Source organism: Zootoca vivipara, chromosome 4, assembly GCF_963506605.1.
Source record: "Zootoca vivipara chromosome 4, rZooViv1.1, whole genome shotgun sequence".
Lineage (NCBI taxonomy): Eukaryota > Metazoa > Chordata > Lepidosauria > Squamata > Lacertidae > Zootoca > Zootoca vivipara.
Window position 1 is genome coordinate 95,021,326 of NC_083279.1, and position 71,249 is coordinate 95,092,574.

Consider the following 71,249-nt stretch of genomic DNA (forward strand, 5'->3'; position numbering starts at 1 on the left):
GCTTTTAATGTTTAATAGATTATTTTATTTCATTTTTCTGTTGGAATTAAACATTAATGTTTAATGTTTAATTATTTTATATATGTCGGCAGCTGCCCAGAGTTGGGCCAGTGTGGTGTAGTGGTTAAGAGCGGTAGACTCGTACTCTGGGGAACCGGGTTCACGTCTCCGCTCCTCCACATGCAGCTGCTGGGTGTCCTTGGGCTCGTCACACTTCTCTGAAGTCTCTCAGCCTCACTCACCTCACAGAGTGTTTGTTGTGGGAGAGGAAGGAAAAGGAGAATGTTAGCCGCTTTGAGACTCCTTCAGGTAGTGATAAAGCGGGATATCAAGTCCAAACAACAACAACAACCCAGTCAGATGGACAGGGTATAATTAATTAATTAATCCTTTGGGAACAGAGTTCGTTAAAGTGCCCCCTGTCTCACCTTCCATTCTGCACATGCTCTTAAGTACACTATTTTGTGCGTCATCAGCTTGGCTCCCTGTGGAGGAAGCCACCAGTACCACTCTAAATCCGGTGCTGCCAAAAAAGTGGACTAGAATGGACCCCTTTCGGCTTGACCCAGGAGAGCTGGGTTCTTATGGGGAAAGGCTCCTGCGATCCCGTCTGCAGCGGCGCTTAAGCCTGCATGCAGGAAGCAACCTGCGGCATCTTTCCACGCTCACCCGCCTGCCCTCTGGCGTTTATTTCTGTGCACGGAAGGGGGAAACGAGAGAGGAGCTTTGCTGCAGGGGGGCCTGCAGAGGGACAGTGTTTGTGGGGGGGGGCAGATCCTGGGCCAATATATACTCCCCCTCCCTGCTCTCTCTTTTTTGTTAACTCCCCGCTGAACAGATCAAACACGTTTTATTTGTCCTGTACTCTCTCTCTCTCTCTCTCTCTCTCTCTCTCTCTCTCTCTCTCTCTCTCTCTCTCCAAGCAGTAAATCCCGCGCGTTTTTGTTATGCTAATACGGGCTGACATCACCACTCACATCAAAGCCCCCGAGGAGCGCATAAAAGCAGGTTCCCCCAGCCGAAGAAGAGCCATAAAGGACTTTTGCAGCTGTAGAGCTGGTTTAGGAAGAAGGGGCGATCGCCTGCGACTCAGGAGCCACACACACACAGAGAGAGAGAAAGGCACGCACATCTTCCCAGAGCCTCTCTTGCATTATTATTATTTTTGCAATCATTTTCCCCCCTTCCCGATTTGCTCCCCCGCTCCAACTTCCCAGCCGTCTCTCTCTTTCTCTCCTTCCAAATCCCTCGCCCATCCTAGCTGTGTGTTTTTCAGTTTAACATCTATTTTCCCTCCGGCTGACCTTCCTGCGCTCGGGAACCGTGTTTGGGAACCATATCTTGGACTGCTAACAGCTGCAAAACCCAGGCGTCCTCTCTGCCCAGGAAACATTTGATGTTCGTTGCAGAGAAGAAGCGGGGCTTTTGAAGCGATCTCCCACCTCAAATCCCATTCCTTCTTCCCCACCCCAATTTTTGGAAGACGATTTTGGAGAAGGGACACGTAAGGAGATTTCCCCCGCCCCACCGCTGCCAAAAAGGTAAGGAGAAGCGAAGGACTCCCCCCCCCCTCCTGTTGCTGTTTTTTTTTTTTACTAGTAAACGCTGCGATCCTTTGAGGCTTGGTTTGGGGTGGGGAGAGGAACGGTCCTAGTAATTCCTGACGGAATGACCTGAGAGGGTGAGGAGATCGACTAGATCCGGCTTGCTAGGAAAGTCTGGGATTTATTCATTGATTGAAAGTTGATGCGCCCGGATACCCAATTACGCATAAGCGGCGCTGTGTGGTCTGTTTCAATGAAATTGACAAGACGGCGCTGCGTTGTTTCGGAGGGTGGAAATGCAAGTCTTTGAAAGCTATTTATCTTAAAGTGTACACACACACACACACACACACACTTTTTAAATTATTTAAAACAGCCACAGCTCTCTCTCTCTCTGTGTGTGTGTGTGTGTTTCACACACCCCTTGATTGGCGACAGTTGGCCAATTTTGCAAAACAGGGATGGCAAAAAGTCAGGGTTTCCAAACCTGGAGCGGTGGCGCGTGAGCAGAAATTGCAAGCGTTTGGTACTTCGGCCAAGAGGCGCGTTGCGCTGCTGCAAAACCCCCGCGTTTAAAAGTGGCCGGGGTTGCTGAGCCTGATTGTAAAGCGCTCTTATTTTTAAAAGAAGTCAGCGTTTTTGTAAAAAAAAGACTCGAGAGAGCAGGAAATGCGGCGCGGTGTGGTTATGGAAGCAGATGCACCGTGGCTTGCCAGCCTGCTCCCTGGAGAAAGAAACTCCCTGCTCTCGTTATCTATATGCTGGAAAACTATCTTTAGTTGCGGATTATCCGGACGTGCAGACCGAGAGGGGGGGGGTCCGTGTGCGACCCGCTGTAACACACACCTGTGACTCTAATAAACAAGCGTGCCAGCACATGCGCCTTTCTTTCAAGTGTCACCTCTGATTCCGGATTACATAAAATATTCTGTAGAACAGGCATGTCCAACGGGTGATATGATAACCATGTTCAAATATATAAAAGGATGTCATATAAAGGAGGGAGAAAGGTTGTTTTCTGCTGCTCCAGAGAAGCGGACACGGAGCAACGGATTCAAACTACAAGAAAGAAAATTCCACCTAAACATTAGGAAGAACTTCCTGACAGTAAGAGCTGTTCGGCAGTGGAATTTGCTGCCAAGGACTGTGGTGGAGTCTCCTTCTTTGGAGGTCTTTAAGCAGAGGCTTGACAGCCATCTGTCAGGAATGCTTTGATGGTGTTTCCTGCTTGGCAGGGGGTTGGACTGGATGGCCCTTGTGGTCTCTTCCAACTCTATGATTCTATGATTCTATGATTCTAGGTAGATCGTGATCTACCGGTAGATCACTGGACATCTGTGGTAGATCACTGGCAGATCACTGTGTCACTGTGATCACTTTGGCTCCCCTAAAAAAAGCTCAACATTTTTGCCCTGCACCCCCTAAAAATGTGGCTTTCCTCCTCTCTAAAAGAAGCTCAAAAAAAAAAGCCCAACAACTTTGACCTGAACCCCCCAAAAGGGGGTAGATCACCGCCAGTTTTTAACTCTGTGAGTAGATCTCAGTCTCTTGGGAGTTGGCCACCCCTGCTGTAGAAGAATAGTCACGTTCCTATTATTTCCGAACACAGAACCAGAATTCAAGAAGGTCCCCCCCTTCCCCATTTAATACAACGCTGCCAACATTTATTCTGTCTTTGTACCACAATGTACGTCACTCTATCGAGGGGGTGCATTTAAAGTGGATTCGCCCACCTCGCGATATCACGAGGTCTAGAAACTTGGAGCGCAAGCCATCAAGAATGCCTATTGCAACATAAGACCCTTTGAGGAGCTCTACCCAATTCCTGCTCTCAATGCGAGATATCCCTAGGCGATCTTGGCGACCTTACGTTTCTTTTCTGTGACATCCTGGCAACATAGAAGCACTAAATCCAGTGAGACTTACGTTGCCTCCTCTTCCTATCCTCCAAGTCTCCCGTAAAACCATTATCTCAGAGGAATTTCAAAACGCTTGTAAAACCAGAACGAACATGCATTAATGTTCCGATATAATATTCTGGGAGAGAAAGAAAGAAAGGAAGGAAGGAAGGAAGGAAGGAAGGAAGGAAGGAAGGAAGGAAGGAAGGAAGGAAGGAAGGAAGGAAGGAAGGAAGGAAGGAAGGAAGGAAGGAAGGAAGGAAGGAAAGAAAGAAGGTGTAGGCAGCAAGGTGGCAAGCTTGCTGACATTTAAACTGGAGCACTCCATAAATAAGCCCCATTGCATCCAACGCGACTTTCTGGTGTAAATGTGCATAGGATTTTAAACCCCTAAACACACTTGTTGGGCAATATTCCCTTGAACTCAGTGAGAATTAATTCTGAGCCATCGCATGCAGGGTTGAGCTGCGATGCTGTTCATTGGAAGATTGGGGGGGGGGGGGAGAGCGCTAATAAAAATGGGTCCTACTCATGAGTAAACATGCATGGACTTGGGCTGCCAGTTGGTTAGATAGCTGACCGTGGGGGCCCACCCACCTAGGGATACTTTTTTTGGTTTGTAAGCTGCATTGAACTCGGTTGAACTCCCTCCACGTTAAATATGCTCAGGATTGGAACAGTACTCTCGTTTGTTTATTTACCAAAGCATTTAGAATCCGTACTTTTATATGAGTACAGAAAGGGGCTGCGCAGCATTCGAGACTATAGCAAAATGAGTAAAAGCATCAGGGGGAAAACATCATTTAAAATGCCAATGATCAATGATTATTATTAGTTTAATATATACCTCGCATTTTTACGAAAGCACACAGTGGCTCTTGCACCCGTAAGCAGAAGCAGGTGTTATTAGTCCCTAAAGCAGCTGGAAACCTAAGTTCATTTTGTTGCCGCTGTTAAAAACTGATGATAGGCACAATTCAGGAGGTTGGACTGAGCCAAGAAGCTTTCGAAGGTTGTGGGGACCCTTTAGATGAAAAAGGGTGTGTGCTGAGAATTGGGGTGGTGTGGGGGGTAGGAGACACTGCAGGAGGGTGGATTTCTATGGGGCGCCAACTTGATCTGTTTTACTGTGTCCCAGGCAGACGGCAATTCACCTAGTAAAGACAAAAATGTCATGGGTGCAGACTTTTTGGTGTTGGAAAATGTTTGCTTTCTTTCTCCGTCTGCCCCTTCCCCCCCACAACCACTCCACAGGTGTGATTTCATAGGAGTCTGGATTTGCAAATCCAAAACTGTGGTCAGGATGAGCCAGGGATAATTGCTGGCAGGCGGGTCCCTTTATCCTGTTGTGAATTTTGCAAAGGGGGAAAAGCACATTCTACTTATTGATATTTTAAATTTCCATACCGTCTTCCTCTGAGGAACACAGGGTGTGTTTTACAGTGCAAGAACACAAAAACACTTTTCCATAGTAACCTACAAAAAAAATAAAAATAACCCCCTCCGTCTAACAGGCTACAAATGAATCTTCATCAAGGTTTGGGACTCTGGCTCCCCCCCTTACATGTGTATTCTGCCTTTTATGTATGCGTCCTACATGTGGTTCTCAGAGAGCTGATCCAGACCTGCTTATTGGGTTCAGAAAGATGGTAGCCCCATGCGCCTGAGGCCGGTCTTTAGCTGCTTTCTGACTGTACTCAAGGAGAGTCAGCTGGTTTTTCAAAGGTAGGATCAGGCTCGCAAAACAAGCTTTTCTGGTCCTGGGTGGCTATACTAGAATTCAAACCGGGGTGTGGCCGAATATATTTTGCCTTTGAATACTACGGTAAGTGCTGGGTGTGGGGAGGCAGGTGAGCTGTTGCTTTCTTAGGTGCCCAGGGTCTTCCTAAGGGCATTTGATGTTCTTAAGTTGCATGAAAAAGAAAATTGGTTTTTCAGTGGGCAGGGCTGTAGCTCAGTGCTGCATGTGCAGAACGTCCCTGGTTCAATTGCTAATGGGCTGGGTGAGACTGCCCAAGACCCCAGGGAGCTGCTACCAGTCATTGTTGAAAATAATGGGCAAAATCAGGCATCCCCAAACTTCGGCCCTCCAGATGTTTTGGACTACAATTCCCATCATCCCTGACCACTGGTCCTCTTAGGTAGGGATCATGGGAGTTGTAGGCCAAAACATCTGGAGGGCCGCAGTTTGGGGATGCCTGGGCTAATTCATGGGTAGGCAAACTAAGGCCCAGGGGCCGGATCTGGCCCAACCACCTTCTGAATCTGGCCTGTGGACGGTCTGGGAATCAGTGTGTTTGTACATGAGTAGAATGTGTCCTTTTATTTAAAATGCACCTCTGGGTTATTTGTGGGGCATAGGAATTCGTTCGTTTTCTTTTTTCAAAATATAGTCTGCCCCCCCCAAGGTCTGAGGGACAGTGGACCGGTCCCCTGCTGAAAAAGTTTTTCTGACCCCTGGGCTAAATGAACGAGTGGCTCGATTTGCTATAATGCAGTTTCCATGTTCCTAAGATGTGCTATAAACAGGGCAGTCTCGAGCAGGTCGGGCGCCCTGGCGCTGAGGGGCGGAGATTGCCCTGGCGCCCCACGCCACTGGGACCTTACCTAGAGCAGGCCCTGGCTATAAACAACTCTATACACGGGTTTATATAAAGTAGCTGCATACCTAAGCAGCTTCAATATATATTCTGGGTGGTCTTCAACTAACTTTTTTACTCAGAGTAGACTCACTGAAGTTAATGATCACATCTAAATTGAGCTGTGCTTATGACTGTTTTCCCATTATGGAGAGGGACGGGGCACAACTCTATGTGATGGGAAACATAGCATGTCAGGGAGGAAAGTTTGGTTTCGTCTTCTCTCTTGATAAGCTGAGGAAATAGCTCAGTCGGTTAGAGTGTGGTGCTGATAATGACAAGGTTGCAGGTTTGATCCCTGTACAGGATGGCTGCACTGCAGGGGGTTGGTCTAGATGATCCTCAGGGTCCCTTCTAACCCTAAACAAAAAATTTTAAAAATCCTTCCCGTAGCACCTTAGAGACCAACTAAGTTTGTCATTGGTATGAGCTTTTGTGTGCATGCACACTTCTTCAGATACACATTCTGAACTCTGTGATTCTATTATTCTAAGCTACTTATTCATGTGCAGCAAACGGTTTTATTGGGAGGGGGTAGCCAGACATGCAACCCGCCCCCCCTTCTGCAGCTTGAATTGGTAGAGGTCAAGACATGCTTTACCATATATATATATATATATATATAGTTGCCAATTGTGTAAATTGGCCTCAAATTATTCCTACATTTTGTCGAAGGCAAAGTGCCACAGACAGGATTTCTCCTGAACTCCAAAACATCTGGTCCTAGCAGAGCTCCCTCCAGCAATGACTTGGAACTAGATGTTAACAAGAGTAATGTCATCTTGCGGCTGAAAATATAATCCCTGTCTCTCTCTTTCTTCTCTTGTCTTACATAACATTTAGGGAGGAATGACATGAGAGTTAATTAAAGGAATGTGTTTTTTCCAATCCATTGGTTTAACATTATTTATATCCCACTTTTCCTCCCTTAGGAGATCAGAGCAGTATACATTTTTGTAAAAAGAAAAGAAAAGAAAAGTTGATACATGGATGTAACAGTCAATAGGAAACAGTAGCAAGATAACACAGCAGCCAAAATATCTTCAGTATCTGATTAAAAAGCAAAGCTTTTAACTTCCCTCCAAAATATAAGCAGCCAGCAGCCTCGTAATTGGCGTTTTTTTTCATGAATTCAAAATGGAGAAAAATCAGTGCGATTGTGAAATCAGTGATCAAAATCCGTTCAGCTTTGAAATCAGTGCAGTTTTGAAATCCATGGTCATGATCAGGGCAGGTTTGAAAGGGCCAGCCTGCCATCTCGATTCAAAAAGGCACCCAGTTGTAGCCAAAGATAGGTGAAAAGCTGCTGCTTGATCTTCGGAACCACCGTGCAAAAATTCGGGTGTGATTTCTTCAGGCTGTCCTTTGGGTACTGTGGGACGCGGGTGGCGCTGTGGTCTAAACCACTGAGCCTCTTGGGCTTGCCGATTGGAAGGTTGGCAGTTTGAATCCCCGCAACGGAGTGAGGTCCCGTTGCTCTGTCGTCCCAGCTCCTGCCAACCTCGCAGTTCGAAAGCACGCCAGTGCAAGTAGATAAATAGGTACCGCTGTGGCGGGAAGGTAAACGGCGTTTCCGTGCACTCTGGTTTCCGTCACAGTGTTCCGTTGTGCTAGAAGCAGTTTAGTCCTGCTGGCCACATGACCTGGAAAGCTGTCTGTGGACAAACGCCGGCTCCCTCGGCCTGAAAGCGATATGAGCGCCGCAACCCCATAGTCTCCTTTGACTGGACTTAACCATACAGGGGTCCTTTACCTTTACCTTTATTGTGGTAATCCCATGCTGCTTAGGATGTCCCTGTCAGAAGCAGACTGCGTTTGGAAAGAAATCCAGTTGCTTCAAACAGGGTGAGGAGAATGAAGGTGTCGTCCTCACGTTTCGTTGCCTGGACCCACAAGTGACATCAAATTAAATGAGGTAGGGACAAGGAAACTCAAAGCACAAGAAGATGTTTGTGTTCTGCTTCTGCTATCGGAGGCAGTATATGCCTCTGTATACCAGCTGCTAAGGACGACAACCGGGGAAAGTTATTTCGTGCACCTCCACAAAATAAACTCCCCGCACCCAGAAAACAAGCATGTCAAGGAGAATGGATCAGGTCAGCCTTCTCCCAAATTTTCTATGTGGAAGAGAGGATTGAAACCCACAACTCATCCTTTCCTGTAAGTGGTGGATTCTCAAATGAACCTCATCGCTTGATTCTGGTCTTGACCTTCCTGCAGTTAAACTTCCACTGTCCTCAACGGAGACAGTGAGCAGGGATTTCTGTTCTGAGTGGGTTTTTTTTGGGGGGGGGGAATCAAAGTCACTTTTCTTAGGGCAGCCACCAATTTCAGGGATGAGAAGTTTCTCTGCCCCTTTGCAGTGCCCGAAACGCTCCAGCAAACCATTGTGCCACAGTACAGACCCCCGTGGCTTCCCCCCCCCCAGCACCCCCTGCCTGGTGCGGACCACCCCCTCCACCCCTCTGGCTACCTGTGCAGGCAACAGCTCTTCCGCATGCCTTGCTTCATTCCCAGCAGCTGGAACTCAGAGGTACACTGCCTCTGAACTGGGAAGCTCTACTGAGCCTTCATTACTAACAGCCATTGCTAGACTTCTTCTCCATGATTGGTGGTGCAATCTATTGGGCTAATAGTTCGATTCTGTATAAGGCAGCTTCCTACGATCCTATACAGTATGTTCTGCTCTTGGAGATGGGAGACTTCATTAAATGGATCAATACAGCTGCCTGTATTCCCCCCCCCATGCATCAACATTTCTTTCTTCCTGCACACCAACATTTGCCACTGCCCGCAAATCTGTCCATTTCCTCTTTTTAAAGCCAACAGCAGCCAAAGAAGAAGCTATCTTTCTCTACAAACTCACACAGATGTGTTAAAAGGGCAAAGACAAACAGGGTCAGGTTAGTAGCAGCAGATAACAAGCCACTTGTTTCTGCCTTGACTTGTGACCTGACTTTTCACCTCTGTAAACAACACATCCGATGGCTGAAGGATTTCACAGCCTCATCCCTCATCCTTTCCTCCCCATAGGAATTCCTCTTCAAGTTACACCTTTTGCTCCCTGTGACCCCAGGGTATGCAAAGGAGCTTGCAAAATATGTGACACATTTTTCCTCCACCTGCTGATGTTTTGATCCTAAGAATCTCCATTATGGCAGAAATCCTGGTTTTCTTTAAAAAAAATGCAACAAATGACAATATGCCACCCCATAAAATAATGTTTTCTGGTCGCTTACAATAAGAAGAGTTTGGAAGAAGAGTTTGGATTTGATACCCGACTTTATCACTACCCGAAGGAGTCTCAAAGCAGTTAACCATCTCCTTTCCCCTCCTCCCCCACAACAGATAAATAAAGAAGAAAAAGTCCAATTTAAATAGAAATTTAAATAGAAAATAAAACATAACAGTTGAATCAAAAGTTGCAATGGTGGAAGAAGCCCATTGCACTCCCAAAGTTGAAATGGAATAATAATAATAATAATAATAATAATAATCCAGGAGCCCCAGACTAGCTATTTAAAAACTTGTGTGAATCAAAAGGTCTTCATCTGGTATACAAAAGGCTCTCCTTATGGCATGCTGAATGAAGCCAAAGTCCCATTTAGACCAGCATCCTGTTCTCACAGTTGCCAACCAGTTGTCTGGGGGGGGGAGTAAATAAGCGAGCACTGGGCACAAGAGCACTCTACCGTCCTGGCTTTTCCTGCAACTGGTACTCAGGAGCATCGCTGCAGGCAGAGCACAGCCATTGTGACCATGATAGTAGACTTTCTTAGGTGGACTGGGGGAGTCTTTGTTCATCAAGTGCAATTCTTTAAAATGCAATCTGTCCAAAATTAAGCGCCACTGGTCCCATCACCTCCTGGCAAATAGAAGAGGAAGAAATGGAGGCAGTGAGAGATTTTACTTTCTTGGGCTCCATGATCACTGCAGATGGTGACAGCAGCCACGAAATTAAAAGACGCCTGCTTCTTGGGAGAAAAGCAATGACAAACCTAGACAGCACATACAAAGAAGAGTCAATGTCATTCAAACAATACAGGAGGTGATCCTTAAGATTGCCTGATCCCAATCAGTGGATTCTTCCCACTCATGAGGAACATCCAATAAATTTCAAGGAAGAAAAAAGGAAAAGGAAAAAAGAATTTTGAAAGAAAAACAGAGAGATTTGCATCTTCCCAGTTAAAATTACAGTAGTCATGAAATTAAAAGACACCTGCTTCTTGGGAGAAAAGCAATGACAAACCTAGACAGCATCTTAAAAAGCAGAGACATCACCTTGCCTACAAAGGTCCGTATAGTTAAAGCTACGGTTTTCCCAGTAGTGATGTATGGAAGTGAGAGCTGGACCATAAAGAAGGCTGATCGCCGAAGAATTGATGCTTTTGAATTATGGTGCTGGAGGAGACTCTTGAGAGTCCCATGGACTGCAAGAAGATCAAACTGATCCATTCTGAAGGAAATCGGCCCTGAGTGCTCCCTGGAAGGACAGATTGTGAAGCTGAGGCTCCAATACTTTGGCCACCTCATGAGAAGAGAAGACTCACTGGAAAAGACCCTGATGTTGGGAAAGATTGAGGGCACAAGGAGAAGGGGATGACAGAGGACGAGATGGTTGGACAGTGTTCTCGAAGCTACGAACATGAGTTTGGCCAAACTGCGGGAGGCAGTGGAAGACAGGAGTGCCTGGCGTGCTCTGGTCTATGGGGTCACGAAGAGTCAGATAGGACTAAACAACAAATAGATTTTAAGGGGAGAATAGACTTTGGATGAGTCATCAGGCAGAGCCATCAGGAATGAAAACACAAATTCAGCCCATTTTAGTCCCAAAGACTAAACTAAGGCCAATTGATTTCATTGTTCTTGGCCCATCATTCAGCAGGTAATGATAGAGATGATTGGGAAGGAATGCATAGCAGCAGATCCTGTTCCGTTTTGTTGAATTATTTCGAGAAAACAGTGCAATGTTGGTACGTGACGGCTGGTATTTCTCAGGATCCGCCCTCTGCAGATTGGGCTTCAGAGTTTCACCTCTGGAATATAGCAAACTGCTGCTTTAGGAAACAGCAGCAACAGGAGCCTGTGTTGTTAAGAAGCCCAAATCCGTCAGAGAGATAAAGGAGAGAGGCTCCAAAATAGCCCATTTCAAGCAGCGCAGTGAATGCTCAACTTTAAGGAGTGAAGTTTTGAAGTGGGGCTTCTTTGGGGCAGAGATAAAAGGCATTTGAAACACTCCAGTGGCAGGAGAGGCAGAAGCTGGGATAAAAATGGCCAGCGATGGACTGGACTTATCTTTGCTTGCAGTGATTGGGGATTTTCAAATTTTTTTTTAAAAAAGAAGTTAGAAGAGGAGGTCTGCCAAGACAAGTCTGCTCTTTATAATGGCACTTTTCCAGGAATGGCGTTTGGAGAGAGTAGATTCCGAGGCTGGTGGGACTCCCTGGACGAAAACTTTTAAACACACACAGCAGAGTACAGCTTTCTCCTCCAGCGTCATGCTCAGAGATTGATCCCCCCGACTCTCCCAGGACCCAGGTGGTTCAAACGCACTCATAAAAAGTAGGGTGTGTAAGAACATAAGAGCAGTTTGGCTGGATCAGGCCGAAGACCAATCTGGATTTACAGAAGTTGTCCCAATTTCTGCTTTGATCCTGGATGTAGAATGTCTTGCTTTTCCTTAGGACATCCCTATATTTATCAGAGAAATGTTGGAGGATATGGAATAGGACGTCCCTATACAGTCAAACCTCGGTTTAAGTACGCTTCGGTTTGAGTACTTTCAGTTTAAGTACTCCACGGACCCGTCTGGAATGGATTAATCCACTTTCCATTACTTTCAATGGGAAAGTTCGCTTCAGGTTAAGTACGCTTCAGGTTAAGTACGGACTTCCGGAACCAATTACACTCATCCTTCGGGCTAAGTACGCTTCAGGCTGAGTACTCCACGGACCCGTCTGGAACAGATTAATCCACTTTCCATTACTTTTAATGGGAAAGTTCGCTTCAGATTAAGTTCGCTTCAGGTTAAGTACAGACTTCCAACTGGGAAACATTGGCCTACGAGTGCTCCAATTGGAGAACAGCCTTTACCAAAGGTGTCATGGGCTTTGAAGATGCTCAAACTCAGGACGAAAGGGAGAAACGCAGTAAGAGGAAGGCACGCTTGGCAAATCCACACCGTGATCAACTCCCGCCCAGAAAGCTATGTCCCCACTGAGGAAGGACGTGTGCATCCAGAATTGGCCTCTACAGTCACTTATGGACTCACTGTTAAAACTGCGTTCATAGAAGACAATCTTACTTGGCTACGAGGGATCGCCAAAGAAGAAGAGACATGTTTTTTAACTGATGGTTGCATAATTGGTTACTTGACTGTGTTTTTAACGGCCCTCCACTCCCATAGGAGGAAGACATAAATAACGATGCAAGCAAGGATTCATAGGACTGTAGCCTTACTTAGAAATAAGTTTGGACTGTGGTAAATAACATTTCCTTCCCGTTGAAAGCAATCCAGGAGGGATCAGGCTGTGCATCTTAGAATCATAGAATGGTGGAGTTGGAAGGGACCCCAAGGATCATCTAGTCCAGGCACCCCCAAACTTCGGCCCTCCAGATGTTTTGGCCCACAACTCCCATGATCCCTAGCTAACAGGACCAGTGGTCAGGGATGATGGGAGTTGTAGTCCAAAACATCTGGAGGGCCGAAGTTTGGGGGTGCCTTATCTAGTCCAAACCCCTGCTTAAGGCTGTACTATGGAAAAGAATGTAGCAAGGTGTGTTACACTGAGATGGACCAATGGTCCAGGTAGCTCATTGTTGTCTTCACCGTCTGGGATTGAACCTGAGACCTTTTGCTTACAGAGTCTGCTTTGCTACCAAGTTACAGCCCCTGCTTCCATTAGATAGAATTAGGTGGGTGGGGGAAAAGAGAGGGAGTTTTCCTCAAATATATGGCTAGGCTGTGAAGGTACAATTATTTATGATTTCTTTGCACCCAGTTGCCTGGGTGAGGGGCAGCCTTCAGGCCCTGCCAACTGCCTGAGGATGCCAGGAGCCGTCACCACCTCCTTTAAATGATGTGATTCTGCTCTTGTGAAGTGTGGCCCTGCATGATAAGGAATGGCTCGTGCCTTGCTAGGTGTCTGCAGTGATTGGTGTAGTGGTTAGAGTGTTGGACTAGGAGACCCGGAAGACCCAGGTTCAAAGCCCACTTGGGCATAAAGCTGCTGTTACGACTGGTGTCTTTTACACACCTACTGTGATAAATAAAGGGTGATGTAGCAGCAAAGAGACTGAGCCGTGAATCAATCCATGTATATATTCGCTGCATTTTTAAGCCACCCAATTGAAGAAGAAGAAAATCCTGGGTTAAAACCGTCAGGCATACGAAGTAAAGCTATAAAACCATGAAACCGCAAAGCCAGTGCAGACTACGGCAAGCAAGAGAGAGTGGAATTGCTGTAGCAAATCAACAAATATTTGGTTTCAAAGCTTGCCTCTGCTGTGAACATGCTGGGTGGCTTTAAGCAGACCTCAAGATTCCTATCTGCAATATGGGAAATAATGCAAATGACCAATTTATACAGTATATATGAACCAGCCTTATCTCTGTGGTTATGTTGTTTTTAATACTGTGTTTTGACCTGCCCTGGGACCCTTTTGAAAATTTCTTCAGTGAAGGGTCTTAAAAAATGATCGGGCAACATTTAGCTTGGTAAGTTCATGTTTGATTAAGAAGCAAACAAACTGCTCTTGGGTTGAACAACCCACAAAATTGTAGAGTTGGAAGGGACCCCAAAGTTCATCTAGTCCAACCCCCTGCAATGAAGAAATTATTTTCTCCAAGATGGGGCTTGAACCCACAACCCTGAAATTCAGTGTCTCTGAGCCATTCCAGCGAACCAAATAATTTTAATTCTGCTTCCTGAAAATGCCAGGTCATTAAAAGTAGGTACAATATATAAATAAAATAAAATAATCACTGCAAGTACTTGGCAATCATTTTTAACAATTTCTGTGCAATTTTACACAACATTTCATTTACCGAGCAAAACTAAATTATATTGATTGAACCAAAATATATTTTGAGTTTGAAAGTCCTCTTTTTTTTTTTAGCACCCCTTGTTTTTTGGAATTTGAAAGTTGAAAATTGAACACGCTTTAGCAGTATAAAAGCAGACAGTTAATACCCGCCATTTTCATGGAGGAATAAGCTGGGAATGTGCAAGTGTAGAAAGTGGGGGGGGGGGGGAAGAGTAGCAACATTGTCCAGTAATGTCTGTTGCTGTTACCCGCTGGTGTGCATGACATTTAGCACGACATGCCAGTATATTGGTCCAAAAGCCTCAGTTCCATAATGCAGGTGTGAAAAAGGAATGCTAGGAAGCAGGACAGAAATGCTAGCGATATAATCGGGAAAACTGGTGCAATATTCCCCCCCCCCCCTGCCTTGAGGCATTTCATGTGTGTGCTCTTTCTGAGGTCATTGAGTGAAGAGAAGGATTCGGTAAATGCATTTAAATCCTGGACTATTATTATCCCCTCCACACACACCCCTCCTGCGATCATCCTGTGGAGAGGCTGTTTGCAATTGCGTGCTTATTCCCAGCTGCGGTTGCTCCTTGGGGTCCAGGTGTTTGAGTATGTGGGAGAAGTGAGATACTCGCCCCAATGAGGTGCGAAGGAAATCAAGAGGCAGGAGGCAGCTCCGAGCATCCCTCGCAAGCACTCCAGGCAGCCTCCAACATCTGCGAGGAGAGAGGGGCATATCCATTAGGCCACATCCGTTCCTGTAATTCGTCTCCTTAAAAAAAGCGCTCTTTCCCTCCACTCGACTTTTAATATATTTGCAAATGAAAAAAGGATGAAGATTAAAACCTCCAGGGAGGGTGGAGATTTGATGTCCATACATTTCTCCCCCCCCCTTTCCTCTTCTCAGCCATATATATATATATATATATATATATATATATATATATATATATATATATATATGGGGAGAGGGGGAGGGATAAAGGCAGGATAAAGAATGAAAATCGGCCATAGGCAGAGTTAACCAAAAACATGCAATCGGACTTGAGTGCCTTTGCTGTAATTCAAGCCGTCCAGTCTGTCTGTCTCTGTGACTACATGGATTCGATCAAGAACTCCGTGGTGGCGGGAATCCGAATTTCGTTCGTGATTCGCAAACCACTCCTTTGCAGTTTGAGGCGCTGCGTTTCTCTATCAGTACAGATGTGGTGCTAACCTATTTTTGTTTTCTTCCCCCCTTCCTCAATTTCAGGTTGGCGTTGGAGGAATTCCTCCCCCCCACACACAAAGGAGGGTTTATTTCTTTTCCCAAAAGCGACTTTTCTTTTCTCCTGAGGAGATTTCGTGGCTACAAGAGAGAGGTAGAAACGGGCAAAGATGACGCGGCAATTTTTGGTAGCCTTTTTCCTGGCTTTCGTCCTGCAGAATGGGACCTGCAACGGAATCAAGTGGTTGTAAGTGTTGCCTTTAATTATTATTTTATTTTTATTTATTTTTTTTAAAAAATCTGCCTGGGCATTGTGTGACAATTTGCCGTTTTGCCACGTACTTTAAACCATGTGTCAGGGTGCAGGCATAAAACCCAAGGTCCAGCTAGGCCTGAGAAAAGCATTATCCTGGCTCATTCATGTATCTGCCCCAACAGTGAACTTAGTTGGGGGAATGCGTGCAATTTTAACTTGGTTTCTTACTGGAACCCCAAGATCTACTAACCCACAGCTAGGTTCAAACGGCAGACAGAATGAAAGCCCATAGATTTATTTACAGTACCGGAACTGAATTCATGGTCTTTTCAACACAGACACCTGCGGCTCAATAGCATTTCTTCACCCCAATTTAGGTAGAAAAAGAATTGTTTTGTTGTTGCTGTTGTTAAACAATTGGGAGTCAAGCCGCCTTGCTGAACTTCTGCAAATCACCAAGATAATAATAATAATAATAATAATAATAATAATAATAATAATAATATAAATTTATTATTTATACCCTGCCCATCTGGCTGAGTCTCCCCAGCTACTCCCCAGCCACTCCCCAGCCAAGAGATCAGAACCTACCAATTGCCCATATTTATTGCACACAATCTCTTTAAATGTACCACCAACATGGATGGTGTTTTTGTGTGTGTGTGTGTGTGTGTGTGTGTGTGTGTGTGTGTGTGTGTGTGTAATGTATAGCTTTCTCTCCCAGCCGCTTTTAGCTAAGGAAAATTGGTCAGATCTTTGAAAGGTGGACTTTTCTGATTGCCAGGGATCGTCGAGAAATATTACTCAAGTCAGCCCAACAGTTTAGGCTTTACCTAAAGTTCATGCCATTTCATTCCAAGTTCTTTCTTGATTCCTCTGATAGCTGATTTTGGTTGACCCAACTCTAGCCTGTGATATCAACCTGTGAGTTTGTCCCAGGGTGGTGAGTTATGCAGAAAAGAGGACATCTATTTGCATACGATTTACACATGGTAATGTATGCATATAGACACAAATGTAGGATTAATAACTGTGGGAATGTTCAGGGTGGCAGGAGAGGATATATTGTTTATTAATATCCTCCCTAACTTGCGCTAGCAAGTTCCTTTACTTAGCAGAGTGCATTCCCTTTTACATAGCAGAAAACCTGTTGCAAACTCATGTGAGTTTCTTAAGACAATTGTCTTGTCCAGATTGAAATGTGTTCTAATATTTTCCTGGTAAGACCACTTGAATCCCTCCTAAAAGAATAAAGACACCACAGTCTTATTCAAAGTCAATAAAAGAAGTTTACTTACATCAGTTCACGGTTGGATTCCTGAAGGCAGACTTAGTTACAAATATGTACATGTGGATCTAACCCATATGGGGGAAGAATCCCAGGGCTTCTGCTAGCTGAGAGCTAGCAGAGCAGTCTTAGCTAGAAGCTGGTCAAATGAGGAAGGAAGTCAAAAAGAGAGGGAGGTGTGCTGCGTGACTTGTCCTTTTGTTACCTGGACAGGTTAGGTCATGCCCACCTATCACATGCAAAAGGAAGGATGCTCTAGCCAGGAGGAACAGGAAGTTTTGACTGGCTGCCTCGCATGTCTTCTCTAGCATTACAAGGAATGTTGTACTTGACTGCTCCCAGTGGATTACATCCCACAATAACTATAAACTAAATAGAAATGCAATGCATCTCACCCTAGTGGAGAAGGCACCAAATGGCCCGTGTTCCTGTTCAATCTACTGACCAGGTGCCACTGACTACTGTTTTTTTTAATCTCTAAACCAGACTTGGACTGAAAAGTGGAGCTTCAAGTTGGTCTGAGAAGGAGTCTCAGGGACTGTGGGAGGGCTGTTCTTGAACCCTGGGCCGGAAGCTCCCATCCCTGACTTAGCGGGGTCACCACCCAATGTCTTTTAAAAATGTGTTAGGGGGTTCAAATTTGCTGTAGAGCAGTCTGGGTGGGTGGGGATAGCTCAGTTGGTAGAGCATGAGACTCTGCATCCTGAGGGATGTGGGTTCGAGACCCATGTTGGGCAAAAGATTCCTGCATTGAAGGGGGTTGGACTAGATGACCCTCGGGGTCCCTTCCAACTCTGAAATTCTAATATTTCAGACCATCCCTTTCCCTGGGATCGCTGAGAGTTAAATCACTGGCTTGGCTTGGAAAGGGGAGGCACGTCTTGCCCGTAACGTATGCACGTGGAAATGGTTCTCACCACATGGCTGCCACATGCCAGGATCCTGCTCCCTAGCCAGATGGAAACGGCTGCTGAATGCCTTTCTGAGTGTCTGCTGCATTAAAATGGAAAGAGCTGAATTCGTTGTGAGATCAGAAATCGTAGCACCCGCAGGTGAGGCTCCTCAGCTCACCCTGTGCGCCCACCAGGCATTTAGAGGCCATTGAAAGAACAGAACTCCCTCCCAAATGAATCTTGGGAACTGTAGCTTGCTTAGGGGTGCTGAGGTTAAACTACAGCTCCCAGGATTCTCGCAGGGCACGGGAGTCATGTGATTCAAATGGTGATTTAACAGTTTGGTATTGTACGCAGCCAAAATGTTGGCATGTGGAGTGCAGTTGCTCAAGATTCCAGCGGCTCCATTCCATTTCTCTTCCTTACTCCAGATTTTCCATTTCTCCTCCCCTCCAGTAGTAAGTCCTAGTCCTAGTTTCTCTATTTGTAGGAACTTGTAGGAAATTGAATCCCAGGATTGTAGAGTTGGAAGCGGCCCCGAGGGTCTTCTAGTCTGACAGATGGCCATCCAACTTTTGACCCCCTGCAATGTAGGCATCTAAACTAAGGCACCCATGACAGATGGCCATCCAACTTCTGTCTGAAAACTGCCAAGTAAGACGAGTCTATCACCTTCTGAAGGAGTCTTGAGATGATCAAGGGTCTGGAAACCAAGCCTTATGAGGAACGGTTGAAGGAGGTGGGGATGCTTAGCTTGGAAAAGAGGAGTCTGAGAGGAGATAGGATAGCCATCGTCAAATATCTCAAGGGCTGTCACATGGAAGAGGGAGCAAGCTTGTTTTCTCCTACTCTGGAAGGTAGGACTCAAACCAATGACTTCAAGTTACAACACAGGAGATTTCAACTAAACGTCAGGAATGTCTAACTTTCTGACAGTTAGAGCTGTTTGACAGTGGAACGGTCTCCGTTGGGAGGTGGCAGACTCTCCTTCCTTGGAGGTTTGAAAGCAGAGGTTGGGTGGCCATGTCTCTTGGATGCTTTAGCTGAGATTCCTGCATTGCAGGGGGTTGGACTAGATGGCCCTTTGGGTCCCTTCCAACTCTATGATTCTATGATTCTCTGTGTCTGTTCCCTTCAAGTATCTGAAGATAGCTATCACATAGCCATTATTTGCTGTAAAAGTGGCATTGTACAACTCTTAACAGCTCGGAAATTTAACTCTCCATTTCAAATATTTCCCAAAGTGAGTATCAGGCTTACCAAGAGGTGGAATAAAAAGAATCAGCGGGGGCTGGTGCTCATTGAACTGGTAGGGGAGCCCAAACTGTAGGCATAAACTATTAGGGCGAGGGGCCAGTAAGAGAGCATGAAAGGAATATATTCTGATTTGATCTTACTCTCCAGCTGCAGCCCTTCCACGGCCTTATTTGGGGAATAGCACCACTGGAACTAATTTTGACCTGCTTGTAGGTTTGCACGCCTAGGATCAGGCCCCCAGTTCTGTAACGTCCACCGGGTATGTGGAAGAAATAGATTAGGCGGAGTTGGGAAATTCCTTTTTATATATCTCCACTAGGGGGAGCTGCTGGCAGTACGGACACGAAGGGTATCCTTTTTAAAAAACATTAATTGGTACCAAGCAAGGGGAAATTTAAAGGAAAAAAATGGTGAATAATACATATCTCCTACCACTAGTTTTCTTTTGTAGCCATGGTCTTATTTTTAAGAGTAATGCCCATGGTGTTTTGGGCAGTGGTGTCCTGGCAATTTTTTTATTGATCTGTTGCTTTTCTATGCCATCTTTTCCTCAAGTCATCTCAAGGCAGTGTTCGTGGTTCTCTGCCTGCATGCATTGTCCTCACAACAACCCTGTGAGGTAGGTCAGATTTGGAAGCAGAGACTAGCCCAAGTGAGCTTCATAAGGAAAAGCTGGGTTTCCCTGGTCCTAGTCTGAAGCTCTAACCACTACACCACACTCTTCTTTTGATATGTGGGTGGAACAGGAATCTCACCCATTGGGAGACAACACTGCAGCCAGGAATCTTAGCTAGCATTGCTCAGAAAGGCCTCTTGCTCTTCCTGAGGCCTTGGAGAACATTTGCCAGTCTGAGAAAGCAAAAACTGGCCTAGATGAACCACTAACCTCACTTACTTTAGGACAACTATAGCATCTAGATCAAGGGAAGCAAGAGTACCACTGTATTCTGCTCTGGTCAGACCTCACCTGGAGTACTGTGTCCAGTTCTGGGCACCACAGTTCAAGAAGGATACTGACAAGCTGGAACGTGTCCAGAAGAGGGCAACCAAAATAGGGAGCTGGTTATGTTTAGCCTGGAGTTGTTGTTGTTTAGTCGTTTAGTCGTGTCCGACTCTTCGTGACCCCATGGACCATAGCACGCCAGGCACTCCTGTCTTCCACTGCCTCCTGCAGTTTGGTCAAACTCATGTTCGTAGCTTCGAGAACACTGTCCAACCATCTCGTCCTCTGTCGTCCCCTTCTCCTTGTGCCCTCAATCTTTCCCAACATCAAGGTCTTTTCCAAGGATTCTTCTCTTCTCATGAGGTGGCCAAAGTATTGGAGCCTCAGCTTCACGATCTGTCCTTCAAGTGAGCACTCAGGGCTGATTTCCTTAGGAATGGATAGGTTTGATCTTCTAGCAGTCCATGGGACTCTCAAGAGTCTCCTCCAGCACCATAATTCAAAAGCACCAATTTTTTGGCGATCAGCCTTCTTTATGGTCCAGCTCTCACTTCCATACATCACTACTGGGAAAACCATAGCTTTAACTATACGGACCTTTGTAGGCAAGGTGATGTCTCTGCTTTTTAAGATGCTGTCTAGGTTTGTCATTGCTTTTCTCCCAAGAAGCAGGCGTCTTTTAATTTCGTGGCTGCTGTCACCATCTGTAGTGATCAAGGAGCCCAAGAAAGTAAAATCTCTCACTGCCTGGAGAAGAGAAGGTTAAGGGGTGATATGATAGCCATGTTCAAATATATGAAAGGATGCCATATGGAGGAGGGAGAAAGATTGTTTTCTGCTGCTCCAGAGAAGCAGACACTGAGCAATGGATTCAAACTTCAAGAAAGAAGATTCCACCTAAACATTAGGAAGAACTTCATGACAGTAAGAGCTGTTCGGCAGTGGAATTTGCTACCAAGGGGTGTGGTGGAGTCTCCTTCTTTGGAGGTCTTTAAGCAGAGGCTTGACAGGCATATGTCAAGAATGCTTTGATGGTGTTTCCTGCTCAGCAGGGGGTTGGACTGGATGGCCCTTGTGGTCTCTTCCAACTCTATGATTCTAACTTTGCACATTCAGCAGCAGCAACAACAATTTTATATGCTGCCCATCTGACTGGGTTGCTCCAGCCATTCTAGGCAGCTCCCAACAAAAAACACAACGCAGCATCAAACACTAAAAAAATATTCCCTGAACAGGATCCCTGGATTGCGGGGGGGTCGGGTCCAAACAATCAGGGACCCCAGATAGCAAATCTCTTTGAGACCTTGGAGGGATGTTGCACAGATGGGCTAATGATCTGACCCAGTGGGAGGCAGCTTCACACGGCCTTTGGGGCTGACCGCACCGAACAAAAGCTGACAAATGTCCCCAAACATGCTGGCCTCCCTGTGCGCTCGCCAAGCCTAACTCTTGCAGCTGGCATGGACTTCAAGGAGGGTTTCCTATTTGGATTCAACAAAGCAGAGCCTGCCAGTGCCCAGAGAGGAGTTGGCTGAGCCTCATTCAGCGGCACTTAATATTTTATATTTGACTTGTTTAGCCTGCGGTCTTTGGGTCGCTGCGCTCCCGATCCAGCTCTGCTTCCCTCCGGTGAGCTTACTCCTGAGTAATGGGGTGGGAAGCCTGTGGTGCTGGCTCGTTGCACAAAGACCATTGTCTTGCTCTGTGCGTTCCCTTTGCAAGTCGACAAGGCGAGGCCATCCAACTCCTTTCCTTTCTTTCTCGTCCAGCGGACAAACATTGCCGTTGTTTGTTAAAGGCTGGCTGCTCTTCTGATATTTCCCTGCTGAAAAAATCTCAGCCGCGTGCCAAGGAGAGAGCGAGAGTGGGGCGACACAGATTGTTGACTCAGACCTTGTTCGCACATTTCAGTTTGGGTTGGCTAACCCACAGCCTTTTGGCTTCTCTGAAGGCAGGGCTCCTGGGGGAGCTGGCAATTGATTCCCAGGAAATTCTTCCCCCCCCCCACCCTAAATGGTTGCCCTGGGAAAGCTGCACCCAGAAGACAAAAGCTGCGATACAGCACAGCGCTAAGAGGTTTTCACGCAGAGAGGCGTCGGGCAGCCTCCCTCTGCAGGGCAAGCCGCAAAAGCTGCAATCCAGTACAAAGCCAAGAGGTCTTCATGCAGAGAGGCGATGGGCAGCCTCCCTCTTGAGGGCAAGGCATTCGTTGGAAGTGACTTTACAGAACATCTGAAGCAGCTGATGGCTGATGCTTCCTCAATGGCAAAGGGAAGGGCTTTTCGGAGTGCAGGGGCAATGGTGGAAAAGGCCAATTTTGGGGTCATCTCCTTGAGACACTCTGCAAGGTGTGGCGTCATTTCCCCAGATGATCCAGGTATATCCAGGCGATCCTTCTGGCAACCTGGTACTGAGCCTCATAAAGGACCCCTGATCATTAGGTCCTGTCACGGACGACTCTGGGGTTGCAGCGCTCATCTCACTTTACTGGCTGAGGGAGCCAGCGTACAGCTTCTGGGTCATGTGGCCAGCATGACAAAGCCGCTTCTGGCGAACCAGAGCAGCGCACGGAAACGCCGTTTACCTTCCCGCCGGAGCGGTACCTATTTATCTACTTGCACTTTGACGTGCTTTCGAACTGCTAGGTTGACAGGAGCAGGGACCGAGCAACGGGAGCTCACCTTGTCGCAGGGATTCGAACTGCTGACCTTCTGATCGGCAAGCCCTAGACTCTGTGGTTTAACCCACAGCGCCACCCGCGTCCCTGCTGAGCCTCATAGGTTACAACAAAACCTTGAACATAGCCTGATAGCTCATTGGTTGCCAGTGCAGTTCCCTTAGTACAGGGACGTCCAACTCCCAAGAGACTGCGATCTACTCACAGAGATAAAAAATTGGCAGTGATCTACCCCTTTTGGGGCCTTTTTTAAAGGAGGAAAGTCCCATTTTTGGGGGAGGGGGGTTTCAGATCAAAGTTGTTGAGCTTTCTTTAGGGAGGAAAGTCCTGTTTTTTGGGGGGGTTGGGTCAAACGTTGAGCTTTTGTAAGGGAGGAAAGTCACGTTGTTGAGAGAAATATGCAAAAAACGAGTAAAGGGGAAAGAGGAAAAGTCGCTCACCAGCTCACCAAAAGATTGCTAAGGAAACAATCTACCTCACAGCGATAACTCCCGTTCCAGCGATCATGAGAAAATGGAGGACGGGTTGAGGGGCCGGGGCCGGATGCTTTTATGCCAATTGAAAACGAGCCCACGGTTGACCACGGTCGACAAGAACTTCCCGGGGATCAACCAGTCGATCCTGATTGACCTGTTGGACATCCCTGCCTTAGCAGAAGTGTGATGTCTACATGACCAGGTGTACTACTCAACTACCAGCACATTGCAGTACAGTGGTACCTTGGTTTACAACCATAATCTGTTCTGGGGGTCCGGTTGTAAACCAAGACAAGGCGCACTTTCGCCAATGGGGCCCCCCTCCCCAAAATGGGTTGCAATCCAAAAAAAGGGACACACACTTCCGGGTTTGACGTGATTGGCTCCCAGTACGTTTCCGAGCACAATTCAAAGTGTTGGTGCTGACCTTTAAAGCCCTAAACGGCCTTGGTCCAGTATACCTGAAGGAGCGTCTCCACCTCCATCGTTCTGCCCGGACACTGAGGTCCAGTGCTGAGGGCCTTCTGGCGGTTCCCTCGCTACGAGAAGCTAAGTGACAGGGAACCAGGCAGAGGGCCTTCTCGGTAGTGGCGCCCGCCCTGTGGAACGCCCTCCCATCAGATGTCAAAGAGAAAACAACTACCAGACTTTTAGAAGGCATCTTAAGGCAGCCCTGTTTAGGGAAGCTTTTAATGTTTGATGGATTTCTGTATTTTAATGTTTTGTTGGAAGCCGCCCAGAGTGGCTGGGGGAACCCGGCTAGATGGGCGGGGTATAAATAAATAAATTATTATTATTATTATTATTATTATTATTATTATTATTATTATTATTATTAAATGGTTGCAAACCAAGGTACCACTGTAGTCCAATCATGAGGTTACTGACACATGAATTGTGGTGCATGTATATTCCCCCCCTGTGTGTGTATGTGTGTAGAGCTTGGGCAATGACCCTTGGTTGTAAGATCTAAGGCACTACGACAAGTGTGTGTTCCTGATTTGGCCTGTGAAATGTTGGAAGTCAATGAAATAATCTGCCTGTGAATAGTTAGCATGTCAGGCATCAGGGATGCAAAACAATAAGTTTTTAATTTCACTGCTGCGCTTGTTTTGTTCTTCAACCCTTCTTTTGTTTATCTTTGTTACAGTCACATTTGTTTCATTATTCAGTTGTCGCACTTAGATTTGTTTTGTTAGCTTGCAATTGTTTCCCTGTGTGTCCTCCCCTTCTTGCGTCGCCACTGCCAGCAGAGTTTGTTTTGGCAGCTCTTTCTGGTAGCTACCAGTTCAAAAACCAGAAAACCGCCAGGGGGTTTGGGCTGGGTGTCCATCAGTATGCGGATGATACCCAGCTCTACCTCTGTTTCAAATCGAAACCAGTGAAGGCGGTGAAGGTCCTGTGTGAGTGCCTGGAGGCGGTTGGAGGATGGATGGCGGCTAACAGATTGAGGTTGAATCCTGACAAGACAGAAGTACTGTTTTGGGGGGACAGGGGGCGGGTGGGTGTGGGGGACTCCCTAGTCCTGAATGGGGCAACTGTGCCCCCAAAGGAGCAGGTGCGCAGCCTGGGGGTCATTTTAGACTCACAGCTGTCCATGGAGGCGCAGGTCAATTCTGTGTCCAGGACGGCTGTCTATCAGCTCCATCTGGTACGCAGGCCGAGACCCTACCTGCCTGCAGACTGTCTCGCCAGAGTGGTGCATGCTCTAGTTATCTCCCGTTTGGACTACTGCAATGCACTCTATGTGGGGCTACCTTTGAAGGTGACCTAGAAAAACTAGTACAACTAACAACTTCTTCTTCTTCTTCTTCTTCTTCTTCTTCTTCTTCTTCTTCTTCTTCTTCTTCTTCTTCTTCTTCGATGGGGGCGGGTTCCATTTCCATTTACCATCACCCTCCCTAATGCATCAGAATGGGTATCTGGTTGGCCACTGTGAGAAGAGAACGCTGGACTAGATGGGGAATTAGCATTATCCAGCAGACACTTTGTATGTTCCTATGATATAGTGCAGAGTTGGTCCAAGCTTGGGTCTCCAGCGGTTTTGGGACTACAATTCCCATCATCCCTGACCACTGGTCCTGTTAGCTAGGGATGATGGGAGTTGTAGTCCAAAAACAGCCTACTACTACTACTATTAATAAATTATTATTTATACCCTGCCCATCTGGCTGGGTTTCCCCAGCCACTCTGGGGGGCTTCCAACAGAATATTAAAAAAAACAATAAAATATCAAACATGAAAAACTTCCCTATACAGGGTTGCCTTCAGATGTCTTCTAAAAGTCAGGTAGTTGTTTATTTCCTTGACATCTGGTGGGAGGGCATTCCACAGGACGGGCGCAACTACTGAGAAGGCCCTCTGCCTAGTTCCCTGCAACCTCACTTCTCGTAGGGAGGGAACCACCAAAAGGCCCTCAACCACCAAATGCACCTCAATGCATTTGTTTCAAAATGCTTGGAAATTGAATTAAATAATCTCTATCCAGCTCAATCAATCCAAAATGAGAGGGATTCCTAGGCTGGTATGCATTAGTTTTGCATGAGTAAAGAAGAAGAAGATGAAGATGATTATATACGTGATGGAGTATTATCACAGCCATCCTGCTTTGCTTCCATGCAGTATCCCATGGACCAAGGATGGTTGGTTATTTCAGCACCATGGAGAGATCCCAGTGAGCAACGTGCTCCTAGAAAGGCTGTTTGAGCCTTACAGCTCACCTCTCTTTGTTGTTGTTGTTGTTGTTGTTGTTGTTGTTGTTGTTGTTGTTGTCGTTTAGTCGTTTAGTCGTGTCCGACTCTTCATGACCCCATGGACCATAGCACGCCAGGCACTCCTGTCTTCCACTGCCTCCCGCAGTTTGGTCAAACTCATGTTTGTAGCTTCGAGAGCACTGTCCAACCATCTCGTCCTCTGTCGTCCCCTTCTCCTTGTGTCCTCCATCTTTCCGAACATCAGGGTCTTTTCCAGGGAGTCTTCTCTTCTCATGAGGTGGCCAAAGTATTGGAGCCTCAGCTTCAGGATCTGTCCTTCCAGGGAGCGTTCAGGGCTGATTTCCTTCAGAATGGATAGGTTTGATCTTCTTGCAGTCCATGGGGAGTCTCCTCCAAGAGTCTCCTCCAGCACCATAATTCAAAAGCATCAATTCTTCGACGATCAGCCTTCTTTATGGTCCAGCTCTCACTTCCATACATCACTACTGGGAAAACCATAGCTTTAACTATATGGACCTTTGTAGGCAAGGTGATGTCTCTGCTTTTTAGAGTCTCTTAAAGCTCTAATAACTTAGGCACAAAATATCTGAAAGACCATCTCCACTCCTACCAACCTTCTTGTCTGCTAAGCTCTGCAGAAGGAGCTCTCTTGATAGTTCCACCACTCTCAAAAGTGCAGGGAATGGCAGCCTGGGACGGAGCTTCTCTGTGGCAGCCCTTGAACTGTGGGATCTCCCGCCCTACAGAGCTTTTTCTAGCATCCTTATAGTACAGCTTCTGGCCTGTGCTGAAGTTGCAGCTCTTTGCCCTGGTTTTGTGGGGCCCACCTCTTGGGCTGAATTTATACCATTCTGTTTTAGCATGGTAATTAATTAATTTGTTTTTTAAAAAACAACATCCACGAATAATCATTTGTTCTATTGCTTTAACCTTCCTTGGGATCTTATGGTGAAGGACAGGTACAATATCCTACTACTGCTTTTATTTTATTTTATTTTATTTTATTTTATTTTATTTTATTTTATTTTATTTATACCAGGCTAGCCCTAGCCACTCTGGGCAGCTTCCAACATATATAAAAACATAAGAAAACATTAAACATTAAACAACTTCCCTAGACAGGGCTACCTTCAGACGTCTTCTAATGGTTCTCCTTGGCTCGGGGGTCTCATAACTCCATACCCTCCAACATTTCTTGTAGCAGCTAAAAAAGCCAATGCAATTCTGGGCTGCATCAATAGGAGTATAGCATCTAGATCAAGGGAAGTAATAGTACCACTGTATTCTGCTCTGGTCAGACCTCACCTGGAGTACTGTGTCCAGTTCTGGGCACCACAGTTCAAGAAGGATACTGACAAGCTGGAACGTGTCCAGAAGAGGGCAACCAAAATGGTCAAAGGCCTGGAAATGATGCCTTATGAGGAATGGCTTAAGGAGCTGGGTATGTTAGCCTGGAGAAGAGAAGGTTAAGGGGTGATATGATAGCCATGTTCAAATATATAAGAGGATGTCATATAGAAGAGGGTGAAAGGTTGTTTTTTTGCTGCTCCAGAGAAGCGGACATGGGGCAATAGATTTAAACTACAAGAAAGAAGATTCCACCTAAACATTAGGAAGAACTTCATGACAGTAAGAGCTGTTCGGCAGTGGAATTTGCTGCCAAGGAGTGTGGTGGAGTCTCCTTCTTTGGAGGTCTTTAAGCGGAGGCTTGACAGCCATCTGTCAGGAATGCTTTGATGGTGTTTCCTGCTTGGCAGGGGGTTGGACTGGATGGCCCTCGTAGTCTCTTCCAACTCTACGATTATATAATTCTATTTCTCTGATGAAAATAGGGACATCTTAAGGAAAAGTGGGACATTCTGGGATCAATTCAGAAACTGGGACGGCTTCTGTAAATCCGGGACTGTCCCTGGAGGGTCAGCATCAGGCTTAGAGCCAGGAAGCTACTCTGTCCCCCTGACTAGAGACATTGGGGGGCCTACAAATCTTTGATCTGGCCAGTGATGGTGCTTCACGGTCCCTGGAAGGCTGCACTGCATGATAATCCTTAGTATGTATTTCAGTGCTTATATATGCAACTGGAGCCTCCAGTTTTCTAGAATCAGAAAAATTCTCTCCAGAGGATTAGAGACTCAAAGAGCTGGAGAGGGTCTTGTACCATGTTACCTGCTGTCCCGTATTCCTGTTTCTGAGTGAATGTGTTCAGCCTGCCCAATGTAATTACGTGAGCTGACAAACCCCACAATATGCGCCTGGACTGGGAGTCTGTGGCAATCAGGCTTATGCGTTTCTGACACTATCCCTAACACTATTTGAAAGCCTCATCAACTCGGTATAAATCTGTTTTGACAGTTGTTTATATTATTAGGGGAAGGGCTGAAGTGTGGTAATAAACTTTTTTTTTTTTAGAAAGAGACGAATAAAAAGAACAGCTCTGTTCAAGATCTCAGGCAGGGAGAACTGTAGCTCAGGAAATCTCGCCTAATAGGAGGGTAAAGGTAAAGGGGCCCCTGACCATTAGGTCCAGTCGCGGACGATTCTGGGGTTGCGGCACTCATCTCGCTTTACTGGGTCATGTGGCCAGCATGACAAAGCCGCTTCTGGCAAACAAGAGCAGCACACGGAAATGCCGTTTACCTTCCCGCCGAAGTGGTACCTACTTATCTACTTGCACTTTGACATGCTTTCGAACTGCTAGGCTGGCAGGAGCTGGGACCGAGCAACGGGAGCTCACCCTTTTGCGGGGATTCGAACTGCCGACCTTCTGATCGGCAAGCTCTAGGCTCAGTGGTTTAACCCACAGAGCCACCCGCGTCCCTATCACCACCTGCCATAGGAGGGTACAAGCCTGCAGCTCTGGGTTTGGGAAGGGCAATCGCTCAGTGGTAGAACATCTGCTTTGCATGCAAAAGATCGCAGGTTCAATCCCTGGAATCTCCAGGCAAGGCTGGGAACATTCCCTATCTGAATCCCTGGAGAGCTGCTGCCAGCCAGTGCAGTCGATACTGAGCTAGATGGGCCAATGGTATGTGGCTTCCTATGGAGTTGTATCAGCAGTAGAATAAGGAATATACGTGACATACTTCTTTCTTTTTTCTTTACTTGTTGTTTAGTCGTTTAGTCATGTCTGACTCTTCGTGACCCCATGGACCATAGCACGCCAGGCACTCCTGTCTTGCACTGCCTCCCGCAGTTTGGTCAAACTCATGTTGGTAGCTTCGAGAACACTGTCCAACCATCTCACTGCAAGAGGTGTTGAAATTTTGGGAGGTTGGTTATCTACAATGGGATGGTCTCGGGTGGTGGGGCACACATTTTTATTCTTATTTATTTATGATATTTTTTAAAAAGGGAGGAAAGAGGATCGGGCAAATTCAATGGCTCAATAGCTATGCTCTGACTCCACAGTCAGAAGCAGCAATGCTTCTGAGTTCGAGGCGCTGGGAGCCACAGGAGGGGAGAGGCCTCTTCTGGCTGGATCCTGCTTGCTGGCTTCCCATTGGGGCAGCTGGTTGGCTTCTGTGAGAACAGGATGCCGGCCTAGATGGGCTATTCGCCTGATCAACGGCTTTCTCCCCACGTTCGATTCCCACCAACTGATGCTCAAAGACATACCTCTTTTCCACTGGAGGTAAGACACAGCCATTGAGACTGCTAGCCACCATGATGCACAAAACCAGAAACATAAGAGTGGAGGGTTCCCTAATGCGTCAGCTCAACTTGAAGACAGAACCGGGTACTTCAGAGGCGGGAGAAGTTGAAAACCATATGCAGGCTGCAAGGCCAAGGCAATACTGTAAGACAGATCGGCCGTTTCTGTGTTGAGTTGAGTTGAGTTGCCCCAAACGCCGTGTTGTGCTCTCGGAAACGCCAGCCAGAACATGCGTAATTTTTCTGCCCCTCTCCCGATTCACCCACAGAGATGTTTCCAATTACGAAGCTTTAAAGCGAGAGGTTCAAATGTGAAAGACGATCAGAAACTATATTTATCCGTCACGGTCGGCTCTTTAGAGCGTGACTGGCTCTATGAGAAACAGCCCCGCCTAGGAGTTAATCGAATTCTTCTCTTTGATTCCACATTTTGAGATGCCTCTCTTTCTGTCGTCTCACAAATCCTCCCTTACTCTAGTCTACCAGAATTCTCTGTCCTATTGAAGTGCAAAGTTTCAACACACAAAAGTTTTAACCAAGTGCTCTTTAAAGCGTTTCGTTGATGAAAACAGTTGCCAGTTTATAAGCTCCTTTCACAGAACGCTTGAGAGTGTTAAATGCCACCATTTCTAGTATGCTGTTCTGCACAAACGTTTTTTGTTTCTCCAGACCAGGACACCGTCTAGCGTACGTTTGTCCATGTGGCACACAAACACACAATATAGGGAGGAATTCAACATAGAGCTAGAACATTTCTGCCAGCCTGATGGAATGATCTACCTTTCCACCCACCTGAGCTGATTCTTTGGGGGGGTCAAAGCTGCTGGAAACCTATACCCTCCAACATTTCTCCAATGAAAATAGGGACATCCCATTCCATAATGACATTAAAATAAAAAAATTCCTTCAGTAGCACCTTAAAGACCAACTAGTTAGTCTTTGACTTAACTTAGTTGGTCTTTAACTTAACTTAGTTAACTTTAACTAGTTAGTCTTTAACTTAACTTAGTTGGTCTTTAAGGTGCTACTGAAGGAATTTTTTTATTTTACTTCGACCCAGACCAACACGGCTACCTACCTGTAACCATAATGACATTTTTACTGTTTATACCCCACACATCTTACTGGGTTGCCCCAGCCACTCCCAACATATATAAAACAATAATAAAACATTAAAAGAAAACCTTCCCTATACAGGATTGCCTTCAGATGGCTCTGGGGTCGGTTAAGTCCACACCCTCCAACATTTTTCCAATGAAAACAGGACATTAGTGGATCAAATCAGAAACCAGGACGGCTTCTCCAAATCAGGAACATCCCTGGGAAATAGGGACACAAAAGGGGAGAGTTGCTCTTGTGCTCAGATCCCTCTAGTCGGTTTTCTACCGAGGCAACTGGTTGGCCACTGTGAGAACAGGATGCTTGATTCGATGGGCCACTGACTGGCCTGATTCAGCAGGCTACTCTTATGTTCTTACGTTAATTTTGGAAAGGGGAGAGGGCAGGGCCATAGCTATGGGGAGGGTAGCCGGTCCACCCCCCACCCCCCGGGACAAGCCTTCAGAGGGGCACCATTGAAATTCCCAGTCTCTCTGTGTGTGTACACAAATGTACGTTGGGGTGTGTGTGCCAAACTGAGTCTTTGACCCGGGTGAAATAAAGTCTAGTCTCGGATGCGACGCTCTTGGCATCAACCCAGGCCTCTTCAGATGGATGCGAGCCCACGAGCGCCCCATTGGTGACCCTGACCCACTTCCTAGCATGGCCTTCTCAGCACTCACACCCCAAATGCATACCTGCCAAGTTGCTGTCAGAGAAATAAGGGACCGGGCCGGAAATAGCAGACCGGAAGTAGCGCTGCCGCCATTTTGGAACTGGGCGGAGCATGCTCAGAAGTGACTTTTGATGCTGCTTTGCCCAGTTCCAAAATGGCCGCCGCGCCAGAAGTCTCACTGCAGCCATTTTGGAACTGGACAGAGCAGCATCAAAAGTCACTTCTGAGCATGCTCCGCCCAGTTCCAAAATGGCCACCGCGCCAGAATAAACCGGGAAAAAACAAAAAAATCCATTTTTTCAGCTAGGAACACCTGGGAAAACGGGGATTTCCCAGGGAAAATGGGAGACTTGGCAGCTATGCAAATGTGGAACCTCTCCCCACCCCCCACCCCCCGAGGTTTACTCCTCACCCCACCACTGAGTGCTTACCAAAAGCTGACAAAAATGGGTCTGTTTTGTCTAGCTTTTGAGGCAGCTTTCTGATAAACGTCTACCTGACTGGACCTAATTTTTAATCAACCCCTCCTGTCATTTTATTTAATTGGCTTAAATAGTCACATTATCATGTTCTTATGCTGCAAACGGCTCTGTAAAATTAGTATTGAAAAGCGGTATTAAAAATACTGCCTGTTGTTGTTCTGTTGTTGTTGTTGTTGTTGTTGTTGTTTATTCATTCATTCATTTATAATGTCCCAGCTCCCCCCCTACAGGGACTCAAGGAGGCTTACAGATAAATTAGAAACAGGTAATCAGTCAAAACAGTTTAAAAACAGAAAAACCAAAAACCAAAAAGGTGAAAAGGATAGGCCCAGGCTACATCCCGTCAGCAGCTTTGTCCCAAGTCCCCTTCCCATCCTTACATGTGCTTCCAGAACATTGTGGAGCGTTTCCTTTCCCCTTGCATTTCAGTCAGATTTGGCAGTCTTGGCCGCCCCATTTGCCAAACCAAACTTTCGAAGTTCAGAGGCGGAGAAGGCTTTGAAGGGCAGGGTGGTGACTAATGGCTAAGCCCATTGCTGAGGTAAGAGCCTCACATGGCGCGGGTTCAAACTCCTCAGAGGCCGCTCCGGATAAGGGTCCCCCTGATCAAAGCATCAGGTTCCAAGCCTGCCTCTAATCCAGGTCTTTAAGAGAGTCGGCAAGAACCCATTTGCCGGTGGCAGGGAATAAATCACAGCGACCAAAGGGCATTCACCTCAGGGTCTCAAGATGGCACATGGAGAAACCAAAGGCGAGGCACAATTGTCGTTTTTGCGCAGCTAGAGGTGGACATTCCTTCTGAGCCATGGCCATCACCGAACTGTCAAGAGGGTCATTCTCCAGCTGTGAGCCGTAAAATACCTTTTATGAACAAAAGGAGAATGGTTTATGGCCATGCCAGCTAGATGATAAAAGTTGCACGGGAAGTACCGGTAGCTGGCTGGGTGGCTGGGATAGAATCCTTTCCAAAATATCCGCTTCACTTCTGTTTACTCCTCAGATTTCCAGCTGCAACATGGAGACAAAACACAGTCTTCTCGACTGCAGCATGGTCAACTGTGGGCTTTTTGTGCTCCACGAAGCGAGTTTTTACCCTTTTTTATTATTGCCTAGGCCAGGCACCCCCAAACTGCGGCCCTCCAGATGTTTTGGCCTACAACGCCCATGATCCCTAGCTAACAGGACCAGTGGTCAGGGATGATGGGAATTGTAGTCCAAAACATCTGGAGGGCTGAGGTTTGGGGGTGCCTGGTCTAGGCATTCCGCCTCCACTTTCACTCGAAAGTGACGCAGCTTTCAAGAGTAATGTATGAATGAATGAATGAATGAATGAATGAATGAATGAATGAATGAATGAATCTCCACACAGCTGTGTGGGTTAGCAGCGAAAAGTCTGATGATAATAATAATAATAATAATAATAATAATAATAATAATAATAATAATAATTTATTACTTATACCCCACCCATCTGGCTGGATTTCCCCAGCCACTCTGGGTGGCTTCCAACAGGAGATTAAAAATACATTAAAACATCAGTCATTAAAAACTTCCCTAAACAGGGCAGCCTTCAGATATCTTCTAAAAGCCAGGTAGTTGTTTATTTCCTTGGCATCTGATGGAAGTGTGTTCCACAGGGCTGGGGCCACTACTGAGAAGGCCCTCTGCCTGGTTCCCTGTAACTTTGCTTCTTGCAGTGAGGGAACCGCCAGAAGGCCCTTGGTGCTAGACCTCAGTGTCCAGGCAGAACGATGGAGGTGGAGACGCTCCTTCAGGTATACTGGGCTGAGGCTGTTTAGGGCTTGTTGTGGAATCTCACAACTACCATCAGTCGACCAGAAGGTGCTTTTTACTGGTGCAGGGGATGATTCCATGGCCCTGTTGATGTACGCATTTCCTTTTTGATTGCATTTATATCCCACCTGTTTCTCCAAGGAGCTCAAGGTGACATAAGTGGTTCTGCCCCACCTCAGCTAATCCCCACAACAATCTTGTGAGGTTGTTAGGCTGAGAGGTGATGCCTGGCCCTACGTCACCCAGAGAACTTCATGGCCAAGTGGGGATTCGAACCCTGCTCTCTCAAGTGCCACTATAATCACTATACCTTACCTCAGGCAGCAAAATTTCTTGGGCTGATGCCAGTATTACTCATAAGGCAGTAATGGACAAACTTGGCCCCCCAGCTGTTTTGGGACTACAATTCCCATCACCCCTGACCACTGGTCCTATTTGCTATGGATGATGGGAGTTGTAGTCCCAAAACAGCTGGTGGGCCAAGTTTGGCCATCATTGTCATCCTATATAATAAAGTCCAAGTGTCTCTGCATCCAGTCCCTGTGTCCGTGGGTTTGCGCTACTGCGCATGTGCCCCACGGGCAGCCGTTGGGACTTGGAGTGCAGAGACACGAGTCATTCAGCTCCCTCCCTCCCTCAGTTCAGTCAATCAGTCCGTCAGTGCTTGAGAGTCGTGTGTTGTTTGTTGGCGGCGGCGGAGCAGGACGGGACGGTCTGCTCTGGCCGGTCGGTCGGTCGGTGTTGGATGGAGGGTCCCGTTCGCCTCGCCTGCTCTCTCTGGAATGTACTGGGGGGCAGCTGCTGAGTGGGAGCGAGGACTCTGCTGCCGCTGAGGAGAGGTGAGAAGGAGGGAAGCCGCGGCGCTGGTGGGCGGGTTGGGGTGGGTGGGGTGGGTTGGCTGTGGTGGGTGTGTTAAAAGCCGGTGAGGGGGTGAAGAGAGGCCAAAGAAGTGCCGGGGCTTCGGGAAGGGAACGCACGCGTCTGCCCGCCCTCCTGCGTGAGTCAGCAAGCGACAGGCGCGTGCGCACGGCTCCGCTCGCGAGGGTTTTTACAAATGTTTGACAACATATGTCCTAGTGCCCGTTTATTTAACGGGCTCAATGACACTAGTAAGATATAAGCATCTGTAAGACCATCCCATCCCATCCCATCAGGCATGGTGTCACAATTTGGGGATGTTGGTAGTGCTGTGGCCTCTTGGGCTTGCCGATCAGAAAGCCAGCAGTTCGAATCAGCACAACGGGGTGAGCTCCCATTGCTCTGTCCCAGCTTCTGCCAACCTAACAGTTCAAAAGCACACCAGCGTGTGTAGATAAATAGGTACCGCTGCGATGGGAAGGTAAACGGCGTTTCTGTGCGCTCTGGTACTTGTCACAGTGTCCCGTGTGCCAGAAGCGGTTTAGTCCTGCTGGCCACATGACCCAGAAAAGCTGTCTGCGGACAAATGGCGGCTCCCTTGGCCTGAAAGCGGAGATGAGTGCCGCACCCCATAGTCAAATTGGACTTAACCATCCAGGGGTCTTTTACCTTTACCTTAGCGCCACAACACCATTGGGAAAGTCATGGTGGTCACCTCTGTTGATAGGATTAAATAGTGGGAATAAGACTTGAGGATGTTGATAGCAAATCAGTCAAAGCACAAAGCTGTTCTGTGCCCTTTGGGGACATGAAATTTCTGGCAATGGGGAGCTGCTTCTGAGAACAGAGACAGAATGAGACGCTTCACAGCCTGATGGCTGCACAGACTACTTAGTATGTTTTCAGATAGGGATTAGGGAAACGTGGAAGTGTGCTGTGAGCTGGGAACTGGTTTCCGTCAACCGCAATGCCGTGCGTTTGGTTATGAAATTCATTAAAGCCAGGTCAATTGGGGACGCCTGTCAGGGTTTTGGGAGTGCCAAGTCTCCTTCTCTGGGACCTTTGAGGATTGCCAAAATTGCTAATGGTGCTGGCCGGGTGTGCTTCTTTCTTTGCCTTCCCAGAGCCTTGTTCAAGACTCCCTCGGTTCTAGCCCTGAACCAGACGCAGCACTGCAAGCAGCTGGAAGGGCTGGTGGTTTCGCAAGTGCAGCTGTGCCGCAGCAACCTGGAGCTGATGCAAACCATCATCCAGGCAGCACGGGAGGTGATCAAGACGTGCCGCAAGACCTTCTCCGACATGCGGTGGAATTGCTCCTCCATCGAGCTGGCGCCCAACTACCTCCTGGATTTGGAGAGAGGTAAAAGGGTACTATTTGCATAACACACATTTAGTGCCTCAATTCTGCAGACTTTAAATATTATTATATTATTATATTATATTATATTATATTATATTATGAGGCCGTGTGTATTACTTGGTTCCGGGATGGGATGAAATGAGAAAACACAGACATGTTAGACCTGGAAGGACAGGATAATAGATTTGGATGGCATGCGTATTTGTGGTACAATAAAAGCAAAGTACATAAAATGACATTTTATTTTAAGAAAGTAATATCAAAGTACAATAAAACAAGCAGGAGAAGTTAATATGCAAGAAACCAGAAGAGGAAGTCGGGGAGGCGGGGGGGGGGGGGGAGTTTAGGAAATGCATTTTTCTTTCTTTGTGAACAATGTTAGTGTGATGAATACAACATTGTAAAACCTAATAAAATTATTTTTAAAAAAAGATTAAAAAAAATTCTGTAGGCTGGCCATGCTAGGGTGGCTGCAGCTCAGCGGTAGAGAACCCGGTTTGCATGCAAAACATCCCCGGTTCAATCCCTGGTGTTTATAGGTGGGGCTGGGAATGATCCTGAACCAGAGCTGCTGCAGGTCAGTGCAGGCAATACTGAGCCAATGGTCCAGCTCATTTTAAGGCAGCACCCTATGTTCTTAGATTCATGTATCTGATATGTAGGGCCACCCCAAGGCATTTTGTTGAACGCAGACTGGATGCCTCTCTATGGGTGCCCCATCTGCTTTGTATGTAGAAGGTTCCCCGATTCAATCCTCTGCATCTCCAGGTAGGGTTTGGAATGTCCCCTGCCTCAAACTTTGGAGAGCAATGGCCTGACTCATTATAAAGCAGTTCTCTGTGTTCTTAAATGGCAAGTGCCCCCCCCCCCCATGTACAGAAACGGACTGGACTGGCAGTTGAATCTTACTTCCACACTGGCAACAGAATACAGTCCCCAAGGACATCTGTGGACAGGTGGCTGGTTTAGTGGGTGCATAACACGCCCATAGCACACTTTGCTATGCCTTCCAGCAGAGGGGAATTGCCAGGGGGCACAGGTGGAGGAACATTTGGGGGCCGGCCTGCCTTCATATGTCTGCCACCTGAGGCAATGACCTCACTCTGCCTAATGATAGGGCTGGTTCACTCATCTCTTAGTTCAGGCACCCCCAAACTTCAGCCTTCCAGATGTTTTGGACTACAATCCCCATCATCCCTCACCACTGGTCCTGTTAGCTAGGGATCATGGGAGTTGTAGGCCAAAACATCTGGAGGGCCGCAGTTTGGGGATGCCTGTCTTAGTTAGATGAATAGCTCCGCTGGTCTGAGCTTAGTGCTGATAAGGCCAAGGTTGCAAGTTGCATTTCCACACGGGACAGCTGCATATTCCTGCATTGCAAGGGGTTGAACTAGATGACCCTCAAGGTCCCTTCCAACTCTATGATTGCATTTAGTTCGCTGTAGAGCTGCAGTGACTTCCCAAAACTGCCCTGAGACTTGCGGGTATAGGGCAGAATAATAATAATAATAATAATAATAATAATAATAATAATACAGAAAATAAGAATAACTGAATATTCTGGCCCGGTTTTCAGTGAATATTCAATACCTACATTTGGCATCCTGTGATACCTGTGATTTCTGCATTGGGTATTTTTTAAAAAATATTGGACATTTTGCAGTTTGGGGTAATTCCTGGCAGCTATTTTTGCCACCTGGCAGTACTTTGCTAGACGAGAAGCGACGACCTTTAGAGATTGACAGCCTGATTAGCATGAGAGCTTCTGAGATTTCCTATTAGTTGAGCCATGTTCCCCTCCCCCATTTGTTTTCTACCCAACTGAAAATCCAATGGAAATGTGTTTCTACCGGCCCTTCTGTCTCCGCAGGCACGAGGGAGTCGGCCTTTGTGTACGCCCTCTCCGCCGCAGCCATCAGCCACACCATCGCCAGAGCCTGCACCACCGGGGACCTCCCTGGCTGCTCCTGCGGTCCCATCCCAGGTGAGACACCTGGACCTGGGTATCGCTGGGGAGGATGTGCTGACAACCTCAACTATGGTCTTGTCATGGGGTCCAAATTTTCAGATGCTCCCATGAAGATGAAAAAATCAGGATCACAAGCCAATAAGCTGATGCATCTGCACAACAGTGAAGTAGGGAGACAGGTAACCAATTCCGAAAAGAGATGTTCTCATTATGCAATCGCCGTCCGGGGTTAACGAAAAGGGTTGAAAGCCGGTAACGGATTCAACCAGCAATCGGGCTGGACCTGTGTACAAAGGGAGAGCTTTCGGCTGGGCGTCACCCTGCCGAGAAGCAAATGGAGGTGGAATCCTCAAGCTGGCAGACTGTGGGTGCCATTAAGGGAAACTGGGCAGGAGACCCATTGCACCAGTACGTTTTCTCCTGGGGTCACTCATGGCAGAGTACCTGGAGGGAGATATTGGCCTGTTCTCTGGCTGCCACCAAGAAGGCCCTCTCCCCAATCCTTGCCCTGCCTGCCTGTGTTTGAGCACAGGCACCAGGTTCAATCCCTGCGATCTTCAGGTCGGTCTGGTAAAGACCCCTGTTTGAGACCCTGGAGAGCCAGTGCTAGTCAGTTTGATGGTCTCATTGAGTCCCCCCCCCCAATATTGCAACCCTTTGGCTTTTCTGGGAGATTCCATCCATTCTCTGCTCCGTGGCCATCAATGTTTCAGTTATTGCCTTGCATATCCAGGTTATGGCTTGCCATACATTCTTTTTCCCCCAGTTTCCACTAAGTGTTCTGTTTTGGTCTGGCTCCCACCTCCCTTGCTCGGCAAGCAAAAATGCCTGGCTGAGTTGGCCTTCCCTAACCCAAATCAAGGGGACCCAGGTGGCGCTGTGGTTAAACCACTGAGCCTAGGGCTTGCTGATCAGAAGGTCGGCGGTTCGAATCCCTGTGACGGGGTGAGCTCCTGTTGCTTGGTCCCAGCTCCTGGCAACCTAGCAGTTCGAAAGCATGTCAAAATGCAAGTAGATAAATAGGAACTGCTACAGCGGGAAGGTAAATGGCGTTTCCATGTGCTGCTCTGGTTTGCCAGAAGTGGCTTTGTCATGCTGGCCACATGACCTGGAAGCTATACGCCGGCTCCCTCGGCCAATAATGCGAGATGAGCGTGCAACCCCAGAGTCGGTCACGACTGGACCTAATGGTCAGGGGTCCCTTTACCTTTAACCCAAATCAATAGGACTTTTACTCCTGAATGGAGATGTTTAGGCTTGCAGCTTACAAATGGAGGCTGCATAGCGCTTGCTTGCTAAGCTAACTATCCTTCTGCAACCAGCTGGTGTGGTTGGCTGCTCACATTCAGAGGTGGCTGCATGGACAAAAACAGGTGGAGAGGTGAATCTAAAAAGTAGAGGATTTCTGCAAATGAATTCTAAAAGTGCAGAGGCCCATTCAAAACTCCAACCCAACTTTTCAGGGATTTTGCCCATTGGTTGAGTGGGACGTGGGTGGCGCTGTGGTCTAAACCACTGAGCCCCTGGGGCTTGCTGATCAGAAGGTGGCAGTTTGAATCTCGGTGGTGCCCTGTCCCAGCTTCTGCCAATCCAGCAGTTTGAAAGCACGCCAGTGCAAGTAGATAAATATGTACCGCTGCAACGGGAAGGTAAATGGCATTTCCGTGCGCTCTGGTTTCCATCACGGCGTTCCGTTGCACCAGAAGCGGTTTAGTCCTGCTGGCCACATGACCTGGAAAGCTGTCTGTGGACAAACAGAGATGAGTGTCGTAACCCCATAGTTGTCTTTGACTGGATTTAACCATCCAGGGGTCCTTTACCTTTACATTTTACCTGAGTGGGCATGTCAACTCCTTACTGAGGCCATCCTCTGATATGAAGCAGCCTCTTTGGCTGGTAGATTCTAGATGGGGTGACTTTTCATGCCACTGAATTCCATTTCTGTATATTATTATTATTATTATTATTATTATTATTATTATTAATTTAAAAAAGAAAGAAATAGCTCCAGTTATAAAGGGGTTTGTGTGTGCCACATCCTCCACCTCGACTCAGAGATGCGTTTTTGTGTAATTTTTCCCACGATGAGCAAAGGCTGGGTGAATTGTTTCATGGTGTAACAGAGCAGTGTAAGCAAAAATGGTGGGTCCTTGCCCCTGTGAGCTTACAATCTAAATTCCAGCAGTGGGGCAAAACGACGGAGGGCGGAGCGGGGCAGGGAGGTGGAGTCAAGGGGCAAAGAGAGATTATCGGGGGTAGAATCGAAATGTTTCCCCTAACCTATGCAAATTATATACAAATGAGTTTCATTCATGTGCCCAAGATGCACAGCCTTGATTGTAACACAGTGAGGACATTTACTCCTTTCAGCGTTTCCTTGGGAGGGGTGGCAACAGTTGCGGTGGGTGGGTGGGTGGTTGATGGTGAGCATTTGAGCAAAAGGGAAAAGTCACTTCAAAATCCCTGTGCTCCTCTTTCTACAGGCCCTGAAAGCTTCTCTGGAGATGAAATGCAAATGCCACGGAGTATCTGGTTCCTGCTCGATCAAGACCTGCTGGAGGGGGCTTCAGGAACTGAGAGACATTGCCCTGGATTTAAAAAACAAATACCTTTCAGCTACAAAGGTGGTGCATCGGCCTATGGGCACCCGCAAGCATCTAGTCCCCAAGGATCTTGATATCCGCCCAGTAAAGGAGACAGAGTTGGTTTATTTGCAAAGCTCGCCTGATTTCTGCATGAAGAACGAGAAAGTGGGATCGCACGGGACTCAGGACAGGTAAATGCTCTCCAGGTGGAACCTGTTCTTTATCCTCCTCTCGCTTAGTAGTTCCCTCCAAATCAGCTCACCACTAAACCCAAGTCCTTAAAACCACCTTCTTTCTGCAGTAAATACTCAGGAAACAAGACTTGGCGCCAGTGTCCAGAAAACCCTGCAGTCCAGTGGTTGATTCGAGGGTCTGTGTTTTGCAAATCCACTGGGCTTCGAAGCTGGGACTCAATGGAGTCTGGCTCATTTGGAAATGTATTTATAAAAGGCCCAGGCCCAGGAGCAGAGCATATCCTTAGAATCCGCAGTCTCCAGGTGGCATCCAGCCCCCAAGTGTTTCTTTTAAAAACAGTTTTAGTTTTCTTAAAATAATAATAACAACCTATTTTCTGCTTGTTCTTCATCCATGGGGTTCTTGTTAGTGGTTTGGGATATGCTTGGGTGTCCAAAACAGCTATAGTCCCCAAAGCAGGCGCCTCTTCTTACTTCTGGAAAGGATCCTTTCTTCTTTTATGCCGTTGGAAGAAAGTTTTGGAGCTCAGGGAACTGGAAGAAGGGCTCCTTTCTGTTTACTAAAACTTTCATGCAACGGCTTTGAAAAGTATGAAGAGGTCTTCCCTTCTCCTGCTTCCTCCATCCAATTGCAGCACTGTGATGGGGAGTACCCCCTCTCACTTCTCTGCTGATGGGCAGAAGTGTGGGAATCTGAAAAGATGCGAGTGAGCACGGGCACCTGCCTGTCCAAACGTGTGGGCATTGAGTGTCTGGTCTGCATGTGCGTCCAGAAGAACACAAGCAGAGTCCTGCTGAATCAGTCCAAAGTTATGCACCGGGTACCTGCAGGTTTCAGCACCACGGAGAGCTCCCAGTGAGCCACATGCTCCAACCAAGGCTGGAGGTCAGCTGAGGCCCTTATGAGACCCTTCTTCCTAAGGTCCATTAAATATTAGGGATTTTAACAACTACATAACGTTCTAGCCTTCAGGCAGTCACTTATTCGATTGACTGTGGCCTCCCACTTGCCATGCTGCCTGAGCTATTGGCCAGGTGTGGAACAGGTAACACTGGCTCAGGCTCTGTTTCCTCCTCCTCTGAGCTCAAGGCCATGATACCTGAGATCCTAGGAGCCACTGCCAGTCAGAGTAGACCATGCTTGGCTAGTTGAATAAATAGTATGACATTGTGTAAGGTGGTTTCCTATTTTTCCATGTTGAATCGTGCTCTGTGGCCAAGACTGAGGCCACACCTTACAGTTTAAAGGACTGCTATACCACTTTTACAGTCATGGCTTCCCCCCAAAGAAACCTGGGAACTGTAGCTAGATAGACTTATGCTAAGCTAGACAGGCCAAGGATCTGACTCTATCTAAGACAGTTTCCACCCTCTCCACATTACTGCCCTCGTTCCTCAGCTGTACAGTCTTGTCTTGGTATCCTCCTTTCCATCTGGAAGATCCATTGTCAGACAAATGACCCGTGTCCATAGCAAAACAAAAGGGCTTGTGTTTGGGGATTGGAGAACCCTAAAGGCAGCCCTCCAACTGGCCTGGAGATGACCCAACACCACTGACACCCAAAATGCTTTGGATTTGTACAGGGAGGTTATCCAAGATCCCTCGGCACACGTTTATTTGTTTTTAAAGCCGTATCCTGGTTGAATTCCCACTCAAAGCATTGAATTTCTGCCTTTCAGAATTGTCCAGTTGGACACGACCACATTTTTAATAATCGCCTGCTTTCCCCCCCCCCTTCCTTCCCTCCCTCCTTGTTCTTGCTGTCTTGAATTGCTGCCTTCAGTCAGCCAGGGAATATTGCTGTGCTCAGTTAAACAGTGGCTGCTCTTTGCTCTGAAAATCTTTGCTCAACATATTCCTTTAATTTTTGTGGGAGTTACTGTTCCGTTGTTGATTATTTATTTACTTACTTATATCCTGCCCATCTGGCTGGGTTTCCCCAGCCATTCTGGGAGGCCACCAACAGAATATTAAAAACACGATAAAACATCAAACATTAAAAACTTCCCTGAACAGGGCTGCCTTCAGATGTCTTCTAAAAGTCAGATAGCTGTTTATTTCCTTGACATCTGATGGGAGGGCGTTCCACAGGGCAGAAGCCACTACCGAGAACGCCCTCTGCCCGGTTCCCTGCAACCTCACTTCTCGCAGTGAGGGAACCGCCAGAAGGCCCTCTGCTCTTGGACCTCAGTGTCTGGGCTGAACGATGGGGGTGGAGACGCTCCTTCAGGTATACTGGGCCGAGGCCTTTTAGAGCTTTAAAGCTCAGCACCAACACTTTGAATTGTGCTCGGAAACATACTGAGAGCCAGTGTAGTTCTCACAGGACCGGTGTTATGTGGTCTTGGTGGCCATTCCCAGTCACCAAACTGGCTGCCACATTATGGATTAGTTGTAGTTTCCAGGTCCCCTTCAAGGTAGCCCCACATAGAGTGCATTGCAGTAGTCCAAGCAGGAGATAACTAGAGCATGCACCACTCTGGCGAGACAGTCCGCGGGCAGGTAGGGTCTCAGTCTGCATCCCAGATGGATCACCTATGGCTGACTCCGGCCATGACAGACAGGGGCTGTAGCTCAGCGCGAGAGCATATGCTTTGCATGCAGAAGGTCACCGGATCAGTCTCCACTGGCATCTCCAGGTAGGGCTTGGAATGTTCCCAGTCTGAAACCCCGGAGAGCCTCTGCCAGTCAGTGTGGACAAGACTGAGCTCAATGGGCCAAAGGTCTGACTCCATTTAAGGCAGTTTCCTATGGTCATATAAGGGAGCAGAGACTTTCCTTGCAGGAGCCAACGGCATTATGGCATCTCTCTCTGTGTGCGCCTGTGTGTGGGTGTGTGAAAACATATAAAATATAGCTCACACTTCCCACACATAAAGGAGTGTAATGTTCATATGGACCTCTTCCAAATGGCTTTAAAAGGCCCCTGGGGCGTCTATAATATTGTACGCTGTTTGAGCTTCCACGTTTGGAAGGTCCCACCGCTGCTGCCTTTTAAAACTGATCCATTTGGCCGAAAGCGCTTTCTCAGAAGGTGTGCATCCTTCTACTTGCCCACCGGCCTCCCCAGCAATAATGCGTTCCCATTTCGTCCATTCACACTCGCTCTCTCTGGACTGGCAGAGGAAGAAGAAAAGACACTTTCCCTTTCAAGTTGGAGCAGGGATCAGCAAACCAGAGGTGTCGGGAAGGCGATGTCGCCAGGACAAGCCTCTCTTTCCCCCTCCTTCCCACTTTCCCCTCCTCTGTGAACATTAGTGGATTAACTGGAGCTATTAATGGATTTATGTACTCAAGAATGGACTTCAGGCTATGAATTGGATTCTCTTAGCTGCATCTGGGGTGTGGGTTGCGCAACAGAAGTCTATCAATGCCTATTAGTCGTAGTCCAATGGAACCTCCAGACCCAGGGGTAGTCTACCACCATATCAACTGCTGGAGGATTCTCCTACTCCCCAGCCTCCTTTCCCTGTCCCTGGATTCCCAAGCATGTTGCTCCATCTTAGAGAAAAGGATCCAGAGGAAGTGACTGCCTGGGAGAAGCAGTGAGTGCGGAAAGGGTTAAGCCAGCGACACGGGTGGTGCTGTTGTCTAAACCACAGAGCCTCTTGGGCTTGCCAATCAGAAGGTCGGTGGTTCAAATCCCTGTGATGGAGTGAGCTCCCATTGCTCTGTCCTAGCTCCTGCCAACCTAGCAGTTCGAAAGCATGCCAGTGCAAGTAGATAAATAGGTACTGCTCTGGCAGGAAGGTAAATGGCATTTCCCTGCACTCTGGCTTCTGTCGGTGTCCCGTTGCACCAGAAGCGGTTTAGTCCTGCTGGACACATGACCTGGAAAGCTGTCTGTGGATAAACGGCAGCTCCCTTGGCCTGAAAGCGAGATGAGTGCCACAACCCCATAGTCGCCTTTGACTGGACTTAACCATCCAGGTGGCGCTGTGGGTTAAAGCACAGAGTCTAGGGCTTGCAGATCAGAAGGTCAGCGGTTCGAATCCCTGCAATGGGGTGAGCTCCCGTTGCTCGGTCCCAGCTCCTGCCCACCTAGCAGTTCGAAAGCACATCAAAGTGCAAGTAGATAAATAGGGACCGCTCCGGTGGGAAGGTAAACGGCGTTTCCGTGCGCTGCTCTGGTTCGCCAGAAGCAGCTTTGTCATGCTGGCCACATGACCCGGAAGCTGTCTGTGGACAAACGCTGGCTCCCTCGGCCTATAGAGCGAGATGAGCGCCGCAACCCCAGAGTCAGACACGACTGGACCTGATGGTCAGGGGCCCCTTTACCTTTACCCTTTAACCATCCAGGGGTCCTTTACCTTTCACCTTTTTTACCTAAGCCAGGGGTGGGGAACTTTTCTTAGTATGAAAGCCACGTTGCCTTCTGGGGGCCACGTGCCGGTGGCGAAAGTGAGCAGAGCCATGAATGTAATTTTTACCTCTGTACAATAAGATTGATCTCTCTGCCCTCCAGCCAGATAAGCAAACAGCACTAAACAAACCAGGCAAACATACTTAGGGAGGAGTCAAAGCAGAGGCATGAGAGGGTGTGGCTTGGGGAGAGTCTTGAGGGCCAGACAGAGAGGATTGAAGGGCCACATTGAGCCTGAGTTTCCCCGTCTCTGTCCTTATGATAGGGAAGCACTGCCATATTTATTGGAACTTGGAGCTGTGTGCCCAGAACTATGCGTGCAATGTTTTATGACTACAATTGTCCGCAATTCCTGCTTGTATGAAACCTACAAGTACAAAGGGAAGCAACAAAAAAGAAGCTCATAAACTGCCCACCAGTTCACACATAAGACTTTTGAGCCAGCCGCCATGCGTTCAGAAGCCTCTGGGTGACTGTGGTGGCATTAGAATGGGGAGTTACAGGCACCCACACAGAGCCCCCTCACTCGCTCGTTCAAACCAGCAGATCAATTCCTTTAATGTCATGCAAAACTAAACACTGCAAACAGGAGGTGTGATGCTGAAAGGGTGGGCCACCTGTAGCTCTAAATTCTGACAGTAGTTGCTACAGTCACCTGGAGGCTTCTTCCTCTTCTTCTTTCACTCGTAGCCGAGTAATATTGTCTTCCATGAACACTCTTTTAACAATGAGTCTGCAAGTGACTGTGGAGGCCAGTTCTAGATCCACACGTCCTTCCACAGTGGGGACATTGGTTTCCAGGCGGGAGTTGATCATGGTGTGGATTTGCCAAGCGTGCCTTCTTCTTAGCATGTTTCTCCCTTGTGTCCTGAGTTCGAGCATCTTCAAAGCCCACAACACCTTTGGTAAAGGCTGTTCTGCAATTGGAGCACTCGCAAGCCAGTGTTTCCCATTTGTCGGTGTTTATACTACATTTTTAAAGATTTGCCTTGAGACAGTCTTTAAACCTCTTCTGTTGAACACTAGCATTACGGTTTCCATTTTTAAGTTCGGAATAGAGTAGTTGCTTTGGAAGACGATCATCAGGCATCCGCCCAACATGACCAGTCCAGCGAAGTTGATGTTGAAGAATCATTGCTTCAACACAGGTGATCTTTGCTTCTTCCAGTACACTGGTATTAGTTCACCTGTCTTCTGATTTGAAAACTTCTCTGAATTTCTCCATGACTTCCCCTTTTATAACCAGGAAACCCCTGGAGGCTGGAAGTTGATTGCCCAAACTGAAATCTCTACGTAACACATATCCAAGAGAATGGTTGCTGTAGCTCAGCGGTGGAAAATCTGCTTTGTACACAGGAGGTGCCCAGTTCAGTCCTCAGATGGGGCTTGGGGTGTCCTCTGCCTGAAATCCTGGAAAGCTGCTGCCAGCCTGTGTGGGCAATACTGAGCCAGATGGACCAATGGTCTAAGGCAGCTTGCTTGCATGCATCATATAACTAGATGTTTTGTAATATTGCAGGTAGCCAGTGGTAGTTGATTCTATCCTTACTTCTGTCCCTTTCTTAAAAGCCCCTTTAAAAAAGAAACAAAAATGTTTGGAGCCATAAAAGATAGCTTTGTTTTCGCCAGAACCATGTTATGAGTTCCATATCTGGGATGGATTTTCCAGGAATGCATAATGCAGACCTTATTGTCCTGAGCAGCTCGGATGCTTAACATGCGCAGGAAGAGCTGATAAGCTATCTGTCCAATGCTTTTACTAGCAGATTCAAGCTTCCCTCACTCACTCATGGAAATAGGAACCCACATCTCCAATCTCTGGTGTGCCCGGCTGTTTGCGGTTTGCAGAATGAGTGGCTTTATACTTCCGGAAGCGATGCTCAACAAATAAGTGCCCGTGGTCTGTACCGTTTAGTGAGCATAAAGGGGGCTTCCAGACTATCGCTGTTTTTGGGTGGGATTCCATCACATCCGGATAAATCGCCCTGTTGTATTTTATAGGGTGGTCTTGTGCAACAAACCTTCCCCCCCCCAAAAAAAGTGCGCTGGAAATGAATTGGGGAGTGTGGGATAGCACTTATTTTGATGCAACATCATCTAGTGTCCCTGCAAACACATCAGAACAAATAGACATCATCATCTAAGCTCCCTGCCCAGGGCTGGATTAAGGCCTTTAGAGGCCCCAAGCTGTGCAAAGATTATGGTGCCCTCCATGTAAATTTATGAAGTAAAATAAAGCATTACTAAAAACAGGGGAAGAGTGCGTAGTGAAGCCTCAGGAATTCTAACAAGCTCTCTGCCTTACTTGAATTTCATAGAATCATAGAAATTGTTTAGATGGAAGGTCCCCCGAGGAGTGCCAGATTTATGTATAACCTAAACAAGCTATAGCTTAGGGCCCCACTCTCTTGGGGCTCCCAAAAAAAGGTAAAGAAAAAACAACTGGATGTACATTTCTGAAATATAAGATAAAAAACAAATAAAATAAAACCTACATACAGCAACAGTATTTTGTGTTGTGTAGGCTCCTATGATGTAAGTCATGGGCCCTGCCTTCTAGCCTGCTCCCTAAAATATCACTGGTTTGCTCCTTTCTATATATAGGGTGCGCCATTCTGCATGGACTGGTTGCAAGGCGACATGTGCAAATGGCTTGAGATTAGGTCCATAAATTACCATATAGCATCTATTCAACACATAAAGCAGCAACAATTTGTTGTTGACAAAGGACAGCTGGACATATAAAGGGCCCCATTACCTTCAGTAGCTTGGGGCTCATCAAACCTATATCTGGGCCTGCCCCCTAGGGCTTGTTGTTTAGTCGTTTAGTCATGTCCGACTCTTCGCGACCCCATGGACCAGAGCACACCAGGCACTCCTGTCTTCCCCTGTCTCCCGCAGTTTGGTCAAACTCATGTTAGTAGTTTCAAGAACACTGTCCAACCATCTCGTTCTCTGTCGTCCTCTTCTCCTTGTGCCCTCCATCTTTCCCAACATCAGGGTCTTTTCCAGGGAGTCTTCTCTTCTCATGAGGTGGCCAAATTATTGGAGCCTCGGCTTCAGGATCTGAGCACTCAGGGCTGATTTCCTTCAGAATGGATCGGTTTGATCTTCTTGCAGTCCATGGGACTCTCAAGAGTCCGCTCCAGCACCAGAATTCAAAAGCATCAATTCTTCGACCATCAGCCTTCTTTATGGTCCAGCTCTCAGGAATATCTTCTTTGGCGATCCCTCGTATCCGAGTAAGATTGTCTTCCATAAACACGGTTTTAACAATGGGTCCGTAAGTGACTGTGGAGGCCAATTCTGGATCCACACGTCCTTCCACAGTGGGGACAATGGTTTCCGGGCGGGAATATTTAGGTGGCCTGTATGGGGATAAAACCCACGACCTCGAAGTTATCAGCACCACGCTCTAATCAGATGAGCTAACTTGTGGGATTTTAACCAGCCAGGCGTCAACCGTGTGTGGCTGAAACTGCATGAGCTAAATGTGCACAAGACGCTGTAATAAATAGCAGATGAATAACCCACCTTGTATGCTACGAGTTCCAAAGTCAGTCCGCTGCACCTATGTTTCAAAGGAGATTTCCTGGCAAGGCAGGGCAAGGCAAGGCTATCTGAAACAACCCTCTGACTTGGTACCTTCATGTGATTTAGAAACCTAAGACCTCTGCTGAATCCATTGTCTATGTCAGTGATGGCGAACCTATGACACGCGTGTCAGACGTGACACACAGAGCCCTCATTGATGGCACACGCCCCATCGGCCCATTCGAGCTGTTGTTGTTGTTGTTGTTGTTGTTGTTGTTGTTGTTGTTGTTGTTGTTGTTTCCCCCCCATTTGTTCTCCCGCTACAGCTTGTCTGTGCTGTTAAAACTCCGCTGTTAAAACCCGGATCCTTTTTTGTTGTTGTTGTTGCTGCTGGTAGCCAGAGATTGGGTTTTTTAACCCTTTCTGTGCTGTTTTTTCTGGCGCTTTGGCAGACGATGATTGGGTGTAACAGCGTTCGTTTTTTAACTCGTTCTGTGCTGGGGGTTTTGGCGCTTTGGCAGACTATGTCGGTGCTGTGTATTAGTTCCAGCGAAGGTATCATTCGTCATTTATTTCTGTTCTCTCCCCCCCCCCCAAAAAAGTGCAGCAGCTTTGGGGCACCCCCCCCCAAAAAAAGCAAAGCAACTTTTGCACCCCCCCCAAAAAACCTCCAAAACTTTGGTCAGCAGCTCCCCCCCAAAAGCTCAACAACTCTGGGCACTTTGTGATAAATAAGGGGTTTTTTTTTTTGGTTTGGTTAAATAATTAGTTTTTGGCTTATTAAATACAGTTATATATTACAATTATACATTTTTGTTATTTAAACTATAACTATCGCGAAATTATGGTTTTTTTTCTCAAAGTGACACACCACCCGAGTTACGCTCGGTTTTTTGGCGAATTTTGACACACCAAGCTAAAAGGTTGCTGTCACAGATGGGGTGTTGGCTACTCCCGAGTAAGCACTCCACACATCCTCTGGATTTTCATAGTTTTATTGTGCATGCTATATACAGTGGTGAGATGTCTCAAATCATGTCTGCTCTGCATGGGGCAGAAGCCCACAATGGCGTCTCGTGGGCTCTGACCCCCCTTTTAAGCCTGGGCATCCAAACGCCCCTCCTCCTTGCTCTATGGGTCCTCTGTGGTCCCAAACCAGGCTCCTGAGGTGCCGGTCTACCTCCTTTCCAGCCCCTGCTGAAGCTAGCTCCTCCCCTGCTTCCCTGCTACCAGCCTGGAGCTGAACCACCAGGACTCTGCAGAGCCCTGGACCCGTCTTAACCCTTCCTGTTCCTGATTTAAACTCCCAGACTTGCTGCTGCTCTCCCATCTGATGGAAGTAAGCAGAGTGGGCTGCTCTCTGCAAGCCCTCTCTCTTACAGTTGCCCATCACTGGTCTATGTAAAGGTGAACTGGAAAGAGAGAAATAAAAAAAATTCCTTCAGTAGCACCTTAAAGACCAACTAAGTTTTTATTTTGGTATGAGCTTTCGTGTGCATGCACACTTCTTCAGATAGGTATCTGAAGAAGTGTGCATGCACACGAAAGCTCATACCAAAATAAAAACTTAGTTGGTCTTTAAGGTGCTACTGAAGGAATTTTTTTTTATTTTACTTCGACCCAGACCAACACGGCTACCTACCTGTAACTGGAAAGAGAGAGGAACTCGAGGGTGGGGGAAGATGAACATGTGGAAAAAGAAGCAGAAGCAAAGGTGGGGAACTTCTCTCGCGTCCCGTTAATGGTGTTTTGATCACTTAACAGGATGATGGGGATAATTAGGGAGAGTGTTCCATTGCCTACGCATATAGTTGCATCATGTGCCACAGGGAACAATTTCACACCAGCAGGTGGATGCATTGGTTAACTGGAGAGGTTGGGTCCATTTTGACCTAACAGTCTTCCCCAATTAGCATCCTTCCCCTACAGGTGAATTCCTGGGGGGGGGGGGAGTCAAATGACTGAAACAGGTCTGTGCAAAATTCTCACCCCCACCCCACCCACCCAAATGAGGGGATGGTGGTGCTTAGAAAGCTTTAATGAGAAACCTGGGACTCGTTCTTAGCTATCCTGGGGCCATGTTGGAAAAAGAAAGCCTGTTTTCGTTTATGCTCTTTTTCCTTCCTCTTTTTCAACAGCAACAAAAATGTTGAAACTGGAAGCGGTCCTGAACCAAAGTCCTGAAATCTAAACACACCCAAGCTTTAGGGAGCAGATTCATAGCTTGAATGTGAGGCTGGTGTTCCTGCTAATGCGCCCTGCCCTTTTGGATTCTCCCAGAATCCTCCCAGATTCCGCAAACGGCCAAATTGCACAAGGCCTAGATGGGAACCAATAGTTTTTAAACTGCACAGAATTGGGTCGCGGCTCTGCATCTTGAGAATTACATTTCTGACGGGCCAGCGCTATTGCATAGATAGATCTCCCTTCCGCCTTATCTCTGCCATGGTCTTGCTAAGCAAAAGAAAAGCAACCTGGAGAGGAAGATAAATCTTGACAGGAACCGGTTTGTGAAACAGCTCCACCAATTTATGAGCGTCAGTAACAAGCATGTGCTGAACCGGGGAGAAAAAGATGGTTTCTATTCAGCTTTGGGATGGAACTTCCTTGTAAGGAAAACCCTGGAAGGAAAAACCTTATCTTCTAAATGAGGCCCTTCAAGTTTCCTAACACCAGCCTCCCACCTTCTTCCTAAAACACTCGCCAACAGTTTTGAAATAAGCGGTAAATGATACCAGACTAGGCTGCAGTTAATGGAAAGGGGAGTGGAGAATAGGGGAAAGAGTAAAAGACAAAGCAGGAATATCTCTGCCCTTCACTGGAAAGGGTTTCAAAAAAATTATAAAAAATCCAAAAAACAAACAAACAGCTGATTCAATTCTCTATGTCACAGGGGTGGCCAATTCCCAAGAGACTGCGATCTACTCACCGAGTTAAAAACTGGCAGTGATCTACCCCCTTTTAGGGGGTTCAGGTCAAAGTTGTTGGAGCTTTTTTTTAGGAAGGAGGAAGGCCCATTTTGGGGGGGGGGGTTCAAGTCAAAGTTGTTAGAGGTTTTTTCAGAGAGGAAGTAAAATGTTGAGCTTTTTTTAGGGGAGCCACAGTTGTTCAGCTTCTTTGGGGAGAGCCAGTGATCTACCAGTGATCTACCGCAGACATCCAGTGATCTACTGGTAGATCACGATCTACCTGTTGGACGTGCCTGCTCTATGAAATTGGCATTTATATGCAATGCCTATCTTTTCCCATCCCTTTTAGATTAGTGAGCTCTGGTTTGGTTTGTGGAACAGCTATGGGGAAGGGCCAAAGCCAGGGATGTAAGGAAGTAGTGATTTTCATATTGTCCTATGTCCATCGCAATCTGCACTTTCTGTTCTGCTACAGTTTTGCTTCCACTAAAACTTGCTTCATTCATCTCGCTATCTCATGGGTAGGCAAACTAAGGCCCACGGGCTGGATCCAGCCCAATCGCCTTCTCAATCCGGCCCACAGACGCTCTGGGAATCAGCAAGTTTTTACATGAGTAGAATGTGTCCTTTTATTTAAAATGCATCTCTGGGTTATTTGTGGGACATAGGAATCCATTCATTCCCCCCGCAAAAAAATATAGTCCAGCCCCTCACTAGGTCTGAGGGACAGTGGACCAGCCCCCTGCTGAAAAAGTTTGCTGACCCCTGCCCTATCTGCTACGGCCATGCATTTTGACAGTAGGCAAACTGTAGAGACATTGCCAAGAAGAGCATAGTTGGTTGTGTGATGTTTGCAGACTAAAAACAGCAGGAATCTCTGGTAGCATGGGAGTTCTTCTCAAACAGCCATTGGGGGCCCCCTGCCAATCAGAATAAACTACACTGGTGTAAATGGGAGAACATTTGAATTTAGCACACGGTATACATCTATGCTCCTTTGTTCTTTGGCATGATCTGATCTTTGCTGCCCGGATAAGTCGAAGACAAGAAAGGAAAGGGGGAGAAAACAAGTTCCGAACAGAGCAGAAGAGTTTGCAGGGTGGTGAAGGGAGAGACGGATTCTTATCTGGAATACAGATATCAGAAGAGTCAATCAGCCAGCCAGGCTAAAGGTCCACCATGTTGTTTCCCACTGCAGAAGAGATGCCTCTTCTGGGAAGCCCACCAATGCAGGGCATGAGGGCAATGGCAGAAAGAGTGTGGTGTTCATACATCTGCAAAGGAAGCAGATCCAGGGCCGTGGTCCTAGTCTAAACATGAGAAGAACAGAAGACAAGCTTGCTGGATCAGGCCAATGGCCCATCTAGTCTAGCATCCTGTTGGCCAACCAGATGCTTGCAAGCAGGACCTGAGCTCAAGAACATTTGAGTTCCTGAACAATTGGTATTCAGAGGCATATAGCCCCTAGCAGTGGAAAAACATAGTCATGAAGACCTCCATGAATTTGTCTAATCCTCTCACACCTTTTACCCCACACTTCTCCCCTCCGAATCGCACCCTTCCCTGATGATGATTTTCTGACAATCCAGAGGGTTTATAGTCACGGACGTTCCTTCTGAACCGAACCCTCCAGTTTCTCCCGCGCGCCTGTTTTCAGCCTGTGAACCTTTGCTCCAAATATTTGTCTTCTCGGCTAATTTGTGTAGGAGGCTTGCGCTGAGGTTTGCTGCCGGCGGCCATCCTGGCTCGCAGGGGTCTCTTTCGAGCGACGCCTTCGGTCCAGCACTAGACAAACAAGCAGCATGTGGCCGCAAATTGTGGGTTTTGGCTCCCAGGGGGACGTTTTGCAATGAACGAGCTGCACCGAGCCTTCCAGAGATCTGTAAATATTTGCATGCATCTCCTCTCTTTCCCCCTTAGCCCACCCCACACCCCTGGAAAAAAATAGAAGAAGTGGGTGATGAGAACGGTCGGCTTAAGAGAGCCAGGAAAGGGGAGGGAGAGTTAAACCTGGATAGGAACTCAAATCTGAAATAACAAACAGGAGGCCAGGCTGAGTCAGAAATAAATAAAAGGACAAGCCGAGAACGAGATCTCAGCACTTCATTAATCCCATAACTTCTCATAAGCATTACCTCATGAGGAATTTCATATAAATCTCTTCGGATTCATTTCCATCCATTAACCGAGTGGTCCACGGCGTAGGGTCCAGCAATCCTCAGTCCCCCCCCCACCTCGATTTCCCTCCCCTGCTTCTCGCCAACCAGATCTCATGTTGAATTACTGCCATGTCCAAAGCGACGGAGCACGCCAGGCTGTTTTGGAAGCAACGTTGAAGCCGTTTGTAAAGAGAGAGAGAGAGAGAAAAAACCCACAGCTTTTCCACATCTATTGGACCTTGTGTTTATTGGCAGTTGGTATCGTGCAGCTGCAACTAGAAACTGAGCCCAGAATGGCGCTGCTGTGAAGTCTCGATCACGGTGGATGCATGGCCTTGTGTGGTATTGGTGGTGGTGGTGGTGGGGTTTGCTGGAGGGATGAGATTTAGGGCTTGCCGAAATTTTTTTTGCCTTAACCCAGTATACCTGAAGGAGCATCTCCACCCCCATCGTTCAGCCTGGACACTGAGGTCCAGCTCCAAGGGCCTTCTGGTGGTTCCCTCCCTGCGAAAAGTGAGGTTGCAGGGAACCAGGCAGAGGGCCTTCTCGGTGGTGGCTCCTGCCCTGTGGAATGCCCTCCCATCAGATGTCAAGGAAATAAACAACTATCCGACTTTTAGAAGACATCTGAAGGGAACCCTATTTAGGGAAGTTTTTAATGTTTGAAGTTTTATTCTGCTCTGTTGGAAGCCGCCCAGAGTGGCTGGGGAAACCCAGCCAGATGGGTGGTGTAGAAATAATAAATTATTATTATTATTATTATTATTATTATTATTATTATTATTATTATTGGTTTGAGCATCTGCTTTGCATGTAGAAGGTCCAGGTTCAATCCCTGGCATCTCCAGCTAGAAGGGTCAAGCAGAAGGCAGTAAAAGCGCCTCTCAGTCCCCAAGACCCTGAGGAACCGTCAGGGAGACTAGACCAGGGGTAGCCGATACCCAGTTTTTGCAGAGAATTCTGATTGTGTTCACATTTAAAGGACAATCTACCTAGGACCACATTATCGCCACCAAATGTTGCATGGTGGTTCTTGAGGTCAGGGAGCAGGTTTTTGTCTATGTTTGAATGCAGTTAGGTGCCATTTTGAATCAACATGGCGGACAGAACCTTTCAGAACCACACTGATTTTTTGGTTCCTTAGACTCCCCAAGCAGCACCAGATGCAGTGGTAACTCAGGTTAAGAACTTAATTTGTTCTGGAGGTCCGTTCTTAACCTCAAACTGTGCTTAATCTGAGGCACCACTTTAGCTAATGGGGCCTCCGGCTGCCGTCGCGCGATTTCTGTTCTCATCCTGAAGCAAAGTTCTTAACCCGAGGTACTATTTCTGGGTTAGCGGAGTCTGTAACCTGAAGCGCCTGTAACCTGAAGTGTCTGTAACCCGAGGTAACACTGTATGAGGCTGCTGGTGCGTTGCATTAGGGGAAATTGCTTTGCGAACAAAAAAAAATTGTATATAGGAGAAATTCACACAGGAATGCTGATGAATTTGCATGAATACTTTTTAAAAGGGGGGGGACTGATGTTGCAGTGTGGCGAACTGAACTTAAGGCAGGCAAAGTAAGAAGCTGAGAGAAACTGAAAACAGACAGAATGTGCCCATCACTAACTAAAACCCTCATTATCATCCCTGATCCTAGACCAGGGGTCCCCAGACTTACCGGGCTTTGGGCCGGAGGGCGGGGGAGTGCGCGCCCGTGCGCATGCGCACACACACTTACTGGCGCACTGGCGTGCTTCCCGGTCGGAAAAAATTGCCGAAAATCACTTGTGCGCATGCGTATGGGCCTCCCCCGACCCGGAAGTGCACCGGAAATGACCTCTTCTGGGTTGGGAGAGGCCCATACGCATGCGCACAAAGGATTTTCGGCGATTTTTTCCCGATTTGGAAGATCGCCGTCGCGCTGCGCGCCGTAAGAGCGGGCGGCGGCAGCGGGCGGCGGGGGTCGTCGCGGGCCGGATTGGGAGGCCAATTGGGCCGCATCCGGCCCGGGGGCCGTAGTCTGGGGACCCCTGTCCTAGACAATGCTGGCTGTTGCTCATGTGAGTATTACATTTCCCACCCCTGGAGTAGACAGCACTGAGCTCAATAGACAAATAGTCTGATCTGGTATAAAGCACATTCTTATATTCATGTGATCACGGCAAAAGGCAACGTTTTGAGGGGGGATTCCCTCCACCCCAATATTAAAAAAAAAGACACGACACTCCTTTGAGGAGAAAGAAAAACAACTCCCACAGCTGTGCTGCAAGGAGTGCCCTGCTGGGATGGCTTCCTTTAATGTGGCAGTTCAAAGGAGGCAAGTGTTTTCACCCCTCTTCACATGTCCCCTGAAAGATTATAGGAACACGGTGCTAACTGCCTCCCCCTTCCTTTCAAAGCGACATCCTTGTTCTGGTGACTCCATCAGCAGACCCTCCTAGTGTCCCTATTTTTCAGGGACAGCCCCAGATTTATAGACGCTGTCCCAGTTTCTGATTTGATCCAGGAATGTCTTGCTTTTCCTTAGGACGTCCCTATTTTCATTGGAGAAATGTTGGAAGGTTTGGAATAGGATGTCCCTATTTTCATCAGAAAATATTGGAGAGTGTAAATCAGCCCCGTCCAGTTTGGAGGCATGAACACCCGCAACAAGAGTGTCCCGATCCAAATTCAGTGTCCGGAAAAATAGGATGCTGTAGCCCAGGCATCCCCAAACTGCGGCCCTCCAGATGTTTTGGCCTACAACTCCCATGATCCCTAGCTAACAGGACCAGTGGTCAGGGAAGATGGGAATTGTAGTCCAAAACATCTGGAGGGCCGCAGTTTGGGGATGCCTGCTGTAACCTGTGCAAAGGCTGCAATTTCAGCAGATGGGCCTCTGTTTGTGTCCTGCCTCCTCTCTCTGCAATGTCAGGGGGAGACCATGCCTTGTGTTTGACTCCGAGGAACGTAGGACGTCATTTTCTGCTAAACTGGACTATCGGTCCTCCTTGGAAGAGGCTCTCCGAGGTTCCAATCAGGGGATATTCCCAGCCCTCCTTGGAGAGATGCTGAGGCCCTTCTGCATGCGGAACAGATGCTCTACGGCTGAGCTACAGCCCTTTCCCCGAAAGGGAAGATTCTTCCCTGGCAGAGATGCTTTTGGCTGCTTTCAACCTGATGATGTCTTGGTTCCCTTCCAGCTCCTAGTCCCACAAGGAGGCTGATGGGCTTCGCAGCTGAGTTCCTCAGCCATCCTTCCCCACCCTCTAGCCTTTGGCATCCCGGCTCATGATGTTTTCTGTCTTGCAGGCAATGCAACAAGACCTCCAATGGCAGCGACAGCTGTGACCTTATGTGCTGTGGCCGCGGCTACAACCCCTACATGGACAAGGTGGTGGAGCGCTGCCACTGCAAGTACCACTGGTGCTGCTACGTCACCTGCAAAAAGTGCGAGAGGACTGTCGAGAGATACGTGTGCAAGTGAGGCCCTTCCTCGCGTCACTCGGCTCCCCTCTGGGCCCGCAGACTTGAGACACCCGTGCCACATTTCCCAGCGCTTTTCGGACAGGAGAAAAGCTTTCCGAACCCTAGACGATGTTTGGCTTGCTTTTTTTTAAACAAAAAACAAAAACCACAAGACTGTTGGACAGCCATCGCAATGCTGGAATGATCAGACGTTTCATAAATGGTTACCTTTTGGGAAGGAACTTTCGCAATCCGTGGAGGACGGCGTGGCTGAAACTGGCAAACAGGTGTTGACGCTTGGATGAGATCTTCCTTGCCAAAAGAGCCGCAAAGACCAAACTTGGTTCTTATATAGTGGACATCCGGTCTTCTTGTTATTGTTCAATACCTGGCCACTGAGTGCCTTCTGTGTGTGCTATGGGGCTGAGGGAATGGGAAGCGGGTTGCCAGGAATGGGATAAGAACACATGAAAGTCGATACAGGAGAGCCTTTGTTTCTCTGTTGTAATGTAACATGACATTTGATAGCTGACAAAGGAAATTCTACAATGTTTTACTGCAGAGGTTCTCTCTCTCTGTCTCTCTGTCTCTCTGTCTCTCTCTCTCTCTCTCCACTGGTTCCCCTTTCACAACATCATTCTTTTTTGGGATGGGAGTGCCGTCAAAGGAGGAAAGATCCCCATAGTATTTTGCCCCAATTCCCCCCCCCATCCTTCTAGGGTTGATTGACTGTGCCTGGTGTGAGCGATTGCTCTTGACAGACGGTCACTTTAAGAAGCTGATAACGCAGCAGAAAGGAGTAGGCAAGGATCGAGCCCCGTTCCTCAAAAGTGAGCTCCCACTGCCGCGATTTTCACGGTGCTTCTCGCTTTCTCTTGAGTTCTTACTTGTGTGCCTTGGTCAGAGTCTCCTGCGCTTGCAGTGCAAGTCCAGAAGGAAGCGATAAGCCACGCATCTTAACTGGCAGAGGGGGAGGGCACAAACATCAAGAACAATGCGGGAGAGACTTGGGGCACCTCCATGCTGTCTTAGTTTTGTGGGAAGGATTCAGTTGCAGACCAGCAAAGACAGGTTGCACAATTGGAACTGATCTAGCAGTCTTGTGCAGCAAACACACTCTCCCCCAAAGATGGGGACTTTTGCAGGAAGGAAAGGGATGGGGAAGAGCTCTTCTTGCTTGTTGCCTGACCTCCCTGCAGGCAAATCAAGATGCATGCTCAATAAGTGGGCCATCTGGAAGTGCTCAAAGTCCTACTCTTGCAGCAACCACTACCTCCCCCAGCTTTAGATATGACAGTTGGAGGGTAGCCTCCCCCCAGGGTTGGCATCTGGGAGCCCTGGGCATGGTGTCCTCTGGGGGATCCCCATTGCAACCTGGTGTCTCCCCAAGGAAGCTTATCAAGTGGCAGTGGGGAAGAGACCCTTGTGCTTTGATATTTTTCTGAGGACAGTGGGCACACTGCAAAGCAGAGCGCCCCCCTGAGGCTGTAGCTGCACGCTGCCTTCTTTTCTCTAGAATGCTTCTAAGTCCTGAAAGTGGCGAGCGACTGCAACCATGGCATCGCAGCACACTTGCTGTGCAAATGAAAGCCAAAAAAAAGAAAACTATGCCAGCAACCAACATCGGCACCAGTGGGGACTTTGGGGTTGCCCAGGCAATTGCCTGAGCATGCTGGGTGCCGACGCCAGGCCTGGCTTCACCCCTGTCAGCCGTGAAAGGTCAATGGAGCCTCCAGCTTCAAGAGTAGTCTTTCTCAAAATACCAGTTGCTGGGAATACAGGGTCAGGGACGGCAACCATTGTCTTTGTGGGATTCTTGGATGCACCTGGTGGACCACTACTGGGATCAGGATGCTGAGCTTTTCAATCCAGCAGGGCTCTCCCTTACATGCCTGTGCCCTGGCCCCAGACCTGCCAGCTGCTGATCCCTTGCATGGATCCACTTTGAAAGAGAGGCAAGCGAAGAGCGGCAGCGGCAAAGGACAATCTCGTGTGTCCCACTCATGGTGTCTTGATATGGCTGGGAATGTGCACGATCTTGGATTGGCACCCAAAGTTAAGGTGTTATTTTTCCCAGGCGGAGAATAGTGGCATGACACTGCTTTAAGTGTGTAGTTCAGATGGGACCTAAAATAACCACAGCAAGTGGTGCGTTGAGGAAAGCCACATGGCAGATCTTGTGGTTTGTTTGTTTTTTAAAGACAGTTACAGTATACAGTCGAACCTTGGGAGCCAAACGCTTTAGGAGTTGAACGTTTTGGCTCACAGACGCCGCAAGCCCGGAAGGGAGTGTTCCAGTTTGTGAAAGTTCTTTGGAACCCGAACGTCCCCACGCCCCAAACGTTCCCAGTGCATACCTGCCAAGTTGCTGTCAGAGAAATAAGGGACAGGACCAGAAGTAGCGCTGCCGCCATTTTGGAACTGGGCGGAGCATGCTCCAAAGTGACTTTTGATGCTGCTTTGCCCAGTTCCAAAATGGCCGTCGCGCCAGAAGTCGCACTGCAGCCATTTTGGAACTGGGCAGAGCAGCATCAAAAGTCACTTCGGAGCATGCTCCGCCCAGTTTCAAAATGGCTGCCGCGCCAGAATAAACCGGGGGAAAACAAAAAAATCTGTTTTTTCAGCTAGGAACAGCTGGAAAAACGGGGATTTCCCGGGGAATACGGGAGACTTGGCAGCTATGCCCCAGTGAAAAGCACTTCCGCAGCTTCCGATTGGCTGCTCGAAATATTTTGGGAGTCGAACGGACTTCCGGAATGGATTCCGTTCGACTCCCGAGGTACCACTGTTTAGCTGAGTTCGAAGCTTGGAAGCTGGATCTAGCCAATCCCTCAGTCCGTCTCATTCACACATCACTTGCATTGCTTAAAAGAGGAAATAAAACACAGAGAAGTCTCATTGGTAAAGGAAAAAATGGTTCTTATAGTTTCTTCAGATTTATAAGGAAGGCTTTGGATTTTAAACCTGAATGGTGGGAGCTGGTTTCTCCTGGCTGCTTCATGCAGGAGAGAAGAAGGAAGAGCCAGAGAGGAAGGGTAGAGCTTGGGAATTTGGCAGGAAACCGCGAAGAATATTCACCCCTGACTATCTATTAGTCTCAGCCTTGCCCTCTCCTGAACGGAGGCATGCAATGTTGCTTATACCCAACCACAGACCAGGACAAGGAGAAAGGTTTGTGTTGGGGGCACCTGGGCTCAAGCCTGTGGGTGGTTCTACTACATACCTGCCAAGTTGCTGTCGGAGAAATAAGCGACCGGGCGGAAATAGCAGACCGGAAGTCGCACTGCAGCCATTTTGGAAGTGGGAAGAGCAGCATCAAAAGTTGCTTCTGAGCATGCTCTGCCCAGTTCCAAAATGGCCGCCGCGCCCGAATAAACCGGGGGAAAACAAAAAAATCCGTTTTTTCAGCTAGGAACAGCTGGAAAAATGGGGATTTCCCGGGGAATACGGAGGACTTGGCAGCTATGTTCTACTAGGCCAGGGATGGGAAAGGTGTGGACATAGGTCATCTTGGCCAACCCCCTGACAAGCGGGAATCACAACTAAATAATATTATCTGCTGGTACCCTGAGTCTCACTGTAGTTGGTTCTGGAGGGGGGTGTCCATGTTTGTGTGTGTATGCTAGCTACAGACGAAGAGTCTGAGACCCCCACAGAGGGATATGCATGAATTTCAGACACTGATGTTGTCCCTTTTTGGCAGACCTCGCCGAAAACACTGGGGCAGGCTGCACGGTCCTGCCAGGATTAATCCCAGCACAGAACCACTATCTTTTGCAGATGTACATATTTTGTTTTGTATGCGGAACATACAGAAATATTTATGAAAATATATCCGACGCTTTCCCCTCCCTCTATTCTACTTTATATATAAATATTATATATATTATATATATATATTATAAGCAAGCTTAACAATGGTATGAAATAAAGGCTGGAATTGCACACGAATCTTGAGAATGCTTATTCGCCTGAAGCAATGCTTTTCCTTTTTTAAAAATAAATAAATCAATTTTTATTAAATTTTCACTTACAAATCAATCATATCAAACCAATTATTCCAAATTATACAAATATATATCTATTAAACCAAATATTATGCCAAATTATAAAAAATTTGCTTCCCCATGCTTCAAATTCTGAGGGTTCTGAATATCGATAATTGCTGCCATTCTAATCAAAGTTTCCAAGTTCTTTCCAATCATTTTAATCCAACACAGTCCAGATCTTTTCCAACAGTTCTAGTAATATTATTCTCTTCCTCTTGTCACAGCCTCTGAAATGTTTTCAAGCGAGATTTAGCACAAAGCCTATGTTTCTGTGTGGATTTTTCTGTCCAGCTTCCCCAGAAGCAATGCTTTTCCTGGGCAGGCGCTGGCAACTTGAGTCTCAGATGCCATCGGGACAGCGTGGCATAGTGGCTGGAGCACCAGGAAGCTGGGAGGCTAGGGTTCGAATCCCCACTCAGCTATGAAGCTCACTGGGTGACCTTGGAGCCCGTCACTGCCTCTCAGCCTAACCTACCTCACAGGGTTGTTGTGAGAATAAAACGGGAAGAGGAGAACCATGTCCTTGGAGGGAAAAAAAAGACTGAATATAAACTGGTTACAGGTAGGTAGCCGTGTTGGTCTGGATCGAAGTAAAATAAAAAAATTCCTTCAGTAGCACCTTAAAGACCAACTAAGTTTTTATTTTGGTATGAGCTTTCGTGTGCATGCACACTTCTTCAGATACAGTGAAATGGAAGTTTCCAGGCACTTATGTAGAGAAGGGGTGGGGAGGGGTGGGGATGGGGAGGGGGGATCACTCAGAAGGGTGGTGGAAATGGGTGATTGACTGACTGATAGCTGTTGATGACCGCAAACGACTGCAAATGGTTTTGCATGAAAAAGCAAGGGTTGAGATGGCTGAAGATCGCTTATCATGTATAATGAGATAAGAACCCGATATCTCTGTTCAAACCAGGTCCCTCCATGGTTTTGAGCTTGGTGATAAGTTGCAATTCAGCAACTTCTCTTTCCAGTCTATTTCTGAAATTCTTTTGTAGTAAGACAGCTACTTTGAGATCTTGTATAGAATGTCCTGGGAGATTGAAGTGTTCTCCTACTGGTTTTTCTGTCTTCTGGTTCCTGATGTCAGATTTATGTCCATTTATCCTTTGGCGTAGGGTTTGGCCTGTTTGTCCAATATAGAGAGCTGAAGGGCACTGTTGGCATTTGATGGCATACACAATGTTAGAGGATGAGCAATTAAATAGTCCTGAGATGGTATGTTGGATGTTGTTGGGGCCAGTAATGGTGTTGTCTGGGTGTATGTGGCAGCAAAGTTGGCATCTGGGTTTATTGCAGGCTCTGGTACCAGTGTCCATGTTAAGTCTGGTGGTTGTATTATTGTGGGTGAGGAGTTGTTTAAGATTGGGTGGCTGTCTGTAGGCAATGAAAGGTCTTCCTCCCAGAGCTTGAGAAAGGGAGCGGTCATTGTCCAGGAGAGGCTGTAGATCTCTGATGATGCGTTGTACTGTTTTAGCTTGGGAGCTGTATGTGATGACTAGTGGTGTTCTGTTATTTTCTTTTTTGGGTCTGTCTTGCAGCAGGTTCTCTCTAGGTATCTGTCTGGCTCTGTTGATCTGTTGTTTAACTTCATCAGGTGGATATTTTAGTTCTAAAAAGGTTTGCTGTAGATCTCTTAGGTGAGATTCTCTGTCTGTAGAGTTGGAACAGATGCGGTTGTAACGTAAGGCCTGGCTGTATACGATGGATTGTTTGGTATGTTTGGGATGGTAGCTAGAAGCATGTAGATATGTTTGTCGGTCAGTTGGTTTTCTGTATAAGGTGGTGTCTATACGTCCATCCTGTATTTTTATAGTAGTGTCCAAAAAATGTATTTCTTGCATAGATTGGTTCATTGTTAGGTTGATGGTGGGGTGAAAGTCATTGAATGTCTGGTGGAAGGTTTCCAGGGTCTGTTGTCCATGTGTCCAGATAATAAAAATATCGTCAATGTATCGCAGGTACAGGAGAGGTTTGAGTGGGTAGGAGTTAAGGAAACGTTGTTCTAAATCTGCCATGAAGATGTTGGCATACTGTGGGGCCATGCGGGTGCCCATGGCTGTGCCGCTGATCTGGAGGAACAGGTCATCACCAAATTTGAAGTGGTTGTGGGTAAGGACAAAGTGGCAGAGTTTGGTAGCAAAGTCCGCTGTGGTTTTATCTGAAATGGTGTTCCTTATGGCTTGTAAACCATCATTGTGTGGGATGTTGGTATATAGAGATTCCACATCCATAGTGGCTAGTATAGTATTGTTAGGAAGATTGTTCAAATATTGTATTTTCCTCAGAAAATCTGTGGTGTCACGTACGTAGCTGGGAGCACTGATAGCATATGGTTTCAGAACAGAGTCCATATAGCCGGTGTTTCCGGCTATATGGACTCTGTTCTGAAACCATATGCTATCAGTGCTCCCAGCTACGTACGTGACACCACAGATTTTCTGAGGAAAATACAATATTTGAACAATCTTCCTAACAATACTATACTAGCCACTATGGATGTGGAATCTCTATATACCAACATCCCACACAATGATGGTTTACAAGCCATAAGGAACACCATTTCAGATAAAACCACAGCGGACTTTGCTACCAAACTCTGCCACTTTGTCCTTACCCACAACCACTTCAAATTTGGTGATGACCTGTTCCTCCAGATCAGCGGCACAGCCATGGGCACCCGCATGGCCCCACAGTATGCCAACATCTTCATGGCAGATTTAGAACAACGTTTCCTTAACTCCTACCCACTCAAACCTCTCCTGTACCTGCGATACATTGACGATATTTTTATTATCTGGACACATGGACAACAGACCCTGGAAACCTTCCACCAGACATTCAATGACTTTCACCCCACCATCAACCTAACAATGAACCAATCTATGCAAGAAATACATTTTTTGGACACTACTATAAAAATACAGGATGGACGTATAGACACCACCTTATACAGAAAACCAACTGACCGACAAACATATCTACATGCTTCTAGCTACCATCCCAAACATACCAAACAATCCATCGTATACAGCCAGGCCTTACGTTACAACCGCATCTGTTCCAACTCTACAGACAGAGAATCTCACCTAAGAGATCTACAGCAAACCTTTTTAGAACTAAAATATCCACCTGATGAAGTTAAACAACAGATCAACAGAGCCAGACAGATACCTAGAGAGAACCTGCTGCAAGACAGACCCAAAAAAGAAAATAACAGAACACCACTAGTCATCACATACAGCTCCCAAGCTAAAACAGTACAACGCATCATCAGAGATCTACAGCCTCTCCTGGACAATGACCGCTCCCTTTCTCAAGCTCTGGGAGGAAGACCTTTCATTGCCTACAGACAGCCACCCAATCTTAAACAACTCCTCACCCACAATAATACAACCACCAGACTTAACATGGACACTGGTACCAGAGCCTGCAATAAACCCAGATGCCAACTTTGCTGCCACATACACCCAGACAACACCATTACTGGCCCCAACAACATCCAACATACCATCTCAGGACTATTTAATTGCTCATCCTCTAACATTGTGTATGCCATCAAATGCCAACAGTGCCCTTCAGCTCTCTATATTGGACAAACAGGCCAAACCCTACGCCAAAGGATAAATGGACATAAATCTGACATCAGGAACCAGAAGACAGAAAAACCAGTAGGAGAACACTTCAATCTCCCAGGACATTCTATACAAGATCTCAAAGTAGCTGTCTTACTACAAAAGAATTTCAGAAATAGACTGGAAAGAGAAGTTGCTGAATTGCAACTTATCACCAAGCTCAAAACCATGGAGGGACCTGGTTTGAACAGAGATATCGGGTTCTTATCTCATTATACATGATAAGCGATCTTCAGCCATCTCAACCCTTGCTTTTTCATGCAAAACCATTTGCAGTCGTTTGCGGTCATCAACAGCTATCAGTCAGTCAATCACCCATTTCCACCACCCTTCTGAGTGATCCCCCCTCCCCATCCCCACCCCTCCCCACCCCTTCTCTACATAAGTGCCTGGAAACTTCCATTTCACTGTATCTGAAGAAGTGTGCATGCACACGAAAGCTCATACCAAAATAAAAACTTAGTTGGTCTTTAAGGTGCTACTGAAGGAATTTTTTTATTGAATATAAACTGTCACAGGGGTGGCGTTGCGACTACTCTAGAGTAATGACTCTCCAGACCTTTGCCTTTTCATGCTTTTATTAAGTGCAGGCTATTTACAGTGCTAGAGCTGTACAGGATACATCCGCTTAGTCTGACCCAGAACCCTGGAATGGCGCGCTCCGCGTCTTCTTCCAACATAAGAGTCTGGGCACCCCAAATCTCCTCCCGCGTTTCCTCCTGCGTAATTCCAGAACCGGAGGGGAAAAGGGTCTCCTTTCCCTGTTTTCCTTCTCCCCCTCTTCCCCCCCTCTCTCTTCCTCTCCCACGTGAAGCAGGGGCTCTCCTTTGCTGCCAGAGCCCCGTCTCCTCCTTCCTCCTTCCTGACTGGACTCTTCCCCCTCCCCGCTGGCGTTACTGCTGGTGGAGGAGCTGCTCCTCAGGATGGGGGGGGGCTCTCTGTACTCTTTCCCCCTCACATAAACGCAATAAAAAAAGGAATGCAGACATGAGCAGGGTCACATGATCATCACCTGCACCAGGGAAAAGCACTCTCTGGTAGATACTGGGAGTCCCAGGTCAGTGGCGAAATCCACCATAGATCATAGCTGTCAACTTTCGGATTTGAAAATAAGGGATCAGCAGCCTCACCTGTCCTGGGGACAGTCTATGGCATATCTAACAATCCAGGATAGCAGCAGGAAACGGCGCTGGAATAAGGGAATTTACAGCAAATAAAGGGAAGGTTGGCAGCTGTGGCTTGGAATAAGGGAGTTTCCCGCAAAAAAAAGGGGGAGGGTTGACAGCTATGCCATAGATGCTGGCTTGAATTTCCCTACCCCCAAGAAATGCCCACCAGCTAGGTCTCACGGTCCCCATGCCAATTTCCTACCACATCCGCGAAGTAGCGTCACTCCAAGGCATTGTGGGAAATTTAAATGGCTGCTCTCAACCTCCTGTTGCAAATTGGAACACTGTTGTCCAGTATGTCTTTCAGGTCCCAACCGCATAAGAACCTAATACAGTGGTCCCTCGACTTATGAATTTAATCCGTTCCGAATGCACATTCGTAGGTCGAAAAGTTTGTAAGTAAAAAAAAGGGGGGGGGGTTCCCATAGGAATGCATTGGAAACGGAAAAATTCGTAAGTCAAGTAAACCGCATCTAAAATTCGTAAGTCGAAAAAACCCCATCTAAACCGCAACGGTTTTCCTTTCAGATATCGAAAAAAACTTAAGCGTGCGGCCATTTGTTTTCCATTCGTAACTAGAAATTTTGTAAGTCAAGTACTTCGTAAGTTGAGGGACCACTGTATAATGGTGGGTGCACTAGAGAGAACTTCATTGAGGTCCTCTTCTAGCCTGTATATGAAGGACATCAACAGAGGGACATAAGGAGCTGTTTTAAAAGAGAGCCCTTCTTCATGCTGTGCAAGGTTAAACTATGGAACTCACTGCCACAGGAGGCAGTGAGGGCCACCAACTTGGATGGCTTTAAAAGAGGATTGGGCAAATGCATGGAGAAGACTAGAGATGGCTTCTATCCATGATGGCTATTCTCTGCCTCCACAGCTGGAGGCGGCAAGTCTACCGAATACCATTTGCTCGAAGCCACAGGAGGGGAGCCTATTCTTGTGCTTGCATCCTGCTCGTGGGCTTCCCTTTGGAGCATCAGGTTGGCCACTGTGTGAGCAGGATGATGGACCAGGCAGACCATGGGCCTGATCCAGCAGGCTCTTCTTCCATTCCTTCCTTTGTCACTTCCCTTTTCAGTTTCTAGGACTGTTTGCTGATGCGGACCATCTTGCATGAGCTGCTACGGCAGGGATGGGGCACCTCGAACCTGGGGGCTTCCATGTGGCCCTTCAGCCCTCTTTATCTGGCCCCTTGGACTCCCCCCAGGTCACACCCCACCCCACCCCTGCTTTTCAATCTCCTCAAATGTTTTCGCCCCTCTAGAATGTAACCCTGAACTCGGATAATGCTTCTTGCCTGCCTGGATGAAGACGAGCAAGAGATGGTAGAGTAAGTGAGCTTCACTCATTGCTCCACCCCATACCTGCCAAGTTCCAGCCTGAGAAATAAGGGACCGGACCGGAAGTAGGAGACCGGAAGTAGCGCTGCCGCCATGTTGGAACTGGGTGGAGCATGCTCAGAAGTGACTTTTGATGCTGCTGTGCCCAGTTCCAAAATGGCCACCGCGCCAGAAGTCGCACTGCAGCCATTTTGGAACTGGGCAGAGCAGCATCAAAAGTTGCTTCTGAGCATGCTCCACCCAGTTCCAAAATGGCCGCCACGCCAGAATAAACCCGGAAAAAAATCCGTTTTTTCCGGCTGGGAACAGCTGGAAAAACGGGGGTTTCCCGGGGAATACGGGAGACTTGGCAGATATGCTCCACCCACTTTTGCTTCTGGCTCCGCCCAGCTATGGGATGTGTCCCCCCCCCCCGAAGATTGCCTAGGAACTTATGAAAAACCCCTTCCTTTTGCTTTGGGCTCTTCTTTCCAGCCTGTTTCATATCCATTGGATGCCTCGTCTCATCTGTGGTCATAATGATATCCATTTGAGAAAACTCCCAGCTGCCCCTTTGTGGGGTTTTATTCTGGTGTGTGTGTCTCTGTGTGTGTTTGTGTGGTTGCACAGGCAAAAGAGAAAAGTGCCTTCAACACACACACACACACACACACACACACACACACACACACACACACCCCGCCCTCCGGCAACAGACAAGGCAAATGACATTGTTTCCCATGGAGCTACACATTTGGGAGTTTGGGGAATGAGAGAGAGAGAGAGAGAGAGAGAGAGAGAGAGAGAGAGAGAGAGAAGAGGTTTTGGGTGAGGAAAACTGCAATCTGAATGCAATTAACAATGGCTTTGTCAGGAAAGTGATAAACGGATCCCGGGGGGATCAGCCTTGTTTCCTGCTAGAAAACAGACCCCTGAAGGCAGAACCACTCAAAGTGTCTTGCTGTTGAAGCCATGTGGCTGGTCTGCAGGGGAAGAGAAACCAGCCCTCTCTCCTTCTTGCAGGTTGCATGCCTGGGACATGGCCTCCCCAACCTCTTCTGTACAGAACGTGCAAGGAAGGCCAGGGACAGATGATAGCTTCCCAAAATGTTGCAAACAGCACGAGAAAGGGATTTTTGCCTGGAGCAAAATTACTGCAAACTTCCCTGTGGATGAAGGATGTTATATAAGTTTTAATCATCATCATCATCATCATCATCATCTGTTATTCCATTTTTTTCTGCAAATGGGACAGGAGCAAGCCAGCAGTAAGTCGCACTGAGGAAGTGGAGTTTGAGGTTTTTTAGCAGAGGTTGGATGGCCATCTCTCAGGGATTCTTTGGCTAAAATTCCTGCATTGCGGGGGGTTGGACTAGATGACCCTTGGGGTCCTTTCCAGCTCTACGATATTATGATACGGTGGTCCACGTTTTATTTCAACAAGGCTTAAACAGCCCCGTGGTTCTGTTTGGCTGCATGGGCTTCTTCTCAGCAGTGGGACATGCAAACAAAAAACACTGAGAAGGACTGAACCCTTTGCTCACTCTAGGGGTCTCCCTCACTAGTGCATTCCCCTCAGTGAGCTGAGTGGAGGATTCAATCCTGCAGCAAACCTGAGAGCCAGTGTGGTGTAGTGGTTAGAGTATCAGACTAGGACCTGGGAGACCAGGGTCTGAATCCCCACTCAGCCATGAAACTCACTTGGGCCTGCCTCGTTGTTGTGTGGATAAGCTGAGGAGGAATGAAACCATGTACGTCACCTTGACCTCCTTGGAGGAAAAAGGTGGGATATAGGTGCGAAAAGTAAAACATGTCATAGAAGCAGGGGCGTAGCAAGAGGAGGGCAACCAAAATGGTCAAAGGCCTGGAAACGATGCCTTATGAGGAACGGCTTAGGGAGCTGGGTATGTTTAGCCTGGAGAAGAGAAGGTTAAGGGGTGATATGATAGCCATGTTCAAATATATAAAAGGATGTCATATAGAGGAGGGAGAAAGGTTGTTTTCTGCTGCTCCAGAGAAGCGGACACGGAGCAATGGATTCAAACTTCAAGAAAGAAGATTCCACCTAAACATTAGGAAGAACTTCCTGACAGTAAGAGCTGTTCGACAGTGGAATTTGCTGCCAAGAAGTGTGGTGGAGTCTCCTTCTTTGGAAGTCTTTAAGCAGAGGCTTGACAGACATATGTCAAGAATGCTTTGATGGTGTTTCCTCCTTGGCAGGGGGTTGGACTGGATGGCCCTTGTGGTCTCTTCCATGATTCTATGAGGGGAGCGGAGGGGGCGGCCTGCTCCCAGCTCCGTCTTTTGGGGGGGCAGCACGAGTGGCGCTGCTGGCACCCCACTATGTAGCGTGCATGCGCAGCGTCACTATGTAGCGGCGCATGCATTGCGCGTAGCGACGCTGCGCATGCACACTACGTAGCAATGCTGTGCATGCGCACTACGTGGCGACACCCTGCTCCCGGGTGCACGTCATGTTTGCCGCTCCGGGTGCCCAAGCGGCTTCCTACGCCAGTGCATAGACGGAGACCAATGCAGCCAGCAGGTTGGCTGTTCCTGCCATGTAGCCAAAGCAAACTGCAGGGCTGTTTAAAAGCCCTTTTGCAAACAGCCCCATGCAGCTCTTTGCAGAGGCTGCCTGCCTCTCCTGCTTTCCTTTTTTATTATTATTAAATTTTATTGAACAAGAAAAACCTTAAAATACTGTACATACAATACTGACATATTGGGAGACACCTGGCTTGAGAGCAGTACACGTGAAAAGGATCTTCAACTTGACATGAGTCAACAGTGTGATGCAGCAGCTAAAAAAGCCAATGCAATTCTGGGCTGCATCTATAGCATTTAGATCAAGGGAAGTAATAGTACCACTGTATTCTGCTCTGGTCAGACCTCACCTGGAGTACTGTGTCCAGTTCTGGGCACCACAGTTCAAGAAGGATACTGACAAGCTGGAACGTGTCCAGAGGAGGGCAACCAAAATGGTCAAAGGCCTGGAAACGATGCCTTATGAGGAACTGCTTAGGGAGCTGGGTATGTTTAGCCTGGAGAAGAGAAGGTTAAGGGGTGATATGGTAGCCATGTTCTAATATATAAAAGGATGTCATATAGAGGAGGGAGAAAGGTTGTTTTCTGCTGCTCCAGAGAAGCGGACACGGAGCAATGGATTCAAGCTACAAGAAAGAAGATTCCACCTAAACATTAGGAAGAACTTCCTGACAGTAAGAGCTGTTCGGCAGTGGAATTTGCTACCAAGGTGGAGTCTCCTTCTTTGGATGTCTTTAAGCAGAGGCTTGACAGGCATATGTCAAGAATGCTTTGATGGTGTTTCCTGCTTGGCAGGGGGTTGGACTGGATGGCCCTTGTGGTCTCTTCCAACTCTATGATTCTATGATTCTATGACATACAAACATTCAATGAATTGTAGAGATTTCCTCTTCTGGTTTCCAACAGCCCCGCATTGCTTCGGTTGGTGCACCCCAACCCAGAGCGATCCAAGGCTGTCTCCACCACCAGAGGCCAGATCTGCCTGAATCAGCCTGATTCTGCTTGGAATTTAGCCCGACTCAGTGCACTGCAATAGCCGGTGTCATTGGCGAAGATGTGGTTCACACAACAGTGGTGTGCCTGCAGGATCATTGCTCCTGGAATCACAGCTGAGAAGTTTTTGTAATGTAGTCACCCCATCAGTTGCCTGGGGTTGGGGTTGGGGAGATCATCTGGAAGGATCTTGAAATGTATGAAAATAGAGCGCTTCTGTCCCCATCCCACCTTGCAAGTTAATTCTCTTCCATGCTTAAGCAGAGATGGGCTGTCTCCGAAACATTCAAAGCAGTGGAGTCTCCAGTTGCTTCCCATGGGATAATCTTCGAGAAGGCTGTGAGCTCTCCAGCTTCCTGACTGTCAGCTGAAAGAACAAAAACCAGAAAAGGTTTTAATCTCTTGCACATCCCTTTATCTCTTGATGCACCCCTTCCGTCATCCCTCTCAAGTCTTCCATACTCCTCAGGCTACTTCGCACAGTTTATTTCCTGCCTTCTTCAGTTGCATGTCTTTGCCGAGTCCTTGGGGGAAAAGGAAGAACTGGAGAACGCGGCTCAGGGTTTTGGATTGTGAACCAGGAGCAAAATGTCTGCAGAACCGACACCCAGACGAAATGCATGATATCAGAAAGACTTTTGGG

The 71,249-nt window shown here is 47.4% G+C and overlaps 1 protein-coding gene and 1 long non-coding RNA gene across 3 annotated transcripts; both read left to right on the forward strand.

The window, feature by feature from the left end:
* Positions 1-983: 983 nt before the first annotated feature.
* WNT11 (Wnt family member 11) lies at positions 984-57,040 on the forward strand. 2 transcript variants are annotated; one of them, XM_035116173.2, is made up of 6 exons: positions 984-1,541; positions 15,368-15,569; positions 35,510-35,745; positions 37,616-37,893; positions 40,198-40,490; positions 56,736-57,040. In XM_035116173.2, the coding sequence occupies exons 2-6, from the start codon at positions 15,493-15,495 to the stop codon at positions 56,908-56,910; spliced, it is 1,059 nt and encodes a 352-aa protein (XP_034972064.1). In that variant the 5' UTR covers positions 984-1,541; positions 15,368-15,492; the 3' UTR covers positions 56,911-57,040. The 2 variants fall into 2 exon arrangements, with proteins under 2 accessions (XP_034972064.1, XP_060129910.1); XM_060273927.1 differs by lacking the exons at positions 984-1,541; positions 15,368-15,569 and having other exon boundaries at positions 34,445-35,745.
* On the forward strand, positions 40,544-46,990 carry LOC132592022 (uncharacterized). Its single transcript, XR_009557521.1, has 2 exons — positions 40,544-44,424; positions 44,794-46,990. It is a non-coding gene; the product is annotated as an uncharacterized LOC132592022 (long non-coding RNA).
* Positions 57,041-71,249: the final 14,209 nt, after the last annotated feature.

Bases quoted from the DNA above. Each gene is read 5' to 3' on its own strand.
- WNT11 (XM_060273927.1), top strand. From the start codon at position 35,370: ATGAAATTCATTAAAGCCAGGTCAATTGGGGACGCCTGTCAGGGTTTT. The intron at 37,894-40,197 runs GTAACCAATTCC...CTCTTTCTACAG, and splicing joins ACAGTGAAGTAGGGAGACAG to GCCCTGAAAGCTTCTCTGGA. The intron at 40,491-56,735 runs GTAAATGCTCTC...TCTGTCTTGCAG, and splicing joins TCGCACGGGACTCAGGACAG to GCAATGCAACAAGACCTCCA.